At 42.1% G+C, this 72089-nt stretch overlaps 4 protein-coding genes across 4 annotated transcripts; 2 read left to right on the top strand and 2 right to left on the bottom strand.

Moving 5' to 3' along the window:
* Positions 1–32751: 32751 nt before the first annotated feature.
* mrm2 (mitochondrial rRNA methyltransferase 2) lies at positions 32752–33956 on the bottom strand. Its single transcript, XM_079745709.1, has 2 exons — positions 33642–33956; positions 32752–33490 (listed from the first exon to the last, which is right to left on the bottom strand). Exons 1-2 carry the CDS (start codon positions 33940–33942, stop codon positions 33063–33065), a joined length of 729 nt encoding a protein of 242 aa, XP_079601835.1. The 5' UTR covers positions 33943–33956; the 3' UTR covers positions 32752–33062.
* A 323-nt stretch (positions 33957–34279) lies between these two features.
* nudt1 (nudix (nucleoside diphosphate linked moiety X)-type motif 1) lies at positions 34280–35583 on the top strand. Its single transcript, XM_079746913.1, has 4 exons — positions 34280–34413; positions 34499–34655; positions 34730–34875; positions 35395–35583. Exons 2-4 carry the CDS (start codon positions 34504–34506, stop codon positions 35565–35567), a joined length of 471 nt encoding a protein of 156 aa, XP_079603039.1. The 5' UTR covers positions 34280–34413; positions 34499–34503; the 3' UTR covers positions 35568–35583.
* A 31-nt stretch (positions 35584–35614) lies between these two features.
* Positions 35615–44073, bottom strand: snx8a (sorting nexin 8a). The gene is made up of 13 exons (XM_079746912.1): positions 43911–44073; positions 43321–43448; positions 42828–42957; positions 41515–41705; positions 41205–41325; positions 40007–40143; positions 39763–39843; positions 39443–39603; positions 39057–39186; positions 38892–38960; positions 38117–38266; positions 37531–37680; positions 35615–37065 (listed from the first exon to the last, which is right to left on the bottom strand). Exons 1-13 carry the CDS (start codon positions 43930–43932, stop codon positions 36988–36990), a joined length of 1548 nt encoding a protein of 515 aa, XP_079603038.1. The 5' UTR covers positions 43933–44073; the 3' UTR covers positions 35615–36987.
* Positions 44074–44824: 751 nt separating this feature from the next.
* ttyh3a (tweety family member 3a) lies at positions 44825–67285 on the top strand. Its single transcript, XM_079746770.1, has 14 exons — positions 44825–45776; positions 46510–46679; positions 50272–50383; positions 50569–50789; positions 52154–52249; positions 52835–52907; positions 53071–53146; positions 54552–54607; positions 55357–55449; positions 56792–56884; positions 57396–57532; positions 59764–59946; positions 62127–62202; positions 64776–67285. Exons 1-14 carry the CDS (start codon positions 45651–45653, stop codon positions 64845–64847), a joined length of 1584 nt encoding a protein of 527 aa, XP_079602896.1. The 5' UTR covers positions 44825–45650; the 3' UTR covers positions 64848–67285.
* The last annotated feature ends 4804 nt before the right edge of the window (positions 67286–72089 follow it).

Below are 72089 nucleotides of genomic sequence, written 5' to 3'. Positions count from 1 at the left end.
TTGGAGGAATATAATGAAGCTATTCTGTGTAGACATGCCATCTTTCACAGAACAGTGGCACGACGACAAGGGTGGACATGAATGATTAACAGGGACGGGGCCGCTTTTTGAATCATGGGAACGCCGACCGACGTAGAGATAGGTGAAACCATATTTGTTCTGCTTTTGAGATTAAAAACCAGTGTTCCCGTTGATCAGAGAAGACAACGAAATGAGAAGACACCTTCTTTCTTTGGAGAAGCGAAGTCTAGATTTGTTCAATCTATCACTCTTTGTTTTGTTGGTTTATTTGTCAAGAAATCACGTTGGTTCTTTGCTACTGCAAGTCTGTACATGTCTCTTCGTTGATCTATTCCATCTCATCTCTGCCTCTCGTTCAGAATACAAATATCAATGAATAACTTGATTCATTAATTCACGGATTTCTTCACACATACCACACACCACACATAACTCACCATACCTGAATGTGAAGCTCAATCTCTGTTTTACAAAGAATTGTTCAATCAAAAAAATCCAAAACGCTTTGGATTCTGAAAAAAAAAAAGGAAATTAAACAGTCCCTAGCAGCTATGAATTTGATGTTATCTTCACGGAGGTAATGATGTAAGTAAGTACGAGACAAATATTATTCCTCTCGTGTAGCCTTTGGAAAGGTCAAGTACGGGTCCCGTGGATTTTATTGACTCAGGCAGGCAATCTAATTAATTAGACACCTTGTTGAATCGTACCGACAATTAATCCAACAAGGCCGCACACTGACAAGGATACTGTGTAACATAGATATCGTTTCAGATTAAGTGTGATACCAATAGTAATAAAGGAGGTCTGTTAACACATTGGTTGCGTTCAAGGTCAGTTTATTGTTCCCTCACATACTTACACCGCTGGCAAAAATACCCTCAGGCTTCAAAACAAGTAGTTCATAAAAGAGAAAAATGAAATGAAGCCTTAAAAAAAATCATAGAAAATCGGTCAAGGAGAGTTCGACTGACAGTAGTAGCTGACAACAGCATTGCCCTCTCACAAGCCACACATTTGGATTTGGATGTTAGCATCTTTATAGCAATGTTCTTCCATCACTTTCAACAATTAAGTAATTCTCTACAATGCGATAAAATTACCTGATTATGTTTAATTGAATCGGTTCGAGTTTATAGTCTTTTTAATATACATTTATATATTTTTAATTTGTAATACAATAAAATAAATCCTTAAATAAAAGTGACGACAAAAAAAACCATTATCTCGAAAGGCATAAAAAAAACGAAGAATTTTGAGTTTACTCAGAAGCGAACAGCGTGTTAAGCAAACACGGAGCAAGCATCTCCGCAGGGGACAGAAGAGGTAATGAGGGTTGAACTTGATTGTCCAAGAAACAAGACTGCTGCACCATCGATCCACTAAAAACACATCACTCTCGCTGCTTTCACACTCCCCATCCACCACCAACCACCACACCACCCACCTCACTCTCTCTCACCCCCACACACACCTATTGAAGTGAAGGGTAATGAAGGTGTCGTCGGCTAGGGTTTCATGTCCACTCTCTTAGTTTTTTTCACTGGCATGTCCACAGTTCAGACTCTACAGGACATGTTTGCATAACGCTTTCTACGGGAACACACCACAGAGCTGTACGTGTATTTCTGTCAATATCCCATGCGTGTAGGAGATGGAGTAATAGCTGGGGTTGGTGGGACTTGAGATGGGGATGGACCACCACTGTCCTGGATAATTAACCCCAGGGGGACGGTGGTGTCGCTGGGCAGGGGTTAGTCAGTGGGTCGGTTGCCACACACTGACGTCACACCTCCTCTCTCCTGACTCCTCCCTCCCAGGTAGGGCTCACTTTGGCTGTCTTCGTTCTAACCTGGGGGGAACCCACACTGAGCTTTTGAGGCTGGTCAAACCATAAGAGACAAAAGATGTGTAAGTCACAAAAAGCACATCCTGATTCCATAAAGGGGATTTTGCAGTGCGTAAGTTCACTGAGTTTGACAGCTGTCAATCATCTCTGGACACTGATTGACAGTCGAGTTTGAAGTTTAATGCTGGGAGTTGACATGTTGAATCTTGAAGAAAGCTTTAAAGTACTGGCGATGTTTTAAATCTAGACTGTTCATAATGACACCCAAACAGTTCTTAAACTGCAGTTTTGAGTCCTGTCTCGTTTCATCTTCTAGGTCTGAAGTGCCCTTTAGGGGTAACAAAATGACGTTCAGAGCATAAAGCTGACACTGGAACTTGTTGCAAAGAGCATTGCTTCTGTTGTTATTGTTGTCACTGATGATGACATGAAGGCACAAACACACACACACACACACACACACACTCAACACTCGGCTAAACCTTGGTTTAGCCGAGTGTTGAGTGAATGGACGTCAGCTGAAGGTGACGTCCATTCATCATTTAATTTCATTAATTTGTCAACACTATTTGACCAAAACATGCATGGTTCACCGAAAGATCCACTATTCACTGGCATTGAGAGTAGGACATAAACAATGTAAATCAGGAAGGCTGCAATTAGAATGGCCGTTCAGAACGGTGCTCTGGATGCCGCTCTCGACTCAAGCTGAACCCGTGGAACACAAACGGGTGAAAAAACAGCGACCGGAATGGCCAGATGGCACTTTTTACAAATGGGCATGCAAATCTATGCCAGTCAGAAGTCTTGATGGTGATCAAAATGGGATTTCTCTGTGGTCTGAGAGGACACACTTTATAGAGCTCATTAGGGGCATGAGAACTACACCCTCTCCCCCACCCCTCTCTCTCTCTCTCTCCCTCTCTGTCTCCCGCCCACACCTCCACCCCCACAGTGCCTTTCCATCTGTGAGCGACCCAGCAGCAGGTTAACACCACAGCACATAAAGGAGAGAGAACGGGGGAGCCATGGTATTAATAATTAAAACAGTCTCGCCTCCTTCTACTCCCCCACCTCCCTCTCGCGATGGCCATAAGCAAGTCGATTATCTTTTTCGGCATCAAGTCATCATGTGCTGCCTGCTGATATGGTCGCCCGCCACCGTGGCCAAGCTCTCCATTTCAAACACACTGCATCATTGATTTCACCGGAATTACGCACAGAGACAGCCTCTGGTTCTAATACTCAGGCGCAGCAGGCCTTAGTTTGGACTATTGCAATAAAGAACAAGGTTTGAACGAATTTGCCTCTTAATGAAATGTTAATGGTGTTTCAGAGTGCATATGTCTTAGTTTTTAATGTAGCGTTCCTCCATGGTGGCCCTCTTTTGCCTCCAAAGTGTGTCTGTGTGATATTCAAGTTTTTTAACGTGCCAGGCCACTGGGTAGCACTTTATGTGTTTTGTTTTGCTGGGTACTAAACTTTTACATGGACACTTTGCAAAACACGAGTACTGTGAAAGTGGCAAAAACATATAGACAATGCATTATATATATGTAACTAAAGAATTGTCATAAATATACAGACTGCATTGAGAAATAATATTTGATATTGCATGTAGACACGTGTTAAGAACAGGATAAACTAAGAGACCAAACCACACAAAACTGGCAATCCAAATAATCCCAAATGCACCGATATAATTTGTGTTTAATATAGCTTTCCTTGTTCCATGTTTCATTGTTAAAATGTATGATTGGGAGATAGAGTCGGGAGATATACGCAAATATATATATATATATATATAGGAATTGGCAAACATGTCCTTCTCCCTTAGCTAAGGGCCCCTGAGGCAACATTCAAGCCTTGTCTGTAACCACAAGCCCCTGTTCTAATGTTTTTGATGCAGGTAGGCTTTGTTGCTGAACGACTTCAGCTCAAGCAATAGGCTTCATATGCGCAAAAGCATTGCATGCTCAAAGCATAGCTCAAGGGCATTTTCCTCACTGCTGTTGAATTTAAGTACAGTGAGCTTAAATACACAGACCGTAATACAGGCTGGGAAGCACTCAAGAGGGCATGAACCTCAATACATGTGATGTATCCATGGGTTTACATGTGGGTTTGTTGTGTATGTAATGTACTTATAAATCACTTTGGATAAAAGCGTCTGCTAAATGCCCTAAATGTAAATGTGCCCATGCATTTACATGTGATGTGTCAATGGGATTAGATGTGATGTGTCCATCGGTTTACATGTGATGTATCCATCCGTTGACATGCGATGTATCAATTGGTTTACATGCTATGTATTAATCGGTTTAAATGCAATGTATACATCGGTTTACATGTAATGTTTTCAATCGGTTTACATGCATTGTATCCATCAATTTACATGCGATGTATCCATCGGTTTACATGCGATGTATCCATCGGTTTACATGCAATGTATTAATCGGTTTACATGTGATGTTTCAATGGGTTTTTGGATAAGTTCCATACTGAAATACAGGCTTTGCTTGAAATAGGTATTTGTCAGGTAATACAGCTATTTTAAGTTGAGCTGTCGGATGTGTTCAACCAGGATTCATTTAATCTCCTTAAGTCCTCATATGTCATTGACTTCACATACATAAATCATATGAGGTGCCATACACACACAATGGGATCAAACAGTACCAACGGCAACAATATGGCCCCTAATCTATCAACTTTGGTCATGATTTTAACTGAGAATAAATCACATAATCTAGTCGTGTTTACTGATATATAAGGTATTTGTTTGGTTGTTCGGCATCTATAAAGGGAAAGTTAGACGGCAGTCCTGCATAGGTTACAGCCCAGGATTAAAACAAGGTTTCTGTGGACAGCAGCAGATACCAATGAGCTCCATGGGGACTATAGGGAGTATGGATGCATAATTAATATCAACAGAGGGGAATGTAAATATATCGCTATGCGGCACAATTTGGAGAGGAGGCATATTTAACTTTCAAAAAACTTATTTTCGGGGGGTTGAGATTTTGACATGCATCCTTTGACATTGTCGTGATCATTAAAATTGTTTTGGTTAATGTTTTTCTTGCCCGACTTGGTTGATTTGCCCTGTATAGCATCAATATATTTGTCATCATCAGGGCATCACACATGAACCAGAATATCTTCAGCATATTATAACAACAAACCAAATTAAATGAGAGCATCTGCTGTTATCTGGTTGGATTTTCAAAAAATACCTTTCTTTTAATACAGGATAACAAATAATGGAACACAAAATACTAGAGTTTATGTTAATCAGTGATAATCAGTGATAACAATGGAATTCTTTGCAAATATATTTTACCAAATACATTCAGAGAACCATGTATTGGCTTCAACATCACAGCAAGAGACAGAGATAGAGTGAGCGTGTGTGTGTGTGTGTGTGTGTGTGTGTGTGTGTGTGTGTAAGAGAAGAGAGAGAGAGAGAGAGAGAGAGAGAGATAAACACACAATTTGGTCCACCACAGTGCCTGTTTGACCATATTACAAGAAAATAATACTTTCTACATCTTCAGAGGAAACATACTACAATCCAGACCCCCCTTCTCCATACATCTTCCCCCATACAAATCTTCCAAATCATAAAGAACTGTTCAAAGTTCAAATAGCTTTTTAGATCCTTCTTGGTCAGGTCATCTGAAATGGATGACGCCCTCGTACGCATTTTCAGACCAATGTCAAACGCCCACGACCCAGGCTTCAGTCCTCGCATCTACTGTATATGCTTGACTTCCCCATGGTCTATGAAGCATGGAGGCACGCTTACACAAATGACCTTCGTAGACTCCCCCCCCCCCCCCCCTTTCTTCCCAATGACACAGGTTAACCTGGAGTATAGCCAGGGATATTGACATCATCTAAAACGTTGGCTTTTAGGGGTCGCCGGCCACAGATGAAAACTGTTTTTGGCATTCGCTGGGGGGTAGTGTGTTGTCCTATTCGAGCATGGATCAATGTCCTCCTCGCATCAATCTCACATGAGGGAAGAGTCGGAAGCGGTGCGTCAGTCGTGGTTGCTATGGCGGCATGGGCGGCGGCCAATCTTTTACCAAGCGGCGCCCCCCCCCCCCCCCGCGCTTGTCAGTCCGTACGTTACACTGTGTCAACAGCTTTATGGTCCGCTTAAACACAACGGTGTAGGATGTATATTTACACAGCAGCAGAGGTTTTTCGATATAGGTTGGATTTCCGTGCTTCCACTCCACCCGACATTCATTAAATCCTCTCCGGTCCGTTCGCATCCCGACCACGGAAGAGAGAGGTCCTCAGGGGACGAGCGCGGTCCAATGCGAGCCCACTTTTATGCTCGCCACATATAATGTGAAGTTGAAAAGATGTTTTCGAGGACAATTAATTGAGTAAATCAACAAGCAAGATGTGCTTTATATATTTATAAGCATTTAATAACGCCATTACTCTTGTTGACAGTGCATTTATTGGCTGTGTATAAAAAAACCCAAAGCAAGTATTAAAACCCACAAACTGCAGAAACTAGGCCTACATTGTGGTGTAAATTCAGGGGCGTCCTCCTGGAAAACATCCGGCATGCCGTGAGATATAGAGTCCACAGAGGTTTGCTTCAGCGGAAGTAACAAGGAGATTTTGGAAGAGGAAAAGGGGGGGAATTAAATTGTTTATGGGAGTTCTTCACCTTAAAATGACTTTTAATATCATGGATGGGATGTGTGACAGATCGTTGTGCCCTACAGGTTATCTCTGGTTGGGATTCGTAATCCATTTCTCAAACTGTGTGAGACCCCGATTGGTCTTAATCGAATGCAATGCAGTTAATCTGTTATATTTTTAAATAAAATAGTAAAATAGTATCTCCCTGTATGTCCATACATGCTTTAACCCATTAGGGAGGCCCTGTTTTACCAGGAGCATAGAGGGATGAGGTCAGGACTGTGGACAGGATCCCTTCATGAACAAGGTTGGGCATGGTATACTGATTACTCAGTACTATGGTCTATCAGTGCCATCTGCAAAAAATAACCAAGATGTTTCAACAGGAGAGATGTCTGGCTCCCAACGTAAGCAGACAGAGTTCCCGGTGAGATAGCTGCTTACAGAGACAAACGAAAAGCATAGGGAGGAGGCCCAACAGAAAGACCCCAGATGGATGAAAATACTCTGGGTTGTTTCAGTGCTCTCACCCAGAGTTTGTTTCAAAGCAACAGTACAAAGCAACAGTTCAAATGAATCAGATTTACTTTTTGTCTGTTGTGCTGTGGATTTGAAACCCCCCGATCTTGCCTCACACGGCTAAAGTTTGTCCCCCCCATGTGCTTAATGCTTCAAACGTGAGCAGGTTGAGGCCAAGTCATACTCAAGGCTGTTTTAAAACCTTGTAGAGGTAAAATGAAACACAGATGTGCGCCTACAGCACATATTTCCTACAATGATGCCATTTGCTTCTCATATCGCTGCGATTGCTTTGATATTGTTTTCTTCTCAAGCACTAGGTGCTCTCTTCTGGTGATTAACTGTCTAATACGAGAATAAATACCAACAGATTACCCATACAAAATGGAAATTGCATCATGTAGGCATTAAATATAACGCCATCAGCAAAAGAAAATCATTCAGAATTTCACATGAACATGCACATATACACTTGGATTCAGCACTTTATTTTGGTCATCGGTGGAGAGGATCGCGAACAGCTCAATTCATAGATGAAATGGGAGGCCAAGATCCAATTCCGAGAGAAGGGGACACGGAGAGGGCCACAACGCATAGCGGCGCCAGGGTGAGTAAAAATGGCCCCTGGCTTGATCAACAATGATGAAGAGCAATCTCTGGAGCCGGGGCCACAGGTGCACTCTCGGGGCTACTGTTAACTCACTGAATGTGACATTGATGAAAGGCCGACCGGCTCGGGGAAGCGAGGGTTCTGTGACGGCACAAATCTAAAGAACGCAGTTTGCGCAGTCAGATGCCCATTGATGGCTCCACCGAGTGATGGAAATAGGTCTGGAAAAGGGAAGTTTGGAGAAAAAAGGTGAAAGATATGCAACTGCCAGGGCAGATGACCTTGTTGTTGCCCTTCTTAAATCCGACCAATTGTTTTAATTTTTTCTTTTGCTTTATTGTTGAATATATAATCCAAAAATGGTAATTCATTGCAGATTCATGCATTTTCAAGGCATTTTCTAACATAAGCATAATAACCAAAGATGTAAGCTGCTGAATCTCATTTTGATACAGTGAAGTGCTGTCCATTAAAGGAATGAGGACACTGTTCAACTATTAAGCACAATTAAAAGGAAATCATTAGTCTTAATAGAACAGGGGACAGCACAAGTAGTCCTCCCCTCAAAGACCTTATTAGAATAGTTACAACAAGGTCAATCTGATGCCCCATTCAGCTGCTAAAATGCTTTATAATATGGAAAATGCTAAAAGGCTGAAGAAAATGGGTTATAAAGTTCCAATGAAAAATCGTATAACTACCATAATAATCAGGGAGATACGATGATATAATGATCATAAAGACAGCCCCTATTAGTTTATACAGTAGTGCCAAACCAAACAGGAGGGTTCAGCGTTACTCAAATGCTTCATGAAATGACCGTACAGAGAAATGTCTTGTTTATCTACATTCAAATCACTCAATCCACTTTTATTCCTTTTAGACAGCGGAGTAGCTGTCTAAAAAGTAACTCACTCTACCCCCCCCACATACCAAACAAAGGAAAGCCCTGATCTCACTGACCGTAACCTTTTGTTTTTGTTGTTGCTTCTTTTCTCTTATCTGCCCACCTGGTCCACTTAGATTTGTTTAACATAATTGGTGAGGATCTCGCTTAGCAGAGGGGCGCTCTACGGTCTTAGAAAAGATGGCTAATTAGAAATGAAGGAATAATCCGAAGCCAATATGAGGCTGCCCTGGGAACTAGCCAGCCTCGGGTTAAGCTCGGGTGAAGGTTAATTCCCTCAATCAGCTCTCCCTCCAACTCTCTCTCTCTCTCTCTCTCTCTCTCTCTCTCTCTCCCCGGCTATCGTGTCAGGCTGGTCTTCATGCCTCAAGTAGCTGAAATATTCATTGAATCTTTTTCGAACAAAACCTTTTTAACCTTTTATTGCTTTTCATTTAATAGACAAGGAGATGGGCCACATGGAGACAAATCATGTCAACCCCAATTTCATAAACGAGCTCACATTTTCTTTTTGGCTAATAGGATTGTTTGAGCGTCTGAATAGTCATTGGGAGTTTGTTATTGATGTTACCTCGAAGATAATTTGAGTTATTTTCCTAGGAACTTGACACCAAAAACTGCTTTTATTCTGCTTCTGGACTGGCTGTTTGATATTCATATTGTTCATTTGTACAGTTCTGTTGATCCAAAAAATATTACAACAAAAGAGACGTCAATTCTAACAGTTGAAGGTTTCGCTTCCATCAGGCTCCATTAATTGGTTCAAAAGAAGTATGTTTCTCTAGATTTCAGGAGACAGTATGGTTGCACATAGCACTACTTGTGTTATGTGCTCCTTTTTCCAAATGGTAGGATATTCCAATCTACAAAAATATCTTGAAGAAGCAAACATAGTTAGCCTGGGTATAGAGGCTCGATAGCACAATGTTTTCCTTGGACGTCTGCAACCATTACCGATACAGTTGGACGTGTGCACTCTGGTCCCCTGAAACATGTGCACACGGACGCACTGACTCTTCAGCAGTCATTGTATCAGACTCTGGAGTCAGAGTGCATGTTTGCAGTTCATGTTACCTTCTGAAACAGTACCACATTTACATACTTAGTGGGAGATCATTTAACAAAGCCAGTGGAAGAGAATGCCTTTTTTAAATTGGCTCGGGGTGAGAGAGTCTGTTGAACCATTCTTTGATGCGACAAAGTGTCATTTTTTAATATATATATTATAATTTTACGGCTATAATTGTATTACGACTATAACTACCTGGGCATATGGGCCGGGTGGGGAAGATGGAGGAAGGAAAATTAAATTTGAATCATAATGAGAAGACTTAGTGTTTTTTTGTCAGTGGAATCTCACGCATGGCTGCCTTCGGGCCAAGACAATTTTTGCCGTCTTGGTCATGTGCTTCTTTCACTATTAAAGCATAAAAATACTGAAACGTTTCACAGTCATTTGGACTGACCCCAGCTTGGTTTTATATAAGTTGAACAAAGAAATGAGGAGTCCTTTCCGACTGCTGTCTGAGCCATGCCGCGGTGACCTGTACGCAATCCTGATCTGGAGGCTGAATAATACTTGTTTATACCATAGCATTTTCCCCTTGTATTTAATTTGTGTTAAATGTATTAACCTACTGTAGGCCTTTTATTATGCAGTATTATTATATTGTCTTGAAATACAGTTATGTTGTTTTGTCATTATTTTCTAAATAAATACCGGCAATGCAAATATGAAATGTGCCTTGCTATGTAGGAATGGTTTTCTTTTATCTACAAATGCACATTTCAGCTTTCAAGGGATGTGGATGAACCAGCAAAACAAGCTCCATTGTTCGGTAATGACGTTATTATACCACTGCTTTTATTGTTACCAATCCCAATGAGTTCAACCAAACATATACAGGCCAAGGAGAGTACTGAGAAATATTAATGGCTGCTCATGGTGTGATGTTGATTACACATTATGAGCCATTTCAAAATCTCTAGTAACATCAGTTAGTGTCCACCCTGATGTGGAATGGATTGATCCGCCTGCCAAGTGGTACAGTCCACTGTATAGGCTGGTAGGCTGATCTATCCATCATACAACATTAATATTTTGTTCAAGACTAGTTCATCACTTACAACATTAATATTTTGTTCAAGACTAGTTCATCACTAACTAAAGGCTTATAAATGACTGATGACTAATTATGAATGGTAATAGGCCTGGAAGGATACTAATGGTAATGGAAAATGGGAGAAAAAAAAAGAAATAAGTAGCCATTGCAGAAGTTTATTTCTGATTGAACGCCTGTAAGACCCAGCCCTACAAAGAAAGGGAAGGTTAATTAGCCACAGGTGCGACCAATCAGAGTCGCTCCCAGTGGGTGACAGCTGGCTGTGACTGACCTGACCTGTCCTCCCCAGATACTGTCTCCTCTCACCTCCTCACTCCCCCCCCCCCCCCCCCCCCCACACACACACACACACACACACACATACACACACACACACACACACACACACACACACACACACACACACACACACACACACACACACACACACACACACAAACACAGTCACAAACACAATGAAGAAACCTAGTAAACCTAGTACAGTTTAAGGTCAGGTTATACTATTGGGTTGTTTTGAAAATGAGTTACAGGACACATGCTTGCCGAAGAGCACTCAATATAAGAATAATAACACAAAAAGGGCACTACTACCACTACTACTACTACTACACTACTTCTACTAGCAATCATTATGCTCTTAATCATAATAACATTCACAATGATTTCCGTTGGGTAAAACTTGCCCTGCTTAATTTTGGATGAATGGCATCAAGAACTATTATAATAGGCTGCTTCACTGGGCAATGGGAAGGCACATTTCAAGTCAAGTCATGCTCTGAGGCAGCGTAGGTACAGCTGCTTCTCAGAGGGAATAGGGAGCTTGTTATGGACTTTTTTGACAGTGCATGAAACCACTGACCGGTCACTGACACCCGACACTGGCCGCCGGTGATAGGTAAAAGAAGCCGGCACTCTGTAGCCCAGCAACAGCAGCACTGATAGGTTGTCATAACAAATATGGTTGAATAGCTTAGTATAGACAACAACAACAGGAGCGAGAATATAGTTCGCACTCACAGCTCGACCACAACGTGCATTCTACCAGAGAGTTCTTATTAAAGTGGCAGGATAGTCTCGTGGTCATGGTGTTTGACGTCCAGAGGGAAGGTTCATGGTTCAAATCCCAAAGGACCCATGATCATTAACGAAATGTATCGAAAAAGTCACAATGGAATTGCTTTGGATAAAAGCGTCAGCTAAATGAGTCGATATTGTTCAACAAAGACACCATAGGTTGCTACGTAACACAAGCATTTAGTTTCCTAAGGTCCTATATCAAAAACCTGTGGTATTGCTCAACAGGGCAGCTCAGGACTGCAATAGTTTGTATTCTATCGGTATTCTGGTGCGTCACATCTAGTGCCTAATGTCAGAGCGGCAGCATGTAGAACTAATAAGAACAGGATGGCTTTATTAGTGGTTGTCATGGGAGGTTCTCGTCTCACCTTGCTATGATTAGAAGGATTAATTAACTCCAGCCCTCAAGAGGGGCTTACGTTCTTAGCGGGAGTAAGGGTTGAGCTCATGCTTGATTTACTGTGGCATAATTGTTTTTGGCAACATTGTCTTTTTGAGATTCAAATCGTGACACTATATGTTACCTAGATTGTTTAGGTTTGAACTTTCCCTGGTACTCATCAATGATGAGATCCGTGCAGTACGTTCTTGCGGCTCAATCTGTTTAAATCTAGTAATAAGTCAACAAATGCAGGTAATTACATGCCAGGGAATGTAAAGGGGGGCCGCGCTATAGGATAAACAACAACATCCTTTTGGAGTGTTCCAACAGACCTAGAGGACCAAGTTCTTTTAATTAAATTAAATTAAATTGAATTAAATTTAAATTGGTGTGAAATGGACCTGCATGTAGACACACACTCTCTCACACACACACGCACACACACACACACACACACACACACACACACACACACACACACAAACACACGCACACACACACACATGGTAGGAACTAGCTGACATTCCGTAGCCCTCCAGAAGTCACAGATGGCTGGTCCTCCCCTGATAGCCTGATAGTAGTTAGCATGTCCTACTCTCTCGACCTGAGGCGACGTCTCACATTCATAGCAACACAGCGACATGCGCTGCAGTTTGCTGCGCAGCTCTGGGGAACTTCCACCTACTTCAACCTCCACCTCCATTCCTGTCTTTGGCCAGAAGAGGCTATCTGAACCACATCTTAATGGCTCTGACTGAGGGGCCCTCTAACACTTCAGACAATACGTTTTACAATAACTGTTACAATTTCCCGCAGCCACAACCACGGCAACAGCTAAGTCCTTAAGCTACCAACGATTCACTGGAAAGGTTACTAAGTCTTGGGCGAAGATCTGACACCCTATGGTTTTTCTTCTTCAACCACAAACAGACAGTGGAGTTAGTGGGCATCCCTCCTGAGGGATGCCCACTAACTCCACTGTCTCTCTCTCTCTCTCTCTCTCTCTCTCTCTCTCTCTCTCTCTCTCTCTCTCTCTCTCTCTCTCTCTCCTCTCTCTCTCTCTCTCTCTCTCTCACTCTCTCTCTCTCTCTCTCTCTCTCTCTCTCTCTCTCTCTCTCTCTCTCTCTCTCTCTCTCTCTCTCTCTCTCACTCTCTCTCTCTCTCTCTCGCTTTCTCTCTGTCTGCTGTCCGTTTCTGCTGAGAGGATTACAGACAGCGGTGATGCCTCTCTGTCTGGCCCCTCAGGGCCCCTGTTCCTGAGAAAACTCGGTCCTAGAAGCTGTGTGTATGTCTAATGAACTGTTGCATTTATTCCAGCACATCTTTTAATGAACACATCCCGTAGAAGAGTGTTTTTGAATGCAGACACTGTATTAACATTATGATTACTATTTGTGCTTTGTTTGCCTGTTTTGGTTTATATTTTTTATTTCCTTTCCTACTGGGAACTCAATAAGAAATTAATGCAGAAATATGAATACAAATAACAAGAACAAGTGTGAATACCGAATAACAATGGTTTGGGTGACGTCAAATGAGGCTCCACAAGTCATCCTAGCTGTGGGCAAGCAAAAAATACCAACAGGTATTTAAAAAACAAACAGGAAGATCAAAACAGAGCAAACATATGTTGCTGTGTTTCTTCCTAAGCTGTGTTTCTTTATAAGTGACACAGCAGCTTGTAAAGGTTGCAAGAGTTCCCAGACCTATACCCTTCCTCCCTACTCCCTCTCCATGACCACCCAGGGCCCAATTAGGGAGCGTCCTATTGTAAAAAAAAATAACAGGCGGATTTCAATCGCAGAGACCCTGAAACAAACCAAAAACAGGGTCCTTCGATGCACTTATAATAAATGCGGCAGCGACAAAATAAGCCGCGCGTCGAAAATACATGTTCAATTAGGGATTACCCAAAGACAAGCCATGGATTGGAATGGGGACTCCACGGTCTTTGTGGAGCTTGCCAATCTGCACAAACTTGCACGAGGCTTCAAAGAGGTTTCCGAATTGCAATTAACTAAAGAGACAGGCAAGGAGAACAATGTACCCTGGCCACCTCCATTGCAGGGTTTTTTCTTTCTACATAATTTAACAAGCACAACAATGCATCGTATGTTAATCGATTTTCCTCCTCTTGTCCTCTGGAGCTTGTGGTAACTGTTGTCAGTCTTGTTTTTCTCTCCCTTCCTCTCTCTCTCTCTCTCTCTCTCTCTCTCTCTCTGACGAACAGAAACACAATTAGAAGTTGAGGCTATGTCAAACATTAGTATTCATAAGATAGCCTTGCACATAGCTTTAACCTATGTGGCTCTGTGTCTTCCGGTAGTCCCTCTGGACTTATCCAAAGACGGACCTCAAACATTTTATTTTTCTCACATGTGTTAACATGTCATCGGAGAAGCAATGCTTCCAGTAAGTATATGTAAGTCATATGCAGAACAGATTTTGTGTTTTGGAATATAAATATCAAACAATTCAGCTGCTATTCTTAATGTGCGTATGCATAAATACAACTTTAGGTTTTGAATAGATGTTAATTTTATCTCCTCATTTCGCTTTTGCTTCTCATGACATTAAGTTGCTCATCATCAGTGTGATGTTTTTTGACCAGGTTTTCCTTAATAACATTTGATGAGATAAGATACTTTGACGATAAGTCCCTTATATCGGTTGCATGTTTTAGGAAGATGAAACATATAAAACATAACACTTTGCTTTTTTTGGGATGTTTGAACATATTTTATTTTATCATATTTATTATTAACTATGATTCATTATGTAGTCATTCATTTGTATTACTTTATTCAACTTTTTTATGATGCTTGTCTTTAATGAGAAAGTAGAGGCAACTTGCTCAGAGCGGCCCACAGGTTAGACTGCAGACATTCGGGTTCCAACCTAGAACCTTCCAGCTGGGAGTCAAACACCCTAACCGACACTAGACACCAATTCGTCCAACACTACATGGACGAATTTTAAGTAAAAAATAAATACAAAAGATTGGAGGTTTAAATGTCATCATGCTCTAACAGGCAAGCATTGCATTTTTCCATCTATTAATCTCAGCCAGGGTAGAAATGAGTCAGCGAGAATCAGCACTTTAATCCTCACATTATACTCTAAATAAGAGGTTTTGGCCGTCATCCTCACTCCCATCCCTTACTACAAGTTTACCAGTAAACTTTGTTTACTGTGTAATGTAAACCCATGCTTTTTCATCTCACCATTTCATTAAGTGGAATGAGACGCTACATGCTTAAGAACGTACCCCCATGGTTTCCGATCTAATGCAATATCAATTAGCCAAATCTGGTTTCATAAATGCTAAATAAATCTGAAATGCCGCATGTATTGTGGTGCACAGGGGTGGTTCACAGATTTACTCATAACTCCCAACAAAGCACAGGGTGGACACCCCCCCACACACACACACACACACCCCCCCAGAGAGCTACTTTCAGGACTTCCTCAATTGCCCGTATTAACCAAAATTCAATCGATACTTTCCATTCCAGACAATGACTAGAGTTACGTAATTGTACCTCCAGGGCTCCGCGATCCCCCAACAGTGGAATGAATTATCTGAATGGGTACACAGATAACCAATAAGTGGTTTATGCTACCACGGGTTGGGGTGAAAACATCAACATGTGAGATGGAAAACTGCAATTATCTTTTTGAGGGGAAAACTGTTGTTGTTGTTGTTGTTTTTTGCATTTGTTTTTCCCCCACTTGAATCATGTAGATTAATGAAGTTTTGAAATTAGAATTAAACAAGTCGAAAGGGTAAATCAAAAAATATTAATATATATGCAAGGAGGGAAAACATTGACTCATTATGTTTTTAGCCTGCATGCTTGGATTACATCTTGTATAATGCAATTGGGATGTTAGATTAAAAGTAAGTAGAGTCGTCATATATACAATCGATAGCTAAATCGATTGTATATGATGGCCTATTTCATCTGTGAGAGGAAAAATGTACTGAGTCTTATCGACTGTTAACTCCTAAGAGTCAGTTACAATTAGTAATGCGCGATATAAACGATATACGATATAAACGATAAAAACATGGCCTACGATAGATTTTAATTCTATCGCTCTATCGCGATAATGCATGTTGATGACGCAAAATACAATGTTTAATTTTTGGTTTGGTGCAATTCCTTTTCACATTGCAATTTTCGCAACAGTGCCAGAATTTGTCAACAAACCTGCATGTGGGCAAAGAACGTTAACCCATTTGTACCGGCTGCTGTGCGGCGCAACATTGTATCTAGTAGACACAATGTTGCTCCGCGCAGCCGGTACAAATGGGTTAATGGTAAACACGCATTGCTGCGCAATCCGGTCTTAAAGGTAAACACGCCCAGAGGCGTGATCCGGTCTGAATGGGTTAAATCATTGGACAAAAAGGTCTGGGGCGTTGTAAAGCGTTAAAGAAAAAGGGGGGGGGGGGAAGCACCGGTGAAAGTAAACAATCATGGATATCCAGCGTGATATACATTGATCTGCGGACTGGTCCAACTCCTTCTCCCTCATCCTGACTCGGAATGTGTTAAATGCATCGGCATTTTTAAGTTATGTTTTCCAGCATACTTTTTACTTGCTTTTGTCGGACCGTCGGGTGGTGGCTCAACATGGAGCAAAGAGGAGACGGAATGTCTTTTGGATATCGGACCCAAATATCCAAAAGACGTTCCGTCTCCTCTTTGCTCCATGTTGAGCAACGTCTCCGAGACCACCTCTCCGGCTGGGTCAACCTCCTTTTGATGGTTAAAAATATCACGTAATCGACAAAAATCGTAACAATCAATGATCGATCATCAATTAATCATGCCCATCCCTAATTGTCAGTACAGTGTCTGTCCCTTATCTAGAAAGACACCCGTTTTTCCTGTTCTCTGCATCTTGGGTGGCATTTAAGAACCAAGGACTTAAACTAAGTGTAGTGCCTTTTAGAAAGGTTTGCACTAAAGGAAAGAAACCCAATACTAATTTTATTTATCTGCAACATTATGTTGTATGATGACAGTGTTTCACAATAAATGTTCTCGAAATGACATACTATATTTCTCATTTTTTTAAATACATTTAGCAGTTTGGCTTTCCTTAGGGTCTATGTAACCTGTTCTGAAACGGTTATTTTATGATTTTATATTGTGATATGTATCGTTATCGCAAGAGGCTGCAATGTATATCGCAATATGGATTTTAGGCCATATCGCCCATCTCTAGTTACAATCAAGAAAGCTCTACCTTGTTGCTGTATATATATCGCAGGAGACTTCTAACATGGCAGATAGATCCCCTACATCCCAGAAGCCCAAAACAATATGTTGCATAATAATATAACTGCGATACAACTGATTCATATGATTAGTCTAAAGTCCTAACATATTATCGTCATCGTCAAGCACAACTACTTTTAATGTCGCTCTGATTTGGGGACAAAGTAGTCGAAAAGTGCAATAGAGAACGTTATTTTAGTTAGCTCTTTAATTGGGTCGCAATTATGGGAACAGTCCTTCAGAGAAGCTTTTCCTGCTTTCTGCAGCTGCGTCACAAGTCTCATAATGCCCCTACAAACCTTCCTCTCTCACAGAAATAACCCTTTCTTGTATTCCCCACTGCAACAATCAGAAACCACCTAAGCATTGATGTGACAACTTGTTGAGAATATGTGTATTTTTTGAATAGTTAGTGTCACTTAGAGGAACGGCTTGGCAGAAACTGAACATAATATTCACAAGTATGTTATAATTAGTGCATAATATGTTTTCATTACCTTACATTGAGCCTTCATAGGGAGTGGGTCCTCTTCCATGGAGGCCGCCATGTTACACAACCAAGGTTCTACAGTAGCTCAGAATGGACAAACAGCTCTAGAGACGAAGCATTTATAATTTTCAATCATAATGACAAGCTTACTTGTAAGCTATGACCTATAGGATTGAAGACTAACTAACTTAATACAATGTTTAAATCTATCGAGGAACCTCATCACTTGACATTTGGCTACTCGATACTGTCATAGACGATAACACCCTATTGGAATATCTACTGGAACCTAACAGGCCTGTACAGGCCACCAAAGCATCCCCTACGTTGTTCGAAAGGGAGGGTTGGGGAGAAGGGATTCCTTTTGTAAGTCAACTCTCATCACCAGATGCAACTAAATCCTACACACTGCACCTTTAAAGCTTCATGCAAATTGTGCTGCTTTTTCCTGTCTATGCTTGGTGGTTGGGGTGGAATGAGCAATGAATCACGAGGTTGGGGCCATTTGGCCTGTGGATTGTATGAAAGACAACTACATCTGTCTCAACACATACGTGTACATTGTTCGGAGCATGATGACTGTGAACATTCCCAGTATCACGTAACATTGCTCTGTGGCATTTTAGTGAACCAGAGAATCATCAGGAGAACTAATGAGTGGCAGTTATTTATGTGCCCACGCACAGTGGTTTTCGATGCCATTCTAATGATTTGTAGCTTATGAAACTTGAGTTATTCATTAAAATTACATGGATTGGGTTATTGGAGAATACATTACAATGTTTTATGTGTGCATTCAAATCTTTTATGTGTTCCTATATGTGGGCGTCCTTGTAGAAAGATATTTTAATCGAAAGAACAGGATCCTGGTAAAAACTAAATCGGTTCAAGACATAAAGGTCTCACATTGAAAAAGATTACAGGGAGGCCAGAGGTAAGAGAAAATGAATAAAGCTACATTAAAGTTAGAAAGTGGTTGAACAATGTTTAAGAATTTGGCCTATTGGAAATGGGACATTGTTCCTTTGGCATCATCAGGCTTGCATTATATTATGTATCCACAAATTAAAACAAATTTGTTGTACTTAAAGATGTCATGATGGTTATATACTATGTGTGCGATACTTCTATTTTGAGCATACAGCTGTGTAATACTAAGGATTAAAGAATTTGAAAAGTGCATTAATTTACAATAATCCTTTTAGGGATTCATCTGAAAATAAATCCTAAAAAGTCTGTAAAGATATATTCCAGAAAACTAAATTCTATAAATTGCAAATGTTTCGAAACCCTAGGAAATGTAAGACAAGTTACTCCAAAGCTATGCGGTTCAAATGTCAGGGTAAGAGGTGTTTAATAAAATGAAGGAAACGCACACTATGAATAGTGATGATTTCTTCGACTTATAGTAACTGTTTGAAAAGACGTCATCGATTTACATACAATATTATGTATATGCAAGGGTCGCGAAGTGGATTGGACCCCGTAAGTAGAATTTCTGTACATCTTTCATTTTCTTTCTTTTCCTCTATCTGCCCAGTTGGAACATCCCAACCATGAGTTCACTCTTCCATCCACGCTGTGATAACACACCCTGAGCAACGGCAAGAGGAGAATAAACTCATTTCAATTTTGTCATGGATAACGCCACTTCATTTTCTGCTGCTGAATCACAACAAAACATCCATCAGACCCATCCACATAAATCATCACTGACAGAGAATTTTGAAACTGATAGGTTAAATTAAACCCAAAAATCCGAATCGCAAACACTGGGCTGAAGTTCTGCTCCTCAGCTCTCATCTCTGTTGAAAATATAAATCCCCATCTGGCTTCAGATTACTGTTTAATAAACATTACCAATGTCTGTAATTTTGCACGTTCACAGCGATATTCCATTCCTAAAAGTCAAAATGAACCTACTAGCGTCAGGTAAATGTATCTGTGTGTCTATGTATGTGTGTGTGCGTGTGTATGTGATTGTGCATTTAAGCATGCTGATTGGTACGTGTACCTGGGTGGGAAACATGAATATGTCATCCAAAAGTAATTTATGCAGATACATTCATAGAAGAAAATAAATTCCGAACCAGTAGACCGTTGGCTTGGCGATGTCCTGTTTTATGTGGCCATTTTTGAGCAGATCAATAGGTCTGATTCCACCTCCTTCACAAACTTGATTTACCTGCAAGATTCTGATGTTGTGCCGTAAAAGGATGCAATGGACAGTGTGTCTCATCTGCGAATACAATAGTGTTATTGTTCACAGCTATTCATGGTGCACCTATTAAAATGCATTGTATAATTGCAGTACGCTTGCCGTATGGTTTAACTAAACCAAAACATATGTCTGTATTAAACCAAACAATGTCTGTATATTGTTAACTCATTCATTTGTGTGTCTAATGACTAATTTATTGCAATCAGGCATTCATGATTTGTGCCTTCATTGAGCTTTGATTTTCTGTCTCTCACCGGAATTGAACACCATGATTAGCACATCGGGGAGTGAATAAGCAGCCATGTTAATTCCTTAGGCATTGCATGCCAACATTTACGTGTAACCGACAGTAAGATATTCTAATTGCATGTCTGATTGGATGCTTTATTTCACCCAACAATCACTTGCATGTAAGATTCATTCTCACTTTGCAGTTCAGTTATCCCGCCATTTCAAGACTTCGGGATCATATTCAACAAAACACATTTCTCTTTTCCAAAACAACTGAATTCATTACAAATTGAAATCTGCCTTTTAGTCTGCCCTTCACGAGAAGAACCATATGTACCAAAGCATACAACAACAAAACAGTTGGTAGCTCAAAGTTGGTAGCTAACGCTTAGGTCAAAGCTAAGCGTTAACAGTATTTGTGTAAAGTAAACTGTGAGTCATTTGCAGGTGACTACTACGCACACGAACACAAGAAAGGGCCTGCCTAACGTGACTCACTATTATTCCCTAACAAAAGAGTAAAGGATGTGCGTGGGTGTGCGGCAGCTATGTGCATTGTGACCTCTGTCGGCTGCAATGACGGCGAGGACTCACAAATGAAAATTGTACATTATGGGATGAAAAATCCATTGTCGCCCCTTTAAAGAAAATGAGTTAACGCTTTAGCTTAAGGTCCTTGTAATAAGCCTTAGTTAATATGTAATAAGACCTTATTATATGCTTATTAACATTAATTTGTGTTAATAAGACTATCAGTAAGTGTTTATAATAACATAATAAACATGTTTATTGTGAGATTATGAGGCCTTAAGAAACTTGGGCACTTAAGCACTTATAAGAAACTTAACTATTTATTGATTGCTTAATAACATTTATAATGGTCTTAATGAGATTCTTATAGTTGTTAATAAACACATTACAAACCCATTTATTGAGTCTTACTAACTTCCCTATTATGTCATTGTTAAACCTTTACTAAGCATTTTTTATGCTTATTAAGGTTAATTAGTCCTTTATTAAACTGCTAATTATGCATTTTGCAGGAACGGATCTAAAACGGGGACAATGCTTATTAAGGTTAATAAGTCCTTTAATATACACTTAATAACAGTTAATGAGTACTATATATTATCAAGATTGATAAAAGGTTAAATAAAAAATGCATATACCGTAAATACAACGGAGACGAATCCGAGTCCGGCTTCTCCATGGCCTCAGGGGGTGGTTGGGAATTCTTCTGGCTGGTCTTTCTTGTTATTCTATAAAGAAACACAAAGAACATTGACCACAATAGACAGTTAGCAGACAGGTTACAATAAGCATTAAGCCGTTTAGACATGGATCCATGAAACAACTGTTAGAATTACGTTTGGTTACCTAGTTTCATATGATAGCATAAAAGCTAAACGTTAGCTCAAATGTAGCACACCAAAGCCTCTGAAAGAAATGTAAGCCAAAAAAGTTTGCGGAAAAAGTAAACAAGGTCAATATACAATATATAAAAAAATGATGCAGTGTGTAACACATTCTCTCTTTAGATGCAAAGAGCTAGCTACTCATTGACTTTGAATGGGGCCGAGCCGCAATGCATTGTGGATCCATCCGTTCTGTTGGATCCGTCGGCTCCTTCAAGAAAGTTGAAAATTTTTCAACTTTTCAGGCAGCGGCGGATCCATCATCCAATCAAATCGCGTATGCTCGGGCTTGGCTGACGTATGCCTCTGCAAAGACTACTCCCCCATCCGTCAGCCACGGCTTCCGCCATCCGTTGACGGACGGTGCAGTGGGTGCACGGCGTTATCCATGTTTTCTGTGCTTGTTCCTGTCTTTGGTCTGTCAGTTATTGGTCTGGGGTGCTCGTGCCGACGATTCCGACATGTTCTCCAAACACTTCATCAAGCATATGCGTCAAGCCATCCACTTGCATAAACATAACTTCCGGTTAAAACGACCTTCAAAATAAAAGCATTTTAATTATTATATGAGGCACAAAACAGATCACACTCACTCAACATGTGCGGATTTATTAACCTTAATAAGCATAACAAATGCTTAGTAAAGTTTATACAATGACATAATAGGTAAATTAGTAAGACTCAATAAATGGGTTTGTAATGCTTTTATTAACAATGGGTTCATATATTTGTAAATCTGACTCTGAAAAAGTCAGTGCCTCACCAGCCACGGACCTCACCGCACGTTTCTGCTTATTACTTATTAAAGAAGGCTTATTACAAGGACCTTAATATAAAGCGTTACCGAAAATCCCACAGCGCTGAGGAAAGAAAATATCTGAAAAGCGGATACGCAAAACAACATGTAGGCTATGTACACAACACATGGGTTCCTGTCTAATTTTTCCTCATGCCACCGTACAGTGAATATTGCTAAGCCCTCTTTACATTTAGTAAAGCTCGCCAAACTCTCAAAGGATCAAGGTTTAATGTTAGCACATTGTCCAAGTTAAACTGGCTCATGCCTTTCAATAAATAATATCCTGAGCTAGTAGTCTGAAATAATCCCCTGGTTGAGATGCTGAATACAGTACTGAATGTGTCCTGGGGGAACGGGTGCAGTAATCTGCTGTAATTTACCCCTCGGGGCCACAACAAGCCTCTCTCTCTCTCTTTCTTTATCTGCCCTTAATTGGTCATTTTATGAATTGTGCAGAAACAAGCATAACTATCCCTTTCGAAATGGGTTGTTGTTCAGCCCTTAACCACTCAAGCTTCAGCGCTCAGGGACTTTGTTTTTATTATGGTTGTTTGTTTTTATTATGGGATCCTTTAAATTGCAGTTTATTTGTTAGTGATGTAACCTAATGTATTTTGCCAGGTTGTCCCTTCCAACAATTGGATGGCATATCCTGCAATGTCTAGGCAAAGGCATACCATATGATATTATGGTATTTTATATTATATCATAATATGACTATGTTATAAATGCTGTTATAATAAGTTGTTATACTGACATCAAGTCAACCATGCGGAAAGGAATCTGCTTTCTCACACAAGCACACACACGCCCACACACACACACACACACACACACACACACACACGTCTATACATGACCACACACATACATGTGTGTGGTATATATATATATATATATATATATATATATATATATATATATATCATGGACTCTTTGATCCAGAGCACAAATAACAAGCTAAGACTGCATACAGTCTTAGCAATGGTAGCCCAAGAGGGAATCTAACTCTTAACCCCGGCCGGTGTTAATTTAAAGCATCCTTGTAATTAATATGAACTTGAAAATTATAGCCGTATGGCTCGTGTTGTAGCAGCGGCCGTCTCATTTCTTCATATTATTTGCTCCAGAGTGGAGTGCTGGCCGCCTGCATGAAAGCATAGTTTTAAAAACCTATAAGGATGAATTGGCCGTAGCAGCAGCACCAGCAGCAGCAGCAACAGCAGCAGCAGCAGCAGCAATATATCGTGTCCGGCTGTAATAATGGCCTGAGGTCTGGAACTGCTCCTTATCCAGGGAGCCTGTCACACTGTAAAACATATGCTTCTTATTTATGGAACATCAATAATATGGACCTTACGTCTGCGACTCGCTTCTTTGATTAACTCACTTCATTCAGATGAACTCTCCCGGGCCTGTTTTCAATCCCACCGCCGATCGATGGCCCTCCTGTTTTGCTAAACAGTGGTATGATTTGACTTCTTTATTTTTAGCACCAGGAACATATGATTGCAGATTATGCAGTACATTTATTTATGGTTGTAGTGTGTGTGTGTGTGTGTGTGGGGTGTGTGTGTGTGTGTGTGTGTGTGTGTGTGTGTGTGTGTGTGTGTGTGTGTGTGTGTGTGTGTGTGTCTGTGTGTTTGTTCATGATACGCATTTCTCATAATCATTTGTGTATTCAATTACATCATAATTATATATATTTTAATTATTTTCATGTTTTGATGAAAATAGGCTTATCCATCCAATATTTACTTAACTTTACCAGCTTCAGTAGCATATATCATTTTATTTTATATACAAGTGTAGCACTTATAACAAGTTTATATTGCTAGTTTATTATATTCAATTATATTATTATTAGTAGAAGTAGTTCTAGTAGTAGTAGTGTTAGCAGTAGATTCAGTAGTAGTCGTCACTTTAGTATGAGTACTTAGATCAACTCTAATGCCACTCAGTAAGTACAGCAACCCTATTGTGCTGTAGGCCTAGAACCCTGAAAGCCAGGAAATCCTTCTACATGTCGGTTGAAAGGGGTTATTGAATCAGTCCGTGAGGTGGCGGAGTATTGGTTCAGGGGCACGAAGCTCAGCAACAAGCAGAGCCTGATTCCTCTCCAAATAAAGAAGCATGTTTTCGTCGGTTCTTTGGCTTAAACCAGGAAACGGCAAAGCTCTGAGATCAGCCCAGACCGAAGCCCCCGCCACAACCACAGCTGTGTCTAAGATGGCTTCTCAATCATTTAGCCCATTGGAACCAAGTGGTGGCTGAATGGGGCAGAGCCAGGGGTTTCATTCATTGTAAGTGGACTGGGGTTGGTAGATGGGTTGGACATGATGGGGTAAGATATGTGTCAAATAGGAGCTAAAGCTCTCTTTTTTTGGGATGTATGGCTACATTTCACCGGCAGTTTGCTTCTGTCTCTGCCGTCCTCACACGGAGATGTCCATATAACCAGCCTCTAAACACCCACGATGAGCTACCACGTGTTCACAATGCCACTCATAGGCCCCACAAAATCGCCAAAGTGGACTGTTTAAAGAAGGAAAAAGGAGAGGCATATCAAAAGGAATTGGAAAGGGTGTGGTTGTGAACCTGAGTGGAAACTTCCATTTACTGGTTCAGTTGGCTTTTAGCCCGGCCTGGAGAGTGTGATTTTGCGAAAAATGTATTTTGTTTTGGATGCTTTGATTCCATTCGTCTTTCGTCTTCCATACCAAAGAATAAAAAGTCAAGAGTAACGTCCATTTGTGGGTACATGTAAGCTTTTACCCTGGTTTAAGGTACATTGTAACACTTTTATATCGTAGAAGATATTTTTCCTGAAGACAGCTTTTTAACCCTTAACCACTTAATCAGTTTAGAGAAAGCAGCATAAGGATTTTAAGAAGTGAATGCATCATTGACATGATGGTGGTGAGTGAGGTTCCCCCCTTCACTGTAAAGCGTCTTTGAGTGTCTAGAAAAGCGCTATATAAATTCAATCAATTATTATTATTATTATCATTAATTATGAAATGGATAAGAAGGCATTATTTACTTATAATTGTTTTACTTCTCTTGACAAGTTGAGCACACCAAGGCTAACAACACAAGCAAACAATTAATATTTTTGACGTTTAAACCATGGCCCAAGAATCCATTGCAATTCATGGTGAGGGAAATGCATTTTATTGTTTCATCATTCAACCTAATATCACATTCTCCTGCAAACACATCAACAAGTCACAATACTCAAAATGCTTCATTCAATTTTGTTTCATTTGTTTGACTTATATACTTAGATATCCCCACACAAACTTAAAAAGTATGTTTGGAAAAACAAAATGTCTGGCTGCATGCAGTGATCCTGAAACTCTTGCATATGAAGCCAGCCAGACAGTAATATGTGTGTTCTCTTCCCAGGCTTGGTGTAGGAGCCTACAGGTGGGTCTCAGTACAGGCTCAAATGGAGGAAGAGGAGGTGGTGGTAATGGGACTCAGGTGTGGCTCCTTGTCCCATCAGACCGCCCTCACCCTCCCTTGCTTCTCAACTAATGGGTGACCTCATGTCTTAATTTCATACCGCACACATCCATTCTAACTTTCTAATAAATCGGCCATGGGATGATGGTTGTGTGTGACTTTTCTTCTGGTTCGGCCCGTCTTCTTTGTACCGCATTCAAAGGTAGGAAGAAGCCTTATTCAGAAGGTGTTTCCGCTTTTACATATATTTTAAAGCTGTGGAATCAAGCTTTAGAGCATGCACCACTAAAAGGTTTAACCTGCGAATGCTGTTGCGTATTCATTATGCATTACGAGTGGCCGAGAGATTTCAACGCATCTTGAGGGAAATGTCCCTTGTATTCCTGGAGACTGTTTGCTAAACAGAAGCAGATGCGAACACAAATAAACAACGTGAGCCCTCAGATGCATGCGTTGTAGGCTATAGTCAAACTTCAAAGCCTTTCCTTGCAACTTCCTGTGGTAAATAACAAGACATTTCCTCCATGTGTTTAATCATCATATTTTCTTGGATTTCTTGAAATCACGCACCCTGGGGTTGGTCTGTATTTGATTTCAAATTTCTCTTGAAACGGAGGAATATAAGGCGGTTCATAACAAAAAAAACAGAATGTTTTATGATGGGTGTAAACATCACAACTAGACATTGATGTCTTGTTGCAGTGTAAACTGAAAAACATAATAACAAAATCATTAGAAAGGGGAAATTGTGTAATAACATCTTAGGACCGTGTTAGTTATCTGAAATATACAGTATAATAATATTCCGGGTGCTGGGGTTGAATTCAGAGAGACCACCTGAGCTCTAAATGAATGCAAAGGAACTTAAGGCCACGGTAGAGGATTGAACACAAATGTTTCAATTGGAATTTGACGAGAATGAATGATTGATGAAGTCATCCATATCAACCACTAACTACAATGACAAAAAAACGTACAGGAACCCTTCGGCTTCCTCACACAAAAGACAGACCCAGTATGCGCCCTTAAGGGACAGAGATGGAAAATTATAATAAATAATAAATAAATAAATAAATAAATATATATAATAACGTATCGGACTCGCAAGGCTATAGAGCGACTGTGATTGTAGCAGACGGCCGTGCACATGGAGCCTCTGACAGGAAGTCCAGGGGCGTCTGAGGCGTCCAGGTATGCCTTCAGCATCTCGACAAAGATTAATGAGCGTGTGTACTCCACCAGGAGAGCCTAGCTTCTACTCTGGCTTCTTAAGATATCCAGGGAATCTTTCACTCATTACCTTTAGCTGTTAAGTGGGAGGAATTTTAAATCGGAGCGTCGGATTTGATGAATGTGCATTATTCATCAAGGCAATAAAGTCGTGGCGCGGAGCCAAAAGCAATGAACTGTAATCTGCCCTGCATTTCTTTTAAATACACATGAATCCGTTCGTTCCCGTTATTTGTTCATTCCAATTATATGATTCATGGGCGAAAATAAATTCTTATAGAGGAATATTGTGATTGGTTTCGGTAAGTTTTATTTATGCTCTTGTTATAAAATATTTAATTTAAGTTGAACCCTTAATGGAAGTCTCAGACTGCAGGGATTTCTTATCAGAATGTAATATTAACCAAGGAAGATATCATAGAATAAGCACACCATCTGTCTTGTACTCGTGTTCATTCACTGGAGCATGACGTTTCATTCAGGCCTATCTGTTGAATCTACCAGCCAGGTCTTTGCTGGCATTCAAAGGAAAAGGCCTCACACCTGTCCATTAAAAAGTGGAATACATGAAAAACGGCTATTTAGGCTCATTAGGACTAAATAAGGCTATTCATGAAAGCAGCCCCAGCCTTGACCTTTATGCGTTGATATATAAAGTGAATCAAACTTTGAAATGCAGCATTTTTGGAAAGGGTCACCTTTGTTTGCTGTTCAACTTTTCCCAGACACCAATTGTGTCATTTTTACGTTTTTTTTTCATGGTTTTATTATTTATTTTTGTATTATTACCTCCATTGCCAACTAAATGACCAAAAGTGACAATGTTTTCCCCTGCCCTCAATTAGTGTCTCTCTCGCTCATAGCAGATGGCTCTTTGACTGTCTGTGCCATAGACTTCTCTCCGTCGTCCAAAAGCACGTTAAAAGCAAGTCACTAGATCCATGCTGCGTCTCTGGTCAGCAGAATCGATCCGCCCAATGAGTTCCACCATCATACTTGTTGAAATGTCTGAGTAAAGGGAAAGCGAAAGTAAACAAACCCTTTATTATGCATGTATTCTAGGCATTCATTCGTTACATGGGAATTTATGCCTAGGCCAATCACAATACCATGTCTAATAAACCGCTACTTAAAACTATTCAGTTAAAACACTAGTTATATTTAGTGGGTATTGACAGTTTAATTAAATTGCGGACACCTTTTATGAATTCCCTTTTACCTAACCAAAGATAACATTTAAAGAAAAAGAGAGATGAAGAATCATTGATGGTGCACTAACTTATTTAAAGGGCTCTATTCTAATTCAGGAACATATTTATGCAGGTCTTATATTCCCAGTCAGACTAAAACACTTAATAACAACGGCATGGCACAAAATAAACTTCAAGGTATCATTTACCACTAAATCAGTGCATTATCACGATTGAAATTCCCCCAATTTCATCACCACTTCAGTGCTATGCGGTATAAATGTAGTTTAACAAGATCTCTCCAAGTGTAAGAGAACTTGAGAGGTCTGGATTTGTTGCTACAGCGTCTCTTACAAAGTGTGTGTGTGTGTGTGTGTGTGTGTGTGTGTGTGTGTGTGTGTGTGTGTGTGTGTGCATGTGTGCACCTGCCTGTGTGTGTATGTGTGTGTGTGCAGGTGAGTGTGTTAGAGGCCTCCCATAAGTTTGTGTGTGTATGTGTGGGGAGGCATTCAGATGAGGGTTCCTGGTTAGTGGCCTCCCCACTGCTCTGATCTCAGTTACTTTTCCTGAGGAGTCTCTCCTTGACGCTGTCGATGGGGCCGGGAGAAATAAATAGATACACTGGAGGTGTTTACAAACGATTCTGAAAGGGGGTCTATCGTTTCCCTGATTAAGGGATGGATGATGATGAAAATGGTATGAGGAGGAGGGGATAATAACGATGATGGTAGTGATGAAGTAAATAGAAATGGTGTGTCACCTCACACTCTTTGGTGACAGTTACTTTAGATGGTTATTTATGTGACCATACGGGCAGTATCAATCAAGAAAAAAGCAAAGGTACAAGACTTTGTACATTATGTTTTGGGAATGGGTGAAGGAACTACTCATCCCATAAACCATTGCAAAATTGTTTTTAATGGTTGTTAAAACAAGTTGTGCCACATATTCTGTGTGTGTATGTGGGTGTGTATGTATAGTGTTTGAAATAGTGTATAGCGTTGTCGACAATGCTATACACTTTATGAAACAAGTGGATGTGGGTAGTGTAGTGGTTTCAAATGACATCGCAATTATTATTCTAAAACTAGAACTTTACCTTTTTAACTTGTAGCTTCTACAGGAGCAAATACCATCATTTCACAACATAACAGCGCATGGTAAGTATTCTTTGGATGGTTACAACATAATGGCTTTTAATCAAAACCTCTATGGAAAAAAATAATTGGATTTCTACTTCCAGAACCACACTGTTGCGCATTATTGTAATGATATAATAGCTATAGAGGTAACACACTGTGAGTTTCCCTTACTGTTGCTAAACCTCTTCCGGCCATGTGATGCGCCGACACACTTCTTTCCGTAACCTGGCAACACATTGTCTCACCAGGTAGCCTATGAATAACCACATGCTGCTCTGGCCTCCCACATTCTTCGAGAGGTGATATTATATTACCCCTCAACATTCTATTAAATATATACGTATATTTCATGTATAGAAATTTTTATAATGATTTTTGTCAAATGTAATAATGTCAAATTGTTTGCCAAAAATATATTAAAAATACCATGACGGCAAAGGAGGGGGTAGTGTTCATTAACGTTGGAAGGCAGGCAGGTAGGTTTGCATATAAATTATAATTATCCATTCTCGTCTTTTAAAAAGACCAGAATTATCATCATCATCATCATCAAGTAATTTCTCTGTGTTGCTGGATGCAATATCGGATCAGTCAGCCAACATATTTGGACAGGAGCAGTTCAAGGGGGAATGATGAATGTTGTCATTGGAGCATTGCATCCTGGCAGTCACACAGCCAGTTTTGGGAATCAAAGGCCACAACGGGTTTAGCGGAGAGCTCCCTTTCTTTAATTTCCTGTTGAATTTGAGACATCAGATTGGAGAGGGGATTCGATTTTTTTAAAAAACCATTTGTTTGTCCTCGCAGAATATAACGAGTAATGGGTAAATAGGTAAACAATTGGGTAGAAATATCTATTATCGAAGTGAATGCATAGAAAATATCCCTAGAAAAAAAATCCCCTCTTCCCCTAAGAATGTGTTAGCATGCATAGATCATTCTCCAAAGTAGTTAGAGGTGAGCTTTGATATGAGCTGCTTTTAATGCAGCCTCATGTTCCTATTCCGTGTAACCTTTATATTTGAATTCACAAATACCCATGAATCTTTCATTGACAAGAAACTGTCACACATTAGCAAAAGTCACCAGAAATAAAAGCTTTTAACACTAGGGTAACATTTTAAACTTTTCAAGTGCATGCTTACTTTTGGATTACTTACTTTGGATGCTTTTTAGGATAATTCTGTATAAAGGTTTTCAGAGTCCCGATTAACTTCAGGAGTTTCTACTCAAGGCACACCATCTGTCTCTTATCCTCTTATTAATTTACTAATATTTACATACAACCCACCAGCTGGCCAGACAAGAGTGAATTAACCTTTGACCTGCCCGCCATTAGGGGCTAGCACTGCTGTCTTCCACTTCTCAGACTCAAAGGAATGTCACTTTGTTTCAGAGAGTTGTTTGTAGTCCTTATAGTGAACTAGTGTTTAATAAGCAACAAATAATGAATAAGCAGAACTAAGCCATCTTTTATGTTCTGCATCTAAGTAGTTCACTAGTACCTTTATTTCCCTGCACAATAAATGATCCTCCAGAGAGCTCAACCAAGTGGTTCATTGGTTCGAACCATATTTCAGTACAGAGGAAAAGGGACCCGTACTTATGATGTTTGAGATGGAGGAGGTCATTCAATTTCTTTTTTTTGTTTAGGTGTCGCAAATCTCCTGCAAGTTCAGCGATAACTATGTTTATTACCGATCATAACTCAGCTAATAACCCCCACCGGCTACCTTGCTCTATCCCTCACACATATGCACACACACACACACACACACCTATACACAAGGTTAAAAAAATTTACTTATGAGCAGCAGATATGGCAAACACTGGCTCACACATGCATATGTTTCGCATGTCACTATCATGGTGTTTGTTGAACTGTCATCTACGATTAGGACAGCATTTACATACATACTCCAGCGCCACAGAAAAGTGAGAAGGCGCTTGTGTTCTGTAGACAAGCCAAGGTGTTTCTCAAACGCTCAATCAAAACATACGCCTTAATATTACATCCACAGGAGCACTGTTGTGTATTACATCAGCGGATGACTACTGCTGAAGGTGCTGTATGTAAGGATGCTGGTCGGTTATCATTGCAGTTTTCCCTGTTTACTCAGCATAATCTGAGGCTATTGCTGCTAGTAGGCATACTGCTTTTGACAAGTTAATTAAACTGTTAATATTTATTATTATTGCTTATACATTTTACTTACATTTTACTCCATTTTTTTCGCTTGTATTGTATTTCCCTGCCTGCTTTATTGTGTTGGCTGCAAGTGAATTTCCCCTCGGAGATACAGTACCATCTCATCTAATGTTGTCTTTACGTGTTGCAGAGAAAAATAAATATGTCCTGTCCTTGTGTCAGGGAAGTGTCCGACGGTGAAACGAACATCCAACACCTCAAGCTAAAGTGCCCTCAAGTGTCTCAACATGCAGAGCCTGCTTCCTATAATGAAACTAATATATTGTTACCTGCAGTGTACCCTCAGGTCCAAGTGCAACAACTTGTTACTTCAGCCAAATCCAATAATTGTACATAGACACTGCTCCTTTTCTACTCACTTGAGGATTATATATTATATATATATATATTTATATATAAAGTGGTTTGTTTTTAACGGTTATGAGTAGCATCTGTATGAGACACTCATAAACAATACTATGCAAGTGTAACTGAACTGTTATTAAAACTTGGAAAGGGTCCGATAGATTTGAAGCACACCTTTTTTTTCCCCCCAAAAGGCCAGTTAGACCCAACAGTATGATCTTATCCAGGCCACCCTACAAACCATAAGCTCAACTCTTAATTAACTCATCAAATCATTAAGTTCAGATAGCTTCATATTCCACTAACCTCAAATATATCGGGAGATTGAGACAATTATTTTCTTAGAGAGAAGAGTCAAAAATCAAAAAGTGAAAGAATTGTGGATTGGCTTTCAAAGTTGCACGTGGGTCTTTTATGCACCCCATTTACTGTAAATAGGAGAGGGGTTACATCTTTCTACATGATTGACTGTCATTTATTAGCATAATTAGTATTGGAAAATTACTTTTTTTACAAAACAAATACCTTATTGACTTTGGAGAATGGAAACACTCTGGGCAAACAATAACTTTGTTAGTGCACGGGTTTCATTGTGCTCTTGAGAATTCGGCTTCTGATTATTCTTATTGCATGGGTTGATATTGCATTAGTTAGTTTTTATAGCGTTTATATTGCAGTAAAAAATAAAAGCAGAAGCTGGCCGAGGAACTGTTGTCAGGATTGTATTCTAAGCCACAACAGTGCCATCTTCTGGTAGTAATGTGTATTAACTTAACAATAGTGGACAGAGTTGCAATAATAGATGTAGCATAGTGATAATAAAGAGTTCAGTGGAAAACGCATAATCTATAGAGTACTTTGCAATGCAAAACTCATTACTTTATTCTTGTGTACATTTGCCCAAGGAAATACTTCTCAGCTGATTCCTTCCTGCTTGCCTTTGGCTTTAGAGATCGGACACTCCCAAACACAGCAGAGAGTCTATTCTGAAGCGTATGAGCCAGGAAGCCGTCCCAATATTTGCAAACCAGGGAGCCGCCAGGTTTAAGGATCTTCTCACTTAGGTCAATCAGTGTCAAACACATGGTGATGAGTTTCTCTTTATCCATATCTTTACATCCACTGGCATTGGGTGCCATGTCACTGAGAATGACATCAGCCTTGGCGTTGGGCAGCAGGTCTTGCAGCCTGGCGTGTGTGAAGGGGTCAGTTATGTCGTGACTGGAAAGGAAGTGCGCGCCATCTAGAGGCGCTATGTTCAGAAGGTCAATCCCGATCACTGTACCACGGGGCAGCTCTGCATCTGGGATACAAAGAACATAGCTTTATGACTCTTTGTTCGTGCAATCGCGACATGTGGGCTAATGTGGACAACAAACCGCATACAAATGGGTTCGGCTTTTTATCAGACGAGAATGAAAGAATTAATTGATAGGGTGAAAAGTAACACTCACTTGCTCCAGTTGAGTTAACCCTCTGTACTGCGATCTGACTCCAAGCACCCGGCGCTGCCCCACAATCTATTACATTGTCTCCCGGTTTCAAAAGGCTGTATTTGTCAATGATTTCCAAAAGCTTGAAGGCACTTCTACATCGGTAATTGTGGACGCGAGATGCCTTGACATATGGGTCATTTAGTTGCCGCACTAGCCAGTTTTGGTCAGAGGTAGTTTTGCCTTTCAGGTTATGTGGGATCTTTTTCATAAAGGCTAGTGTGGTATGCAGATATCTTTTTGGAAAACTTGAATATTGCATACTTGGCTAGTAAACGTCATTTATCTCTATAGGTCATTTAGCATCAAGCAAGGTAAATTGCGCGTGCGCACTATAACCACAACATATCAATTGGTTACAGACAAAAACAGTCCCCTTCCCTTATCACACTGGATGAATAGTTCCTACCTAGCAGCACACAATCGTTTTTTGTTGAGCAAAGACAAATGGTAGAAGGTAGAATACACAAGATACACTAAACACGTATATATTCGAAATAAAAGTTGTAAATACAAGCCATTACTCTCTGCTGTGCCGTTTCACTCATTATGACCATTATGAATGTTTTAAGTCGAGCATGTTTGAATGTAACACGTCTGATCTGCGTTGGATCAGGTCCATGCATTGGAGGCGGCATGTTTCGAAGTCTTTAGCATCAGTAGTCTAGAAAGTCAACGCGTGGGCCTGTTGTGATCATATACTTATCGATCTTCTGAAAGGTTGCACTGACTGGTAAACACAATGTTCCATAAGTAGACATGCCGCGAAGCATGATGCACAGCGTTTTTTTAATGTTTGTATTTCGATTTTCCTATAGGTGAAATGACAACCTCAAAACTACTAACCCTGGTTCTTGTGATCGAGCCTGAGCGAGTTTTGCTTGGCATGAAGAAGCGAGGTTTTGGGGCAGGGAAATGGAATGGTTTTGGGGGCAAAGTTGAGACAGGAGAGACCATTGAAGATGGTGCGAGGCGGTATGTGTGTGTGCTGTGTGTATTTATATTATAAATGTAATTCTGCACTTGTTTAACTTTTATATATTTTTTAGGGAACTGAAAGAAGAAAGTGGTCTGGAAGTGGACGTCCTTGAGAAGATTGGAAATATCAAATTTGAATTTGTTGGCGAAAAAGAACTTCTTGATGTGCATATTTTCAGGTCGGACTCCTATAATGGAGAACCAAAAGAATCGGATGGTATGACTACAGAAATATATATAATAAAAATATATACATATTATGAAACAATATAGATAAAGGTCGAATTTGACTGAATAGGTCGTAAATCACAAACAGAAGAAAGCAATCAAGTAGGCCTACTTCATATCAAGTATTTTTCTATTCCATAATGCAATCTAAAGCAAATATTTAACTTCATACAAGCAGCACACAGTGCGTGCTTGGACCATCAACAGCGAAGCGAAACCAACCGATTATTGATTTAATAATACAATGGGTCTTAACATGAATACAGTTCAGGTCATGACAACGGGAGCATTTGTTCCTTAATAACTATAGGCATTGTTTCGCGACATGTCTATTTTAATTCTCTTTAATTCTTGAAGCCACATTTGCAAATCAGAAAGTCCAAAATATGGAGGTTTCTGTTAACCTTGGTGTAGCAGAAGCTATCTGACTCAGGCTGAACTTTGTTTCGTCTCATTGTCTTTCTATGACTATGATTATATGATTATTCTTCTCTTTCTCTCCCACCAGAGATGCGGCCTCAGTGGTTTGACATTGACAAAATACCCTTCAGCCTGATGTGGCCAGACGATATCCTCTGGTTTCCACTCATGTTACAGAAGAAGAAATTCCTAGGCTATTTCAAGTTCCAGGGTCAAGACAAGATCCTGAGCCACACATTGGATGAGGTAGAGGACCTCTGAAAGAGCACCCAATGGTTGTCTGGATATCGTTACCCAAGGATGTCGTCTTAAAGAAGCAAGCCTTTATTTCGTTTTTGTAGCATTTGTTAGAGGAGGTTGTTAAAAGGTGAGGGGGTTACAGTTTCTGTATTATACACTTTACATGTAAGTAAACAACATACTGTATTATGTGTGGGATAAATCTGTTCCACATACTTTTGTTTTAAAATTCAAGGAACGAAAATGTTCCAACAATTATTGTAAATACATCTTGAGCATAATCAACGTTTTATAGATCTTTATACTTCACAATTTTCCACTTTGCCTCCATATCCTCAGTCATCCAACCGTCATTAAACAAGAATTGTATTTACCTTCATTAACTCTTAAACCAAACATCTGTGCAAAAAGTATTAACTGTTTTCAAGCAAGTGAATTATAGTGTAAAACATAGCTTCAGAATCAGACAGGACAAGTCCCTTTGACATAGCTTAGAAATGTTGTTCCATAGAAAAATCAGTGTACAGTACAAGTATATATGAAATACATTTTTCAATACCATAAATGGAATAAGGTATTAAAACAAAACGATTTTCATCTTGCCCTGTTATCACAGCCAGCGATAGAAAATACATTGAGTGAGAACACATTTTGGTACAAATTGGATAAATGTCAACAGCCCATTGTTAAAAATATGTACAAAATAGAAAATATAATTTCATCAGATAAATGATACGAATACCACTTGTGTTTGACACATATATGCAAGCTTGATGTCTGTAGTTATATTTGTTTCATATTTTTGCAATCTAAAAAGAATGCAATGACAGAAGCTCACCTAGAAAGGATCCAATAAACTATGCTAACATCTATAAAGTAAGCCCTTAATTTATGAAAAATATATTTCAGTTACATTCATATTTTGAATATAACCAGTTTTTAGTTTCCAGTTAGACGGATGTAAAAGCCCATTGGCAAATACGCTCCCATGCAAATATGATAACATACTTGGCCAGCTCCAGGTAAAAGGCACCTGTTATACTTTTTTGCAACTTATCTTGGGTGTACTCTGTAAAGTATTTACACATTTGGCTCATAAGAGAATGGAATGAACAAAAATATATCTGACTTCTACAGCTCCTTAATTAAAATGTACAGGGTTTTTCTTCTCATCAGCTTTTGCTTGTTATACAGTGATATGTAAAAGAAAAAATATATATATTTCTTATATTACTTTTGTCAGTTTTCAGTTTCAAGGCAATACAGCAACAACAAAAACCTTGCATATGATTACGTTGCAAAAATAATTTGCAATATAGAACACTGGATACTTTTTCTTTTTAGCAAAAGTTTAATGCTGGGTTAAGTCTTCTTTTAGCTTGTAGCGATAAGGACTTTTCAGATAATGATTTGCATTAGCAGCCTGTTGTAGATTGGCGGTTTAATACGGTGGCTGAATCCCATTATTACTGAAGAGAAATCCAAGTTTAGGCTGAAGATCATTCCACACTTCACCCATCTAGACAGAAAGCAAGAAAGATAAGTTACTTATTATGACAGTTATGCCATTGAAAAAGTGCTGAATTGGGAAATCGGAGTTATCCTTGACATAATCATTACTCGACAGTTACTAAACTTTTAATAAATATTGACTTGAACTTAGAGCTTGTTTTATACAAGTAGCCCCTACAATACCATTCAAAATGTTAACTTTTAAAAGAGAACAAAAAAAAAAAATTGGGCTTGCACATCAGAATGCCTCGAGGAATTTATTGTTGTAGATACTCTGTCATTTTGAGAGGACTCGAGAGTTGAGGTATCGTTGTATAATCGTAATGCAAGAAAATATTACTTGACGTCACATTACCATGTGACGTCACAACGTACGAGCCCTATAAATGGTTCATTCTAAAACATATATATCCAACCTCCACCAACAATGCAGTAGTAATTAGAACGGGCTCTTATTTTCAGTAGGCCTTACCTCTGTGTGTCCTTGGACCTGAGACTTGACAAAGGCCCCCAGGATGTGGTAGGTCATAGGCAGGTAGGTGAAGATGAGCTGGGTCTCTTGGTGGAGGCAGAAGAGGGAGAAGTAGTTGCGCAGTTCCATGGTCTGGATAGCGTTTTCTTGCTATGTTCCGAGGGGGGGGGGGGGAAATGTTAATAAACACAAACCCAGATCGTATTGATCATGGACGATCAGGGCAATTCTAGTGTATAAATCAGTGTTATGATAATTGTTTGTACAAATCCAGTAGCAAAGACTGCATGATCAGATTTTAACTTTTTCTAGGTCTTCAGAATCTTAACCGACTTGCGAAGGGCACACTCCATCTGACAAAACAATTAAAACATTGAATGGATAGGTTATAAATAACATTACGATTGTTTCATTACCATTACCTACGTATTCCATGAATCTAGCATTAGCTATACATCGAAACAACCAAGCAAAGTGTAAAAGCGAATGACGACAAGCCTAGGAAAAGAACCAACTCACAACCGATACCCTCGACGGACTAAAAGAAGAGGCTAGCATCACGGTGGGAACAAAAGGCGGAAGCCACCTGAACGATGCGTGACTCCAGCTGTTCCACGGACACCTGCTCCTTCGACTGCGCCGTGGCGCTCATCATCTGCCTCTTCATCACGCTGTACTTCTGCAGGGCTCTCTGGTGCTCGTGGAGCACGCCTTTCTCGTGCCTCTCACACAGGTCCTGCACAGCATCACCACCACCATGGAGACGGATCTCAGTTTATTACACCGTTTTGTTGTTGAATACTCGATTCTGATTGGTCAATTGCGGCAATCTACGGTCTGTTGACTCGGAACAGCAGACCGCTGTCGGTGAATAACAGACTGTTGTTATGGACGCAGATCCAACATCTAAAAGGACTATGTATTCAAGTAGAAGCAATATAATCGTTTGTTGTTTTATTTTGCGATCAAAGACTTGATATCTTTAGTAAGTAGCCGTGTAATAAATCGGATAATCAATCATTATTTCCAAAAATAAACTGACAGGGTGATGCAGGACTCTTATCCCTTACTTAGTCACTCAAAATACATGCTTTTTTTTTTAATCCCAAAAGCACTGATCGGGTGGATGCAGATAGAGATGATTATTATTTATGCGCAGTCGGGCATTTGTTTTTGGGATGCCTACAGTTAGGCTGTGGATTGGAGAATGGATTCCAGGAATATTTTCTGTCTGGTATTTGAACACACCATATATGCATTTCCATTAAATTGACCTTTGATTGATAAACATTAAATAAGATATAAAGAATGCATATTGGATGGGATGTTATATTTTGTAGAGGAGCAATGATTGTACTAACTCTGTATGATTGCAGCAGATCCAGAAAGAAATTCAGTTTTTCCACCACGTCGTCTTCCTCCCTCCGACCCTGAAGACAATTGCATGGAAAAGGTTGGTCCTTGGCTAAAGTTTTGCAAAATGGGGCTTGAAAGACGACCAGTCAAAAAGGATTGCAGATTTTCACCTGTTGAGCGGCTTTGTCCGACAGCAATGCAAACTCTACAGAGAGGCCTTTGAGAGATTTCCTCAAGGTCGCCCAGGTGCTCTGAGAGGAAGCCAGAGGGGGAATTGATGAGGCATCTGAGCCCAGCGTACTTGGAACACAAGAGAGGAATTTAGATTTTTGTCATGTATCATTGACGCTTCTGTCCAGAATGACATGCATTGAATTCAGATTAATGTCGGGAAGGTATATATGGGTTAGTCATTTTGCTCAATGATGCCTTGAGGTATCTTATATAGGTTGGGTATTGAACCCAGTACCCATTCATTTCTCCTACAAATACACATCCAGGAGTAAAAAACATGAATGCACAAAAAGTGTACAGCAAAAACGAACATGTGACATACCTGAGTTCTCTGCCAAACATGAGCAAATCGGTTGCGTTCTCTTTAGAGCGCTCAGCCATTTTTTCAGCTCTGTCTCGCAGCTTTTGGAAGCTGTTGTGGATGTTTCTTATCAACTCTCTGCTGGCTGAAAATTGGTTCTGGATGTCAGTGGGAAGATATTCCTAAAAAAAAACAAGGTAACCAGACTGTTAGTTTGTCATTAGTCTAGTCCTGTTAAAAAAGACATACAACTATATTATTCGTTTTCATTTATTTGTTTGAAATCTATTTGTTCGAAACAAACATTTGAACCAGCTCATTGTATAGAACAGCACACACACCTTTGCCTGGGTTGCAATCCGGTTTGTGATGAACTCGTCGCCCATTCTCTTGTAGGCGTCACGTAGTTTGATTTGAACGTCCTGTTGCACAAAGATAAGGAGCCATCGGAATGTGACACATTTTCTCATTCATTGGCTAATTGTCCTGATAACACACCATTCCCCAACTCTACCACATCCCTCCCCTCTCCAAGACAAACAACCAGAGTCACCTCCCAATGCGGGTCTAAGGGAGCTTGCATACCGATCCGTTGAACGCGAGGAAGATCTTCACCAGTTCATCGTCTGAGGAGAACGGGTGGCGTGCCACCAGGTTGAGGAAACGGCCCAGGGCCCGTCGCCGCCCCTCGATGAACTCTCGCTCCGAGATAGAAGTCAGGACTGTGGGTGGAAAGCACTAGAATAATTATGATGCAAATCAGAAAATACTAATATCAGTATCGCAGTGGAACATGAGAAGAAAATGAAAAAGACGGGCAGACGGGCTCACACACCAGCCAATTTACAAATTCATCAAACACATCTCGCAATGATGTCGACATAGAAACCTCTTTGTGTATTAAAGGAAGTAACGATGTCAGACTGGAATTGCCTTAAATATTTAAATGCAGTGCTTCAATGATTATTTGCGTAGCCTGAAGGCAGAATATGACTTTAGAATCTGCCGTTATTTAAGAAGCATTGATCTCGGCCAAAAATGTCAAACGGAAGTAACACGCGCATGATGACAACAGGAAAAGTCAAACTATGTTTCAAGATAAAGTGAAAAATGTTTTTCCGCTTTCCATACAATCAACTTTACCTCACCGAATCAACATAATGCTTGTCACATAAACAGATCAATCAATACAAGCAGCAAGTGTTTACATCTGCTTGAAATGCTAATTTGAATGAGGAAAAAGAAGAAAGCAGTTTCTTCTGCCTTAATTTTTTCTCAAAAAATGAATAATACCTAACGAATGCACATACCATCTGAAATGTGCCATCCATATCTGTGAATGCCTACATTTACATACTCTAACACAAATGTCAATAAGTTCCTTATGCCATCTGTGCACCAGATAAAGTAATAGCCCACACATTTGCACCTGCACTCAGCAGCATTCATCAACCTGTGAGTTGTATACAGCGTTCTAGAATTTTTTGCATCTATTCGAAAGTACAGTATTATTTCTCATATCGTATTTATTGTCCTCCCTATTCCAGTTCTGCTTTTGTTCCAGAAATGAATTTCCTTTTACAGGATCACAAGGGATTTAATTATTTAAAAGTAAGACAAAGGAAATTCGACCAAAATCCCACAGAATTTGTGATAGATGTGCTTTTTTGGAAATGACAACTGTGAAAAAGTTGACATAAAGGGTGCACTGTGGAAATAACAACTAAATAAAATGCGTGTAATAAAACAAATAAAATAAAAAACAGAAGAGCATGTGACATACCTCCTTTTAACATCCTCTTCGGTGGAAGGGCTGGCACCATTCTGTAGGCAAATCTTTGCACCAGCAGCTCATGAAAGACGTCAAAATCACTGTAGCGCCTGTAAACAGATATCTTGTGATGCTGTGAAGGCAGACACAAAAATGCATATTAAAAACCCTTCTCTCTAATCGTGACGACAAACAAATACATGGCCTTTTTATTGACAATCAATTCCCAATGCGATTTGTGCATAAAAAACGTATTTTTCTCTTGAAACCCAACACATTTAAAAATGTTTTTGTTAGTTTTGCTCTTGTTTGAACCACTTGCCTGGCTGGTGACCTGGTACTCCACGTGTTTGAGGAACAGGCCCTTCTTCTCGGGGATGAGCTCCACCTGAACGCAGTCCCTGACCAGCAGCTTATCCAGGCTGTGAGCCACCGTGAGCGGGTCATCTGGGGTCGGCTGCATCCTCAATGTCCCTAGGTCCTTGGGCTCACCAAGCTGGGGCTTTGGCAGCTCTGTGGCAAAACAGACACAAACAAAGAGACCATGTCATGCCGTGAAGAATTGAATGAGCAACACGCTGAAGTGACACTATTAACGAAAACTTGCCGATGTGTGTAAGAGTGAGTGAGTGAGCTGGTGTTTGTGTGGATATCGTGTAATCATAAACTGTATCAAATCAATTAATATATTGATTCACAACACACCGGTTCTGAGCGCTTAGATCCACTTTTGCTTAGGTTTTTGCAACTTTTGCTTAGGTTTTTGTGGGTTGCGACCCAAAATGTTCAGAATGAAAGCTGTGGCAGACTTCGTATTCTCTTCACCAATAGACTGGCCTGTAAAGTCATAGTAGTGGTTCAGACACCGGCCTGTACAGTCATAGTAGTGGTTCAGACACCGGCCTGGACAGTCATAGTAGTAGTTCAGACACCGGTTAACCATGCAAGCAATGCAATGTCCAATTAAATCATGAGAACCATGTAATGTTGCCAATGAAAACCAGCCAAACATGCGTACACACACACACACACACACACACACACACACACACACACACACACACACACACACACACACACACACACAATCAGGAAAAAGAGAAACAACAATATATCGCTGTCAGTACAGTAAGGAACGTGTGCAAAGTGTGCCAAGCACTTACAATTGCGAGGTTAACCCATTATCCGTATACAAAGATAGGTAGTAAAGTGCAGAAGTCAGCCACCATTTTAACAACACCTGGAATAACACAGTGAGCCTCAAATCATTTCAGTGAGTTCAAATAAACCTTAGCCAGGACACCATATACTAGCTACCTCTATATAGAAACACAAACAAGAGCAACTGGTTCCTCTCTTTTATAACCACAATAGCACTTGGATTTGGAATACCAACTAAAAAATAAGACAGGCTTTTTATTGCACCAAAAAGTTCTTCCCATAAAGTCATGTGTCCAGTTTAACACCGAGGCTGTCTATAAAAATTTTTAAATAATGCAAAGATTATAATATGTGTTGATACAATCATTTTGATACGATAAAGGGACCAGCCGTAAAACATGCGATGTTGATGAGTTAATAATTAAGCCATGTTTTTACTGCTGTCCCGGCTTGAAGACGTGTGCTGTCACCGACCTTGTATGCAGTTCTCCAGAAGCTTCGGACTCGGCTGCTTTCCTTGCTGTGCGAGAGCAATCAAGGCCAGTGCTTTATAGAGGGACAACTTGCTCAGGAAGCCTTTCGTCGAATCAACGTGCTCAGCAATCTGCCGTCGCAAAACATGAAGTGCATATAATAAAGTGCGGGAGGTCAAGGTTTATATACAACACCAACCGCGGTTGAACTATTTTGCACATTCTATACAGTGATTGTATACTTCTCATTCACCTGAAACAATCACGTTGACTTCGTGAAAAATCACGCCAATATTGGAAATATGACGCATTAGGAAAAATTATGATTAATAGGGAATATTTTCTGACATCCAAATATTGAATCGACTGGATTCTTTCTGTAAGAGTCTCAAACCAAAATAAGCCAATGCAATTACATAGATCAACAGCTTCATTGCCAATTGTATATTTATCCGAGTCTCACTGACTAGACCATCGGGGTGCGTTGTCCCCACCTGTCCTAGAGCAGCCTTCTGGAGATCCGTCCTGTCGAGCAACCTCTGAAACACCTCCACCTGCACCCTCTCATCCGTTCTACATCGGATGGCTTCATACACTTCCCTGTAGTACGGAGGGACGGACCCTGAAAACCAAACCAAAATCCCCCCCCAAAGATCTTTCAAATCACGTTATTTCAGTCTCACACAGATCGGGCGTCGGGCTACCATAGTGACACAGAAACGTGAGCACATAATTAATTGAGACATGTTGTTTAACACTGTATCCTAAATCATTACGCGGATGACCGGCAGAAAAACACATCTGTAAACAAAACAAAAAAGAGAGGCGAAACCCTACTCGCATTTAGTTAACCACAGCCTATGCATCTTTATAAAGTATTCTAAACAATGTGCCATGCAATAATCATTTCAACTTACATAAGTGAGTTGCAGTGAAAAGTACACCACGTTCTGCCAAGTGAGCACCGTGCTTTCAGTCGGCGTCTGACGAGGCTTAACACGTTTTGGCAAACCAAATGCAACTTAAAAAGAAGTTGACGTTAAAACAGTGGGGCGCTGACCACGGTTTGAGATTTCGTACATACCTTCATTGATCTCACCAGCCATGGCTCAGCTTGTCATGTGAGAGCCACAGCACCCCCATGTGATTTCCTGAAGAAAATAGAAAAAAAAAGAAAAAAGTATTCTTCCTTCCTTAAAGTAGTAGTGATTCCCTCACAGTCAGAGGGAACACGTCCACACAAGTAATGAGATGTCCTATCGCTGCGTAGTGACTAATACGAGTGTGTCGTGAATGTGTTATATGTAAAAACCAAAACCTTACGTTTGAATCTATACACTTGTAAGATTAACACGTGTGTATGTGTAAGTATAGTGCACCTTATAACTCGGGATATCAGAAAGGGTAAATGTTGGCTCATTTATCATGGTACGTTGGTAGGCCTCTGACTGAGTTGAGATGTATGCTGGTCTGTGTTGTGGTGTTTTCCGCTATTAATGCTGAATGGCAGAATATCGAAACCCTCCGATTTGTTTTTTTTAATCCGTCGCCGTCAGTAGCGCAGTCTTGCCTCTTCGGGGCGCCACTTCCATTGTGGAGCTGTGTGTGTGCGTTCCCAGGCGTTCTCATATCCCGGCGGTCCCCCTGGAACAGGATGCCCCGAATAAGCGTTATTTTGGAGAGTGGGCGGGACTTGGTAACATGGGTTTTTGGGGTTAGAGGGAGGGATTTTCGATAAAGGGCTCGAAAGGTTTCGGATATAGCTTTTTCAAATTATTCGTAAAATCTCCTCATTTATTGTTATTGCCGTTGTTCTTATCGTCTTGTTGTTATTCTTCTAAGCTCGACTGTCGTTACACGCTTAGGAAGTAAGACACCGGAAATTCTACGTCAGTAGACCGGGATAACGTTACAATTCAGCATCCTCTCTCATCCTAACGTGTGATTGATTCTGACGATTCGACTGCCAGCTCCACCATTGGGCGCAGTGCTCGGCAGGCAGAGTCTGGCTCTACTGCTTGTGTTGTTCAATGTTTGGAGGAGCTCTTCCACCGCTTTCTCGTTCACCGTTTCGTGGTTGAAACCAATGGAGAAAGATGGCATGAGTCAACTGCATAAATATCTCCCTCTATGAGCCAAGATCGATCCAAAGACCAAGATGTCGACAAAGTGGAACAACGGGGACTCCGTTATTTGCATCGATGACAAATCATCAGCGGAGTAACCTACCCCCACAGAGCTAGCTACAGGCTAACCCAGCTAGCGAAAAGAAGGAAGAGACATTTCGGATGACTTTGGGGACGTCTGAAGCAAAACTGAAACACGTCGCGGACACTTGATAAGCCACTATACACTGGGATCTCGACTTATTCCACGTCCCACTTCGGCTGAGGTCACACAGGATACTTTAATCCTGGCTCAACCGCTAGCAAGGTACCATGCTATCGCTAAGCCAGTGAGTGGACGCAGTTCTTCATTGATGTATGATTAGGAAGCGAATTCACCCGCTTTGGTTTATCTGCGTGTGTTCATCTGAGATTGCTTAAACGGCATGTCACGTTATACGTGTAGCTTATTTTATTATAGTAAGTAGAAGACACTTGACAGTGGTCCTTAAGTACTGATACAAACAACAACCATCTGTGACTTGTTCTGCATGGCGTTCAGGATGTCAGTCATCTAACCTGGGGGTTTATTGATGACAACAACAACCACATCGTTATCCCAAGCTCCCAAGATTCACGACAAGTATCTTTTGGCAACACCCTCCCTTTTTAAAAGCCCAGCTGCTTCCTTAAACAGCGGCACTGACTTTTGAGTGGCGATGGCAGCAGTTGTGAGCTACTCACCTCCATGGTGGGTGAATTTCCTGCACAGACTTCCCCATTTCAACCTCCGGTTCGAGCAGACCAGCAGTGATTTTCAACCTGCAGATCCAACATATCAGGAGGTAAATTGAATTGTTTTGGCTGGCTCAAGAAGCACAGAACCCTTGATTCCATTGTTATTGTGACCACAAATTGTTTTGAAACGAGAGTCGTGATTATGTATCAAGTTACTGAATTAATCGGTATTACTTTACCCACTTAAATGTGTAACATTTCATTTAACAGTGAATCGCATTGCATGAACAGGGGCAAAGCTTTGTGTTTCTCTTACTTGGCCCCCGTGGTGGCTGCTGTTGGCTACGTCATGACGTCTGACAGAACAGCTCAAGATGCTCAGCTGTTGGGCAAATGATCAGAGGTCATCCAAGGGCACCGTGCTTTCCCTTGTTTTCAAGATGCCGTATTGTTTATCAAACCTTAAGGCAATAATGAGTGATGCACAGCTTTATTTTAGGGGAAGAGATGACCACACATGGTGATAAAGGCAATGTTTCTAGAAGGTGTACTTCATAGAAGTTGTTATTTATGCCGTTCCAATGATTATTTGTAAATGTCAAGTCAGTAATGTCAAAACTGTAATAACCACTTGTTGATGTAGCTGTAGGTAAAATCCTTGTATTTAATATTTTACTGATGTGAGAGTTTAAAAACACATCCAAAAGCTGATCCAATACGTCCCATGTTTGTGTTGTATTGTCTTGCAAAAGTTCCAGCAGGCATTTGACCCTAACCTCCAACGCCATTAAGCCATGAATAATCTCACCTCTGACCTCCTGTGTTCCCCCCTTCCCAAAGTCCATCGTGCTGCTGGCCGGCATCGCTCTGGTCTGCCTGGCCCTGGACCTGGTCTTCCTGCTCTTTTACTCCTTCTGGCTGTGCTGCCGGCGCACCAAGAGCCAGGAGTCCGCCAGGGCCGACTGCTGCTGCACCGCCTGGTGTGTCATCGTCGCCACGCTCGTCTGCAGGTGAGCCATCGCATTGATAAGGCTGGTGCTTGACCACCGGAAAGGCAGGCTGGGTGGCGTCTGCCATCAGTGTCAAGTCGACTCAACGTTGTATGTCATCCCCTTGAGGGTCCTCACAAAACCTTTCGTTGTACATGGAAAACCATTCTTGTTCAAAGATTGACATTGTAGTTTATGAGAAAGTGTTCAGTTGATGCTAGCGTTCTTCTTCGAGAGTTGAAGCTAAGCGATTTTAGTTTTTACCTTAGACAGAGCCATCGGTTGCACCTTGTCCGGTGGCTGTCGAGCTAATTTCCATTGATGATGACAGCAGTGTTTCCCAGCTGAATTAAAAAGTTGAGGGCCTCCTCAACTTCGGCTCAATAGACGTGAAAGGGATGGTTCCTGGGGAGCTGATGGGTGATGTGTGCTGGATTTGGTAGGATTCTACCAACTTGGTTTTAGCGTATTTTCAACCATAGCCATGGCCTTCAGAAATATAGACAACATTAACATTTGCTAATTTGACCAAAATGTTGGCAATATGGCGCCTGCAGTATCTGCATCTGCATCAGCATTTCGTCATTTTGCAGAACAGATAGGGGGAAGACATCCTCAAGCAGGATTTGTAACTGCTAGACTGCCATTGGGACTTTGAATCTGAAGAGATATAGGTTTGAATCCCAAACACCCTAACCACTGGACTATCCTTCTACCAACATATATATTCGACTCACTGGCATGCACAAATTCATATAGCAAGTTAAAAAAGTTACTCAATTATTGCCATAAGTTCTGATTTACATTTCAATATAATTTATTCAAATAACCGTTGGGAAGGCTTTGGTGCTATGTATAAGTCCTATTAGTATTTTTTGTTATTGAGTCCTGCCATATCTCATATGCAAAGGTATGCTGGTTTTGCAAAGGTATTTTTGAAAAGGTTTCTTCAGGTTAAGCAATTCCTAAGTATTTTTGATTCACCAATAGCTTAACCACAGAAGTTGAAAGCAGGGCCTGTGCTCATTAACATAAGTAGATGTACCAAAACACTGATATCCTCAGGATTTAAATTATTCAGAAATGTATTGCAGTTTTAATAATGTACACGTCAATACAAGCCTTATACAGACATTTGAAGTGCCACGATAAGGCTATCTTGATGGATGGTCTATTACTCTGCGTGTGTAATTTAAGGTCTACAAGGAGTGGTGTGGCAGACAATGTCGAGGTCTAATGTAGTGCTTAGAGGTTGGTCCTAAAGGTCCTCACTTGTCTACTTCCACAGCTGTTCTTGTATACCTCTGGTCAGTGGGTGTTCACTTCAGCTGTTTGACTAGCAAAAGAGAATGCCAGGTTCCTTATTTTCTCACATGGGGGTCTGTTATTTATAGTCTCTCAATGTGTAACATTTCAACAATGTCGTTGATTCAAATTATCTTCACGTATCAGCAGTAGATAGTGATTTAAATAATGTTATCAATAAAACCCCCGTACCTCTCTATTTGTTTAGTATCTTCCAAATACACTCTCAAAACCTCTCCATTGTTTATCTTCTTTGTTTTAACATCGTTAGGCTCTCCTTCTAAGACCATCAACACCAAAACTTTTGAAATGTGAGACATGATACCAATACTTGGTGACATGAATCCTCTTGTGGACTTTTGTGTTTTAAATTGAAAAGGGAGCCTTGTTTCATTTTACAAGTGAAGACTGTTCAGTGTTTGTTTCCTTCTCTAGCTAGAGACCATGGCTTCAGTTATTTCCTGTTGGGCCTCATTTGTCGGTTGATGGCTCACCCGGGAGCCATCTTGGTTGAGTCCATTGCGTCATTTCTCTCCTGGCAGTGAAACCAACAACGTGAAGCCCTGATGAAAAGTTTTCCTCTATTTCTTGTAATCACTTCTTCTGTGTGCCCCAGTAATCGCTCACACACACACACACACACACACACACACACACACACACACACACACACACACACACACACACACACACACACACACACACACAAACACACACACCTTTCAAAAGGCTCCTTGAATCCTTTATTCAATAGGATTGCGTTATTGTAAACAGGAAGACTGATTGGTAGGCAGCGCTATACCCCCACCAAGCAAGAACCTCTCCTTTAAAAACTCTCAAGCATTAAGCCGAGTTGTCCTTTAGGTCTCACTGTGGTGATACCATAAAAATGGGGGTTCTCATGTTGATAGTATCTTTACTCGTCTGCGAGCAGTGTGAGAGGAAGAGATTAGTAACACTCAGGAAATCGACATGCCCATTCACATGCCACAAAACAGCGTTGGTTCACTTTTTCCGTCGCTCACTGTACTTCCGTTATCAATGTGGTGCTTTATAAAGTCCTTCTCTGCATGGGGCAAGTCTCTTTGTAATGGACTGGCTGTATAATGTGGTTTTGTGTTGTTTTGTCTTTATTTATTTTTACAATATAGATATAGTATGTATAAACAAATTGATGTAAATCAGAAGCATAATTATATTATTTTATTTATTTTTTCAGCAGGTTTACGCATACCACAAAAGTGACTTAGTGAAGACAACAACTGTTAAGTTAGTTGATCGCTGTACATTTTAGATGGGTTGTTCATGCTCTGGTTTCAATTCCACCGCAGAGGATATGGAGGTTAACAGCCAACATTAAATCTGCAACTTGTACATGTGTGTGATTTCTTGCCTCAACGAGGAGAAAACATCAGCTTGTGTAAACTGGGTCGGTCCTGCCGGGCACATCTTTGGTCTAATTTCTCCTTGGTCAAAAATGTTCTCCATTTATTTTTTTCGTTGCTCAATGTACTTCCGTTATCAACGTGGTGCTTCAGAAAGTCCTTCTCTGCATGGGGCCAGTGTCTTTGTACGAGACTGGCTGTATAATGTTGTGTGGTGTTGTTTTTAATGTTATTTATTTCTACAATAGATACAGTTTGAAGGGATGTGTATAGACAAATCTATATTAATTGTAAACAGAATTATATTTATTTGCACAGTAGGTTTACGCATACCAGGAAAGTGAATTAGTGAAGTCAACGACTGTTAAGTAAATTGATTGCTGTACATTTTAGATGGGTTGTTCATGCTCTGGTTTCGTTTGCACCGCAGAGAATATGGAGGTTAACAGCCAACATTAAATCTGCAACTTGTACGATTGTGTGATTTCTTGCCTCAACGAGGTGAAAACATCTGCTTGATTAACCTGGGTTGGTCCTGCTGGGGACATTTTTGGTCAAATTTCTCCTTGGTCAAAAATGTTCTACATAATTGTGCTCTTTTTTTATTTCCTAAACGGTTCCCATTTCAATGTAAAGGGACAACAAACGGGGCTCTGGTCGGCTCTCTCAGTGCTGCCTTTGTTTGGGTTCTGCAGTGTGGGCCACGCAGCATCGCTAGCCCATTCCTCCGGGTTACCATGGCGCCACAGGAGCTCAATGCTGTCTGTTCACAGACCTCTGGACTGACAGGGTTAATGTGGGGTTCACATGCCTCTCCTCCTGCTTGCCATCTCCCCTACTTTATTTTGGCTCACCCCCCTTCTCTCTCTTCCCCTTTTGCTTTCCCCCTCTTCCCCCCTATCCGTTCTTTTGTCTGCCCCCAGCGCTGGCATAGCCGTCGGTTTCTATGGGAACAGCGAGACGTGCGACGGTGTGAACCGCCTGACGTACTCCCTGCGTCATGCCAACCGCACAGTCACAGGGGTACAGAAACTGGTAAGACCCGAAATGATCAAACTGCCAAATTGCGCAAAACCAAAAATAAAAACAATGTTGCTTTTGTTTTTTTTAATAAACACTGTCCAACTTGTTCGGCCACCCTGCAGTTCTTCCCACAATGCCTAGCGGCGCAGCCCTTTTTGGATTTAATCTCTTGAACCATGCCCCCCCACTGCCCGCAGGTGTCGGAGGGTGCGTTCTCCCTCAACCAGACGGTGGAGGGGGACCTGCAGTACCTGGAGGTGCAGTACGCCAAGCACACGGACTACCTCTCCATCACCCGGAAGCTGCAGGGCCAGCTGGAGGATCTGGTGCAGCAGATGGCGGGCATCACCTTCTGGGACCACGGCCGCGTCTCCCTGGAGGCCCTGGCCACGGAGGTGGAGCTCTACGACTGGTACAGGTACGGCTGTCAGGGGGTTTGAGGGGAGGGAGCGGGACCGGACCATGTGCCGCTGCAGTGATCATAATTAAATCATCAAATAAATCAAATAAATGACGGCTAGTTCTATTATGAATCCCGGATGGGAAATGAAGTATGGGCAATAGGAATGAACGATATACAAGCACCACATCAGCAGTTTTGTGGGTGATGTCATTATGACTTCATGCTCAAGATAGTGTGATCCTAGTCCCGACTTGTAGATTTGGTTATTGTCCCTTGACCTGAACAGATGTTTCTAACCAAAAGGAACACATCCATGTGTTCCTTTTTGTTAGAAACTTATGTTATACTTCATGGAGTTGAAGAACTGAATTATTCCAAATTCATTCCTGTTGTCCCTCTAGTCCCATGCACCACATTATCCCGTGTACATTCCTGTAGATCAGGGACGCAAACTGAATTTTTCAATTTCCCTGTCAGGCCATCGCATGTTTTTGCTTGCAAACGATGCATATGTCTAAATCTCTCTGGATCGTTAATGTCAGATTGCCACGAGAAAGCGGATGCGAAAAAACTTCTGTACATTAGCATTTAGGCTATTTAACATTGCACTGAGCCTCTGGCGTGACACTCAAGCTAACCAACACAGCCAGGGCATGGATGTCAAAGCCATGTGTTGGAATAGACCGCACCAAACAACCGAATCCCCCTCAGCACAATTCGATACAATCCATAAACAATAAGGCTGAAAAGGCTTGGTTTCGAATCATTAAAACCAGTGTTTCTCTACTCTTGGCTATGCTAGCCAAGACCGCTACTGCAATCTCTAAATAAATCAAAAGTGGAACGTCAAAGGCTTTTGTTGAGGAGAAGGAGCAAGGCTTTGGAGTCCATGAGTCAGTGGGAAGCTTATTACGTATCCAATGCAACAGTCAACGTTAGTGTCAGAATAACGTGCGTGTGCGTGCGTGACTGGAATTCAAGTTGTTGGTTGACCTGCTCCTGCAACAATGAGGTCACGTCACACACTCTGCTAATACAGACAGAGCAAAGGGTTGGTTCCACCTTGGCAGGTCGACTTTATAACCTGGCACACAAATACTACACACTGGCCGATAAATGTGCTCCTTAGGAAAATTGTAAGGCCTCAGTTTGTCTAGAATTTTTTTTACATTCGATGGATATGGTCCTCTGCTGTTGGCCATATTCTCTTTCAAAGAGTGATCTATTTCATTGATCTATATAGTGCAGTATAGATGTGATAGCAATCTGTGTGGTGGAGCCAAACCTGGTTTGTTGGTCTATGTTCTAGATTATATTGTGCTTCTGCCTTCATTTAATTGAAGTCATCATGGTTATCTTTTCTTTGTTTTGTTCCACAGATGGCTGGGCTACTTAGGCCTACTGCTGTTTGATGTCCTTATCTGCCTTCTGGTGCTGTTTGGCTTGATCCGCAACTCCAAAGGAACATTGATTGGGTGAGTACCGTTCGAATGGCACACCTGGCACCACTAAAAGGAATATGTTATGCTGGTGTCTAGTAAAAGGAGGCTTGTAAACTGTTTGCCAAATTGAAAGACACCAAAATGTCTTCAAAGACGCAACATTATTTTTGCAATAATGATAATAGGGTTTGTAAAACTATTGCGTAAAATATCCAGGGATATATGACTTGGATATGTTAAACAAAATGACAACTTACCCTAAGCCAAACTTAACAACACTTGGTTGGAAAATGAATTGGCTTGCATCCGACCCCACCTATGTGTTCCATACTTGATGGAAAAATGCTCCACATCTCCCAGGGTCCCTCCTCCCCTCACTGTAGAGGAGATTGGGTTCAGTGCTTTACTGTTCCCAGGGAGGTCATTTAAGGACCCAGGCCTCGACCAACCCAACCCAATATGAGCGAAGAAAACACATGTGGATGGATAAAAGGCATCAGCAGTAATGCAGATGCAAGAACATGTACAGGAGAGACCATATGCTTACAGAACTCAGAAAAGTGGACTTTGTGGATGATTGGTAAATGTCTGTGCACCTCTGCTCTCCCGCCTCCCCAGGGTGTGCTTGTTTGCAGTGCTGGCCATGGTTATCAGCTGGGCCTCCCTCGGCCTGGAGCTCGCCGTCTCCGCGGTAAGTGTCTCCATGGAAACCAGGATTCTGGTCTCCACGGAGAGCATAGAACAAGCCCGCACCATTGGGTGTTGCAGTTATTGTTCGGTTTCATTCTTTTTTCTTATTTTTTGTTAAAATTTGAATGTGGTAAAGAAGATTCTCTGTTCTTTTTGTTTTCCAGGCCTCCAGTGATTTCTGCGTTTCCCCGCAACTTTACGTGACCGAATTGGCTGCAAAGTATGGCGTCATGAAAAAAGGTACAAACGATGTGCTAATCTTCGCTTGTCTTTTTTTAATTTTCATGTCACCCAGCTCTGAACGGTAAAAAACACTGTTTGCGTAGGCAGCCCGGTGCCTCCTCCACGCCCCCGTGGTTTCTGATTATCCTTAAAAAAGGCCCTTGTTTTATGGACCAAGGCATGGGGGACTTTGTCTTTTCAATGGGGCCATAAAAAGGGCTCTAAAAAATGAATGATCAGCTGCGTCTCTGGCTAACGGGCTAATGGGTTGAATATCCCATATATAACTCTCGTATTTCCAGTGTGGCGGTTTCAGTAATTATTCGACCAGTCTGCTCCCTCAGTGGGCGGAGCGAGCGCGAGTGGACCAATTAGAACACAGTATGCGTGTTCGGCCCCTCTGTTGTACTCGAGGCCACTTTGGAAAATAAAAGCCAGCGATTCATTTTTTTTTTTTATTCTCCACACACTCCCTTATCAAGACCCCCTCAGGCTTCCACAGTGAGTGTGTCCATGTCCCCGCTCTTCCTCTCATCTAATTCTATGCGGGGGGAATACAACGGGGCGCGCATTTCGTTGTGCCCGGGCCAGAATAATGGAGACGAGGTCTGCAGCTGTGGTTGGTGCATGGCTGCCTTTCTAAATCGAAGCACGATTTCCATGGTTCTTTTATTGTGCGCTCACATTGTACACTGCTGCTGTAGTACTGTACGTCGGTCCCTGTCCCCCCCCGCCCCAGGGTTCATCCATGCATGTGACCCCCCTGCTGTCTCCCATTTTCCGCTTCACGTACACACGCCCGCTCTGCTGCCGTGTGTGCGTTTAGTAAAGACACGGTTTATGATCTTCTTGTTTTTGTACTCCTGAAGAACGTGACCTGCTCGCTGTTATCTCGGGTGATGAGTCCATGTTTTGTTTGTCTTTGGTTAAGTTGCTAACCGGCTCGACTTTAAAATGTGTCAGAATGGCGAGATGGCAAGACAAAAGGCATTGTGGATGTTTTGATTGGAAATGTCTCCTTCAAGGCCTTACCGCTGGGGCTCCTTTTCCACCACGGGTTTTCCTCAGGCTTCAGCAGTAGCATCAAGTCTGCGAAACCAAACTAAATGTGGGCCTGGGAATCTTTTTTTAAGTCTGCGTTTGTGATGAAAGACAATACAACCCAAATGAATATGCCGCGGCATGCCTCTAATCCAATGGAATATGAGCGGAGCATGTCAACAGAAGTCAATGGGAAGGGTTGGGTGTTCACCACCACAAAGGTACACATTCAAAAGTCACATGTTTAAACACAAAACTGCCCCTTTTCAAATCTGGTTTGTTAAACTGGTGGCGTAAGTGTATGGTTGTGAGAGTTATTGTCATTGCGGCTGACACGCACTCAAACGCCTATTGTGTTTCTCTGTCCAACCCCCTCCCTCAGAAATCCTGCAGTACTACCTGACCTGCAATGTGGAGCAAGCCAACCCGTTCCAGCAGGTTTGTGGAACTGACATTTAACCTTTTTTTTTATAAAAGATGATGAATGCCGTATTTATGTTGGGGGATCTTGTGGTATTCCTTACATCAAGAGTAGCAGTCCGCCCTCATACATACATTTGCATGATGGCGTATACAAGTGTACACACTTGTGCATATGGACTCCAGCTTGTTTATGATCTGCGGCTGGTACGCCGTGAGTGATTTCCCCCCCCACCTCTGCCCCAGTAAACGTTGCCCTGGAGAGAACGGTTCTCGTTCTTAAGACTAAAGTACATTCCCTTCCACCTCGTCAGCAGAAGGAAAAAACAAAAACGCATGCAGGACTGGATACGAGAATAACAGAACTAGTTTCAGATTCAATAATGTTGCTACTGTAAAACATCCTTTCGGAGACAAGACAACAAAAAAACAACAGATTGCCCCCTGAAATCATTCATCATCTATTTCACCCTCCCGGCCTTTATGAATTAATGAAAAGCGTTGAGTGCCACTTAGGCCGCTGGCAGCCAGAGGCCGGGTTATGTATAATGCACAGCGTTTTGCTTCCACAAGTACACCGTCCACACACCCGCCGTCCGCCACCAGCACCTCTCTGAGTGCACAGACAGCGGGGAGGGACGTTTCTGAGTGACGGGACAGCGACGGTCGCTAACCGCTCGATAGCAGACTGCTGCCCTTCCAGACTGATGTGTGGGTGGTGTTGTTTTATATCTAGATATCAATCTCCTTCTAACCCCGTGTTGCAGAAGCTGTCCGGGAGCCATAAGGCGCTGGTAGAGATGCAGGACGACGTGTCTGAGCTGCTGCGCTCCGCGGCCAGGGACTACGCGGACACCAAGGTGTGTGTGTGTGTGTGTGTGGTGTGTGTGCTCCACTGTACTGTACTCCACCAGCAGCATGTAGCTACATCACCAGGGCTCTACACCAGCTCCATCCTGAGTCATAAGCAGCTGGAGACAGAGGTGCCCACCTGCCGACGCACAAAGCCCAAATAAATTTGGAGAGAATTCTTTTTTTTTTATTGAGTTCTTTTTTTTTTTTTTAATTTTTATTATTATTATTATTATTATTATTATTATTATTATTATTATTATTATTATTATATACGCTCGCAGGAATTTATGTGCCCCTTATCTTTTAGACTTATTTCAGGAGCACAGTGCTCCTTAAAAACAAAAACAAGAATGTCGGCTTAGAGCCCTGGCATCACTTCACCATGGCCTGTGTCTTCATGCTTTCCCAACATCGCCAAAAAACGACGCGCTACACACAGTACATTACACCTACACCTTTTGTTGTTCTTTGACAGACTTACACACACACACACACTCACACTCACACACATCCCCGCCCCCCCCCCCCCCCCGCACCTGTTTACATAAAGGGCCTGTTGACTGGGGGGGGGGGGGGAACTAGAGGGACTGTACTATTGTCCGCTGCCACTGTATTATGCTCTCACTGGCCCGTACACACCACACGTGTTATGGGACTGCAGCCGGGGCAGGGGATATGAGCTCGGGGAGAGCGAGCCGTGCTTCATCAGCGGAGCTCGCTCGCCCGCACAGAGAAATGTGCCGAGTCATTAAGAATGTGTGTACGGCGTCACGGGACGTGTGTAGTAGGAGTAGTAGTAGTAGTAGTAGTAGTACTACTACAACGAGTAGTAAACAGGCACAAGGGCAGCTGGAATTTCCCCGGAGGACATGTAGAGGAGATCGATTAGCATTCCTGGTGACTCTTCATACTCAAAGCATCTTTCCTTGATTAATCAATTAATTCAATTGATATTAGGTATCTTTTTAAGAGGCTCAAACCAATTCACCTTATTTGACTGGTATCTTACGATCTATAAAATAGATAAGAAACAGCCCTTGTTCTCAACAATGATGTTATGCATTATGTGTGAAGGCCTTTTCGCATTATCTCTCTCGGCTTTGTTAATATAACCCAGACCTACAGTACCACAGAGCACTTCCCCAATCCTTCTAACACGCACCAAGCCCCTCTGTGTGGTCTCAGGGCTGGACCATTAGGTAGAGGCGTTCTCCAGACACCAGAGAGAGGAACGGCACACAAGAAGCCTCTGAACCTCCTGCTGGAGCTTTTAATCATCCGCCGATTCTTAGGGTTTCTCTCTCTCTCTCGCTCTCGCTCTCTCTCTCTCTCTCTCTCTCTCTCCAGCCGAATCTGGAGCAGATCCAGGGGGTCCTGAACACCACGGAGATCGGCCTGCATCAGCTCACGGCGCTGGTGGACTGCCGCAGCCTGCACATGGTAAACACACACACACACAGGGCGTTGTCTGTACACACAGCGCCACTGTGTGGGCCTGCTCCTGTTGGATGCCCTGCTCAGTCTCCTCAAACCGTCCTCCCTCTTTGTTGTCCACTGCCGCAGTATCGTCGACCGTGCTCATCATAAATGATTCCACACCACATAACTATGCTTCGCAAATGAGGGTTTATTTCAACGGAAACGTGTGGTGCTAAAGCAGTTTCTTGGTTTTGGTTAAGCAAAATGGGTCTTCCATTATCGCATGATGCATTTTGTGGTAGTAGAGAGAAAGTCAATGTTCTCCGAGTATCTCCCTATGAAATCATTTTTCATTAGTCATTATTGTGTGTGTGTGTGTGTGTGACAAAATGTGGGCACATTGTACAGCCGCGGTCTCTCATAAACAAAAAATGAAAAGCTGTTGGAACAAAAAGCTGATCTTAATCGTCTTAACCTTGATCAGCACGTGCCTCAACAAAGCCCCTCCCCTCCCCCCTCTATGTTTCTCCAGGACTACGTGCAGGCCATGACCGGCCTGTGCTACGACGGGCTGGAGGGCCTGATCTACCTGCTGTTCTTCTCCTTCGTCACGGCCCTCATGTTCACCTCCATCATCTGCAGCGTCCCTCACACCTGGCACAGCAAAGGGTAATGCATGCCAACCTTTTGGCTCACATGGATCCGTTTTCCACCTGGTTCAGTTGGCAGGATTGTCCCCAGGTGTCACAATGTGTGTGACTGGCAGCCGAAAGATTCTCGAGTTTGAACCCCAATGTCATCGCAATGTCAATTCTACCTGTGGGCAACCTTGAGCAAGATGCCTCACCCTCTCTTATACAATTCCCTGTAAATCTCTTTGTATTGAAGTATCTGCTGAATAACAGTATTGTAATAGTCTCTTTTGTACAGTTTTATTATTTGCCTATTTGGCAATGTGTTGAATCGCAAATTGACCTCCAACTAATACATCCAACTTCTCTTAAGCAGTTTCTTTATTTTGGAAGTGATGAATGCGTGGGCCAGTTTATATTCCAGCCAATAACATATCCTCATTCACCATTGTGGTCATCTAAAGCCTGACGTATGATCCCACTTCACTTGTATTTTGTTGCTTCATACACGTTTTACTCGGAAGCAGTCCAATTGAGGAAGAAAAGAAAAGTGACTCCGCATAAAGCTCTAAAAGCCATCCCCACCCCTCGTCTTTCTGAGTAAACAATATTAAAACGGGGAAGTGAAAGATTAGGGTTTACGGTAGTTGCCCGGCCCTCTTCATAAACTCCATTTAAAGAGTCGTGGCACGGGGTCAGGCCCCTCTGGTGGTTTTCAGCAGCATCGGAGCGCAGACAGCCCTAACGATCCGCCGGATGAACCCATCGAGCGGGGCTCTGCTGCGTCTGCCTTTCTCCCCGCTGATGATAGACTGGCTGTGTGCTCCCCAGAGCAGCTGGAGACAGGCCAGCCCACGCCAGCTGCTCCCTCTAAAGACACCGCTTCCTGTCAGCCCACCTAATTGCTCCGGGCCGGAGGAAAGAATCTTTCCACATCCTACCTCCGACGTGTGTGTGTGTGTGTGTGTGTGCGCGCGCGCTTTTGGAACGGGTCGCTCGCCGTGGAAACGGGATGAAACGCATCCGATTTCCGTTCTCTCCTTTTGAGCGCAACGTTGGGTTTGGGGAAGTGGGCTTTTTGCCCGGCTAGGCCTGCGGCACGGTGTTATTTAAGGGGGCCGGGCGTGCTGGCTTTGAGCTCGGCATACTCATGACGAGGCCAATCTACTCGTCCTCTTAACGCTTCCTTCATCGCCCCGTGGTGAGATTACTATTCGTTTGGCAACGGATTAAAACATAATGCCGTCTCAGCGAAATGTTGTCATGGTTAAACCATCTAACTCCTCTGCTAAAGCTCAATAAACATAGTTAAACATGGGGGGGTAGGGTGGAGGAAAATGTACAGGAAGATGACTCACTTCTTCCTGCTCCTAAATGACTTGTATCTCTTTAAGTAGTGGATGGCTTAACACTGAAAATATTAAAAGGCTTTGTGCTACATTTGATCATTGAAGGAGACTGTCCACTCCTAACTGGAGGGGACATATGGCTTGCCTGATCGAGTCCAGTGGGTCATTTCCGGGCATACATGCATCACGCCTTCAAGTCATTTGGCCGAGCTCCCCCCTCTGTTTTAGTTCCCCCTCTTGTGTTTGTTCCCCCACTGTCTTCAATCTGCCCTCTGAGCCGTCCATCTCTTTATATAATCCTTCCCTACTGCTGCAAATTTGGAACATACGGAAGCATAATATTATTAGTCATTGATTTAAAGAGCCCCCACAATGCAAAGCTCAGCATCTCTCGCTCTGCCGTTTGTGCTCTTATTACGCGTGCACTGATTGGCTCGCGGTGATGTCATTGTTTGGCTATGCTGCACAACGCCCCGGGGGGGGGGGGGGGGGGGGGGGGGGGGGCGTTGTGTTACTGTACACTACAGGGACATAGGCAGTCATGATGCACCATGTGCTTCTATTGCCGCTATCTAACAGCCTTGGTCATGTGAGCCACTGTTACTGAACCCTCCACCATTCCCACCAGATCTCAGTGAAAACCACCGGGTTCCAAAGTGTCAGAAGAACTCTCGGTCATAAAGAGAGCTTTACATGTTCCAAGAGAGGCTATTTTTAGACGCAGTCTTCCATCGCATTAAGCACAAAGGAAACCACATTTGATTCACTGGAAACGTTTTTTTTTTTTTTTTTTTCTTCTTTCTTTTTGTATCGCCAGGGCCATCATCTATTCCCAGTGGCGAAGGGCTCCTCCTGGTGGCGACGGGTTGTAACTGCACGTCTGACTTCTGTTTTGTTTCGGTTGTTTCTTTTCCTCCAGGAGCGAGGAGGACGACGACATGGAGGAGGACGACTCCCTGAGCCACGGCGGCCGGCAGAACCATGAGAACCTGTACCGCGTGCACATGCCCAGCCTGTACAGCTGTGGCAGCAGCTACGGCAGCGAGACCAGCATCCCCGCGGCCGCGCACACCGTCAGCAACGCCCCCGTCACCGAGTACATGTGAGTGTGAACGCCCGCCTGTTTTTTAAATAACAAGACCCCCCCCCCCCCCCCGTGGAAAAGCGAGGGAGCCTTGGGAAGGGCTGCACGGTTGTTTGTGATTTCATCGAATTTGCAATTTTTGTGAGATCATCGTTAAGGGTCGCAGTTTGTGCATTCAAAGAAATATAATTGGGGAAATGGTGTAATCTGATTTTGTACGTGTGTTACATAAAAAATGTATAACAATAGCAACTCAACAATTAGGCAATGCAAGGCAAGACAACTTTATTTATATAGCACTTTTTATACTTGAGGCAGACTCAAAAGTGCTTCGCATAGAAACATCGTCATACATAAAAGTAAATGAAAGTACAAGAAAGGCAAAGTTTAAACAATGCATTGTTGAAAGTGCAATTTGTTTAAGATTTAGGAGAAAGCTAAAAAGCTAAAAGTCTTCAGTGTAAAGTTGGGAGTTGAGGGAAATCTTAAATCCTAAAAATTTGCGCTCTAACAATTCACATGAATTATCTTTTATGAGCGCTAGAATCTGGTGTGTCTGTCTGAGGAATCACCTGGGGATGGCAAGTTGAATCGATAATCGGTTAATCGCAATGAATAATTGCTATCCCCATTATCGGGAAAAATAATCTCAATTATCAAATTCGGTAGTGATTGTGCCGCCGTGGTTCTGGAGCAAAGGGGAACTGAATCTGGAAGGACCCCAAAGGGTTTCCTAAGAGCAGGGCTCGCCTTTTTGCTGTATAAGCGTGGCCTTTGTCACGCACCATCCATCTGTGTACATTCATTTTTAAAGACTGACTCACTTGAAACAAAAAGATTTGATTGCATAGGTAGTCTATTTCTTTTTTACTCTGAGTACCTTGACGTCTCTTGCCTCACGAACTAACTCTCGCCCTCCTACTTTATAAAAAATCTCGACCCACTTGCAGTCCAAGGCTGGTTATTATGTAATCTATTACGATTGATCTTTTCTGGCGTGTGTGTGTTTGTGTTCGCATTCTCTTATCTTGAATGCATGAGCATTAGTGCTGCTGTGTAATTTCATTGACATTACATTCCATTACACTTTGCACAGTGAACAAACCAACTCTTTTAGCCGTTTGTCCCTACTGGAACTTAAAGGGGTCGTGTTTCCAGTGAGAGCGCTCACACATTGGCCGCATTCAGCACTGCTCAAAACCTTCATTACCACACATCATATTGAACACGGAACAAGACCTAAAATGGAATCTGCCGACGTGCGTTGTCTTACTACTACACTTAGCACGTTGAGTCTGCCTCGTGTATGAAAAGAGCTATATGAATAAAGTCGCCCTGCCTCGTGGTACACTGGCTGCCCGGCACCCCGGTGCTCGCCTGGTGTGTAGCTCTGCGGTAACTGAGTGAACGCCACACAGCACCTACTCGTGATGTAGTATTGTTCTGATTGTTGTTGTTGCGTTGTTCCAATGAAACCGTTTTTAAAATGACAATGGGGAAAAAGAAAACAACACCAAGTTATGTCTGCGTTACAACAGCCCTGTTTTGAATTGTTAGGAAGGAGCATGGCGTAGCGGCAATATTGGCACATTATTATCACAATTATACTGTTTTGGGTGAACTATGACCTATACGTCTTTTTAGTTTTACTGGCACCGATGCCCCCTTGGAAAAAAAAAACGTGCATACAACATACATAACAGATGATCGCAAATTCCACCGTTTTGGTCGCAGTCTTGGAGAAAACGCTTCTCCAGTGCATACTGACTGTGGTGCCCGACGCGTGCAGCTGTTGCTCCCCAGCTGGGCGGTCTTTGAAACCCAAGGCCCTCCGCAAGATTAGTGGGGGTTTGGGTGGAGGCTGATGGGGGCTGACCTCGGGTGGCCCCCCGGCCTTTGCATGCTGAGGGCGGACACCCTGACTCTGTTAACCCACTTGCTGTGTGCGTGTGTGTGTGTGTGTGTGTGCGTGTGCGTGCGCCATTCATGTATACATCCATATTGTCCAACTTTTGTTTTTCTGCTGTTCCGTGCAACACTGGTTTAAAGAGCTTATTTCAGTTAGTTATGGTCCTATCCAAAGTAATATGAGAAGTGGGATGTGTTCACATGTTCTATGTAGCTCGCCTTTGGGTGAATAAGGAGAAGGATTCATGCGCTGTCTTCTTTTTATATTAATATGTGTGTGTGATCCTCAGGGCCCAGAACGCCGCCTTCCAGAACCCGCGCTGTGAAAACACCCCTCTGATTGGACGAGAGTCTCCTCCCCCCTCCGTAAGTACAGCCAGCGCTCGTCGCCGGGTAGAAAAGGAAAAAAGCAACCCTGTTTGATTCCCTACCGTGGGCCAGCCCTCCAGAGGAACGGCGTGGCTGTAATTAGTTCCCTCCCCGAGCACATGGTCTTCTCAGGGCAGCAGCCTGCCAGGCTGACCAGACTCTCAGCGTCTCCCTAGTGCACGTAGGAAGCATGGAAACGTCTATACGCGTGTGTCTGCATTGGTCGATCGCGTCTTCGTTCAATGCTTTGTATAATTTATTCCCTCATCTCTTTTGGAGAGGTGTTGTTAAACGTCAAATAAAATAAAAAAGTAGGCTATTATTATGGATTTATTTTTTGTGTATGTTTCAAATTTAATAGTTCATTAGTCATTTTCTTGTTACTCCTATTTGACCTTAGATGAACACACGCCACCTTTATTAATAGTTTTTTCCTCAAGGGCAGCATGTGGTGTTGACAGCAGCTATTGAACCCGTATTCAAAACATTGACCCATACCCTCACGGCCCTAGCCTTTCTCAATCGTCTTCTCCGTCACTCTGGACGCAAGGCGACAATGGCCCCAAGGGTTATGGAAGTTTCTGATATCGTGCAGTTCCCTTGTGTCGCAAATCCCATCTTAAGTCTCGCCCCTCCTCCCTCTTCCCCGACTACTCCCCTGGTTTCCTCCCCTGGTTTTCCTCCCCTGGTTTTCCTCCCCTGGTTTTCTCCGCCGTCCTTCTGAGAACTCCTCCTGGTATCCAGCTGAGCCTCGGCGTTGTTGTATCTACTCTCTCTCTTTCTCTCTCTCTCCCTCCTCTCCTCTCTTGTGGTTGTTGTTGTCCTCTCCCCCCCGCCACATCCGTCCAGTTGTATTTGACCGCCGCCGACAGTAGCAGCGGTCAGAGCTGGCAATTAAAGCCCTCGGGGAGTTCCAGATCGTTTTGGTAACCTCCATCACCTCCATCTCCTATCGCTAACAGGTACTACTCATGCCTGCCACCACCACCACCACCACCACCTAACCCGAGCCCCCCCCAACCCAAACCCCTCCTCCGTCCCTGATTGCTGGACTGTGGACACCCACCCCCCCAATATCTCCTCCCTTCCCCTGGAATGGCAGCTCCCCCCCAAACCTAGCCTACCCAGTAGCCCCTTTAACGTCCGCATCCCAGCCAGACTCCCAGGCTCGCCCCTCTCCCTTCTCCTCTTTTGGTCTGTTCGCCTGGAGGTGGGATCTCTCACCTGCTCTCTGGACGGCCTCGGGCTGCATGTTCATCTCAACCCACCCCCTCTTCCCCAGACCGCCACACCACCGCGTGTCTAAAGACATCACTATGACAAGATGACGAGATAGCCTTTGCTACCTGACGTTGGGAAACTATTGACCCAAACTGCTGTTTGTTATTCCCATTTTCTTATTTTTTCTCAGTAACTGGATCCCCACGGCCCCAGCATTTGTTGTTGTGATACTATGATTGCAGAGCGGATATTGTATTAACAACGTTAGGATATGGTTTATCTGTACATTTAAGCAAATTCCGGGGGGCTGTATAGATTGATTTCTTGTAAAATATTGTACTTTGGTTTATTGGTTAATATTGATTCATTCTTCATCCCTAAATGGGTTATTAGTCTTCGGAAGGGAGGTATTTCACATTCAACTAGACAAAGTTGATACATTTAAAACGAGGGGGCACTACATGAAAGTGCCCGTAAATCTTTCCAATGGACCAGAGTAGAGTGCACTTATGACTTGATGATGTAATGTAGCATACACACAACTAATCAAAACAATATTGCCACTCTGCCTCCAAGGTAAGTTTGATATCATCTTGATGTGCAATGTTCCCACTACAGTACAGGCGGTGTAAATAAATCAAATTGCATCCCAACATTTTGTTTGTGTGATGACACTTTCGTTGGTGAGTGTTGTCGTACAAATGTACCATGTTATTTCTCCCGTACGTATTTGGAAGTTCAATCACTTGCATTGTGACTCGCATGGTCCTGGCTGAAGTGTGCATGAAGGTGGCACACGATGATTGAACAAGTAGTAAACTGAGGGTGAAAGATGTACTGTATGTTTTACCCTCTGCAGAAAATACACTGACTGCTGCTATATTTTCAAAGGAACTGCATTCCATCTCAGGGCCCAAACAAGCTTATCTTGTTTCCCCCCATCTTTAAAAAAAGATTGTGTTCATTGGTGAACTGGGGTATGGGTGTTTGGAGGTCATCCCTACTTATGAAAAGCAAACTTCATAAGTAAGGAGTGGGGAGTCTGAGGCAACTTGTCAGAAGAGTTGTATCATATCGGATTATGGAGTGGAATAAAGCTCACTTGCAATGTAGTTTTACTTGTGAAAGATGGCGACAAAACAAATACGGATTCATAAGACACTATTTAGCTGTAGTTTACAAACTTCTTGTTGAACATCGACATTGTCAGATTCTAGATCACCTTCATTCAGTTTCAACATTTTTCTGCGATGTTGAAGCTAATGATCTAAAATAGTTCATGCATGCAATAGTTGTAAAGAAATGCAAGTGAAACTAACTTGTGTGTTATGTCCTGTGTTTCTCCGCAGTACACCTCCAGCATGAGGGCTAAGTACCTGGCCAACAGCCCACCCGAGCTGGACGAACCCGCAGCAATCTAGACCACGCCTGGCCTCGCTCTCTCTGGCCACCCATGCATACAAACACTCACGTGCATATATCTTAGCACGCACATGTCAAACTCATGCACGCAAACTCATACACGCGTTCACCCTCACACACGCGCAAACTCGTGTACACAAACGCACATACACACACGCATGCAAACTCATACACATACAAACACTGCATGGAACAGATCATTCACATGTTTGAGAGTGACCCGACATCTGGTCGTCAGATGTTTATTCAACTCCCATTGTTGGTTTATCATTCATACATTCTTTCAGTAATCTGGTCATTCATTCAACTGTACTGATATGCGGTCATCAGAAGGCAGTTGGATTGACATTGCAGAATTTGATTTATTTGCAGTGTGATTCATTGTTTTTAAAAAAGAGGCAAAATGGTTTCCTCTGATTAATCTTGGATGTTTCTTTGATAACGAATGCATCCTAGCGTAGGATGTGACGAGCCGACAAGTCAAACCGAAATCCATACGAGATGCTGGACTTGACGGTGATGACTACTTGGTGTTTCCGCAGTTCCACTTGATGCCAGACTAGTCTATAAATGTTGTAGAGAGGGTGCAAAAAGGACACAAAAACACCCACGACCCAATGAGCGTATCTCACCATTCCATCGTTGCTGTGTTTCAGGGAGTGTAACAACAGACAACCTTTGTTGAATATCCATCGTCTCGCTTCGTGGTGTATTTTGTTTCGGATATGGGTTTGGGGGGGAGAGGTGGTGGTGGTTTGATACCCCCCAACCCACCCTGCTATATTCAGGTTAGCCACTCCCATTTGAGCCACTACCCAGTGTACACTGTGGTATATAAAACAAGCATGTACTTTTTATTACCGTTCACCTGTCTTATGTTATTCTTGTGCCCACATGGGGACTGTATGGGACCAGTTATTTTGCAGTCATGCACACGTATCGTATGTCTGGTCAAATGAGAATTTTTTTATTTCCATAAGTATGTCGTTACATGTGGGGATCTTTAACTGATTTCAACCCCTTTTTACGATGCGTTGAGAAAGCCACTGGTTTGCTCATTTGGAATGCATGTTTGACCGTTTTTTTTGTTTTGTTCATATGTGGAATAGGTTTATCTGGGGAGAGCATTCACAAGTGATTTCCATCCAGCCCCCCAATACTCCCCCAGTACTGTGGTATCCACCAGGGATCACGTTTACTACAGAAGAGAATCTTTTGTACCGCTAGAAAGCACAAATGTTTGTACTGGATGACTTACAGAGGACCGAACGGACAGGAGACATTAGTGCGCGTCATGATGTTGCTGTCATCTGCAGCCTTACAGGTAGAACTACAATGAGCAACTGCAGACTCAAAACTGCCCCTTTTTTGTATCTAAAAATTTTGCTGAAGTGCTGTCGGCACCGAAGCGTGTCTCATTGTCCTTCAATGCAAGAAGTCAAATAATACACGAGACGGAAAATAATACACCTTTTTGAGTTTGGGTTTGCAGTCACTTTGGTTAAACTTTCCTGAAGAAAGTTGATATGGAATGCGGTTTGGGTTTGCTGTTGATGCATTGGCCAAGCTGGAAGTTTTCTCTGGTCCGGCGCTTTGGTGGCTCTCTCTCACAAATGTGTTTTAGCATTTTGAGTTATGAACGAGTTAGCCCGATCCTGCAGGACGGATGCCGTGGGGGCTTGTTTTGTTGTGTCGTTGTATTCCTCTCCAGAGTTCATGTGAATCCTCTGCATAGTCATTTTTTCCTCCGTAAGCATGACAGTCCTTAAGAATCTGAAGTGAGATATGACATATTTGTGCTACTACTGCCTCCATATTTCTGCATGGTGTACAAGTTTCCCGAGGAGGAGTTTGTTCTTCTTTGGTTTATGTAGGACTGGACCAAACGACAAAGCACAAGATCTCGTTTTTTATGTCTTCACTTAGGTCTAGGTCTGTGAAGTTCCCGCTACGGGGTTGCCTGGGCGATGAAATCGGGATTGTGACTTAAAAACTTGCGTACTCTTCTGTGCTCTGTAAAATATACAAATGTTAATATTCCGGCGCAATGTTACTGTTTTTGGGGTAGGACACTTTGTTTATTTGTCATGCAATGATGTTGTACAGAATATAAATGTTTGAAAATGGAGTAAAATCTTGGTTGAGTTGACATTATCTTAAGCAATCTTTTAAATTGATTTTAAACAACATACGTTTTTTTTATTTTGCTTTGTTCATTTTGATAATGTTTCTTAAATTGCATTTTAGAATATCTTGCAAACGTACGTTTCATTTAATTTAATGAATAGTTTACATCTTTCATCTTTTTTTTTCTCTCGCTCTCTCTGAAAAGACCAGTGGAGACTGACTCATTGTTTTATAAATATTTTTTGTGACAACAAAAATGTTTGTTAAACCTGTGGTTACCTTGAGCTTGAACACTGTTTTAAAAAATAAAAAATAAACCAAAATCTTAACTGTAATGTGCTGCTCTGTTTTTAAATGCATTGACAGTAAAAAAGGAAAAAAGGCCATTTTATCCTTTGTTATGGCTTCACAAAGAACTGTTTGTTTCAGCTGCCACATGCTAGCAGTATGGCCTGACAACACTAGGTAGCAGCACAAACACATCCTCACAGACGACCAATACCATCTGAAATTCTTTATTTAGGTTGTTTAGAAATGTATTTCTATCCCAGTATATTTTATGTCGGTAAAATAATTCCAAAGATTTTGTGATTTAGCCGCTTTTTCCAAAATATTGGGATTACTTTCCAAAACGTCATGAAGGAGCAAGTAGGGGACATAAAGATGGCTTCTTACCCAGAAGAACCTTCAAGCTGGGAGTCAAACACCCTCACCCACTACAGTATCCACACTATCCACCAAGCCCGGATGCAGAACACTGAAGAGCTGCTGTTGCACAGATTAGCGTGATAGGCATGGGGCCGCCGTTGTGTGGTTGCACTCTGTACATCTGCCTCAACATGGCTGAGGGCCCCCCAAATGCCTGTTCCTTTGACCATGTGGAAGAGAGAAGCGTTGTGTTCGGTGACCTTTCCTCTCTCGCTCTCTGAGCAGACGGCGAATGAGGGGGCCATGTCATCCGCGGGACACGGAGTCTGGCTCAGTCTGCTTCCTGCGGCCCGACGGCCAGCTGTTGTGCCGGCGATGTGGTATGTGGGGAGGATGGGGGAAGTGATGAGGGGAGTCTTACGGTTGTCATAGGGAGGATTTCTTTTGTTTAATAGTTTTAGTGAAAAACGAAAAATAAACATCTGGCACATGTGCGGTGCTCCCACTATTTATATTATTTTAAGAAGAGAAAAGGTTCTGGGATAAAGGTTTTTAAAAAAAAAGAGTTTATAATTGTACCACTCTCATGGGGATGGGCCTAATGAGGTGTCCATAAAAAGAACAGAACACATGCACATTGTTTTGAGTGGACATTGTTCTGGACCACCTGTTCCTCTTTTAGTTACTTGACTTTATTTTTTGTGTGCTGGATTGCATGCATTTATCTTAATGACACCTCATGCCATTTGCTCTTGAATGTGTTTGAATGTGTGGGAGATTTCTGTACATCTGAGCTCATTCCAGCTCATTCCGCACACGTGTTCCGTCCGCAGACAGATGGCGACACATTTATACAGATGTGACATCATATCCTCTTCTGTTTGTTGTGGGGTCGAGGTTGGGGGTGACTGCGCTACATTGAGGTGGTCATCTGGACTTTCTACTGCCAGACTGATGAGGAGGGAAGACGAAGGAATTCAATTTCACACGGCCCCAGTGTCTAGGAAATTGAATTACGCTGCATGTAGCTGGAGTGGAGGAATGCATTACTAATGCTTTGAGGTGACTGGCTGAATGGACGAGGGGTGTTGGGGGGGGTGTTCCTGCACTGTGGTGACCCCCTCCTTGCAGACACTTCCTGACCCTGCCTGGGCTCCGGGCCAGGTGGTCACACTGTGGTTCTGTTGACCCATCTCCAACCATATCACCCCCCCCCCCCACCCACACACACACACACACACACGCACACACACTCCATGCCCACTCCAATCCAGTGCCAAACAGCTGCATGGCACACAGAGTACACTCATAAATGATCATTTCCATGTGTGTGATATTTAATGTGTGTGTGTGTGTGTGTGTGTGCTTTTTTTGTGTGTTTGGCTGGCTTGTCCTCTTGTCTGTGTGGCAGGAGGGTTTAAAAAGAGAAGAAGCTGTATTCTGGGTGTCACTGCACCTTTTACGAATACATATACGCACAAACACAGACATATGCATGTACAGTGGGGCAAAAAAGTATTTAGTCAGCCACCAATTGTGCAAGTTCTCCCACTTAAAAAGATGAGAGGCCTGTAATTAAAAAAAAAAAAATCTAGAAAATCACATTGTCTGATTTTTAAATAATTTATTTGCAAATTATGGTGGAAAATAAGTATTTGGTCAATAACAAAAGGTCATCTCAAAACTTTGTTACATGCCCTTTGTTGGCAATGACAGAGGTCAAACGTTTTCTGTAAGTCTTTACAAGGTTTTCACACACTGCTGCTGGTATTTTTGGCCCATTCCTCCATGCAGATCTCCTCTAGAGCAGTGATGTTTTTGGGCCACACAGACTTTCAACTCCCTCCAAAGATTTTCTATGGGGTTGAGATCTGGATACTGGCTAGGCCACTCCAGGACCTTGAAATGCTTCTTACGAAGCAACTCCTTCGTTGCCCGGGCGGTGTGTTTGGGGTCATTGTCATGCTGAAAGACCCAGCCACGTATCATCTTCAGTGCCCTTGCTGATGGAAGGAGGTTTTCACTCAAAATCTTACGATACATGGCCCCATTCATTCTTTCCGTCACATGGATCAGACGTCCTGGTCCCTTGGCAGAAAAACAGAAAAAGCACCAAAGCATGATGTTTCCACCCCCATGCTTCACTGTAGGTATGGTGTTCTTTGGATGCAACTCAGCATTCTTTCTCCTCCAAACACGACGAGTTGAGTTTTTACCAAAAGGTTCTATTTCGGTTTCATCTGACCATATGACATTCTCCCAATCCTGTTCTGGATCATCCAAATGCTCTCTAGCAAACTTCAAACGGGCCCGGACATGCACTGGCTTTAGCAGGGGGACACGTCTGGTACTGCAGGATTTGAGTCCCTGGCAGCGTAGTGTGTTAGTGATGGTAGCCTTTGTTACCTTGGTCCCAGCTCTCTGGAGGTCATTCACTAGGTCCCGCCGTGTGGTTCTGGGATTTTTGTTCACCGTTCTTGTGATCATTTTGACCCCACAGGGTGAGATCTTGCGTGGAGCCCCAGATCGAGGGAGATTATCAGTGGTCTTGTATGTATTCCATTTCCTAATAATTGCTCCCACAGTTGATTTCTTCACACCAAGCTGCTTACCTATTGCAGATTCAGACTTCCCAGCCTGGTGCAGGTCTACAATTGTGTTTCTGGTGTCCTTTGACAGCTCTTTGGTCTTGGCCATAGTGGAGTTTGGAGTGTGACTGTTTGAGGTTGTGGACAGGTGTCTTTTATACTGATAAAGAGTTCAAACAGGTGCCATTAATACAGGAAACGAGTGGACAGAGGAGCCTCTTAAAGAAGAAGTTACAGGTCTGTGACAGCCAGAAATCTTGCTGGTTTGTAGGTGACCAAATACTTATTTTCCACCATAATTTGCAAATAAATTCTTAAAAAATCAGACAATGTGATTTTCTGGATTTTTTTTTTTTTTTTGTCTCTCATAGCTGAGGTTTACCTATGATGACAATTACAGGCCTCTCTCGTCTTTTTAAGTGGGAGAACTTGCACAATTGGTGGCTGACTAAATACTTTTTTGCCCCACTGTATACATGCACGCGTCATAAACCAGTGATTCACCTCAAGCTCTACACACTTAACGTAAGACAGAGAAATGCGTTATCTCACCAACTGATAAAAAGTAGAAGGCAGACGTTGGGGTAGTTTTGCCTTCAGGCTGTGCCAAGTGGTCTCTCAGTAAGAATCATTTAAATAAACTCAAATTTCTGGCAGTTTAGATTCTCAACAGTGATGCGCAATGGATGTTGAAGCAATCTTCAACCTGCCAGGTGGACTAAACGTGTTTCCTTCTGTTTTAACGACACCGAAGTCGTTCAGTGTAGGTCTTCATCTGGAATGTTGCCAGAAATGTGCCGGGCGTGGGACTTATTTTCATCTCGCTTTGCGTTTTTGTTCAGAACACAGCACAATACTACATTTCCACGTTTACATTGCAATTGCTGGAACAGATCCAATTGCAGCTGCATGTTCAATTGTTCTTATTTACATATTTCTCTGTCAGGATTGTACCCCCAGGGACATTCAAATCAATCCATGTCGCTAGTGTGTGAAACTTTGAGGCATGTCATAACATTACTATGACGTAGTGTCAGCATCAATTAAAGTTTGTAGCATAGTAAATGTAAAACAACAAATAAAATGAACTTTGAGACAGTGAATTTAAGTGCTATGATTTAAACACACAGACAGTCACACACGCAGAAATGTTTGTCATGACACTGGATATAACGTCTAAAAATACTGACCTGTCAACGGTCAACCGACTATATGCAAACTATGACGGACTGCTAACAGATTTAGTGAGTGGTTAAGAGGTTCGAGAAAACTACCCCCTTAAAAATAAACACTTGTACAATCTTTTTTTCGAAAGTCTAAACAAATCTAACATATGGTGTATTGCCCTACATATAACCGAAATCAACCATGCTTTAAAATCGAAATTCCTGGGCCAACGCTACTCAGACGAGAGCCGCCCCCCAACCTTTAAAACAATGGCCCCCTGACCCGGTATGAGTTACTAGGAACATGAAGGCTGTTTATCGTATGGACATGTGATACCAGGATTATCGTAAATGCTCCCCCCTTCTGATCCTGCTCTTTGTGCCTTGGGGGAGGGGGGGGGGGGGGGTAGGAAGAGGATTAAGGCCTGTGCCAGTTGTTGTAAAATATCCCTGCAGGGCCAGAGGCTCACCCGTCTCGGTGTCACTAATCCTGCTGGCGATGAGGCCCGTTAATTGGACGGCGGGTCGATAAGAAGTGGAGAGGGAAGTCATGTCGCCCATAAACCCCAACGGCACCTTCTGGAATGTCGCTCTCTGGTATGGCTGGACGCTTCTAATTGGTCAACACGTCCCCTGTAGGCCGAATTGCTGTCTGCTAGTCGTGCTGTTGCCGGGTTCGGGATTCACCGAAACTCTCAACGGTTGACTTTCC

The sequence above is a fragment of the Pollachius pollachius genome (assembly GCF_949987615.1).
Source record: "Pollachius pollachius genome assembly, chromosome: 11".
Classification (NCBI taxonomy): Eukaryota; Metazoa; Chordata; class Actinopteri; order Gadiformes; family Gadidae; genus Pollachius; species Pollachius pollachius.
Note: the sequence above shows the minus strand (reverse complement) of the source record. Positions and strands in the feature narration are given on the sequence as shown.

What these genes read in the sequence shown, in the direction of transcription:
- ttyh3a (XM_079746770.1), top strand. Translation starts at nt 45,651, where the DNA reads ATGGCAGCAGTTGTGAGCTACTCACCTCCATGGTGGGTGAATTTCCTG. An exon ending in TGGAGCTCGCCGTCTCCGCG is followed by an intron (nt 52,908 to 53,070) that starts GTAAGTGTCTCC and finishes TTTGTTTTCCAG; the next exon opens with GCCTCCAGTGATTTCTGCGT. An exon ending in CACACCTGGCACAGCAAAGG is followed by an intron (nt 57,533 to 59,763) that starts GTAATGCATGCC and finishes CTTTTCCTCCAG; the next exon opens with GAGCGAGGAGGACGACGACA.
- nudt1 (XM_079746913.1), top strand. Translation starts at nt 34,504, where the DNA reads ATGACAACCTCAAAACTACTAACCCTGGTTCTTGTGATCGAGCCTGAG. An exon ending in ATTGAAGATGGTGCGAGGCG is followed by an intron (nt 34,656 to 34,729) that starts GTATGTGTGTGT and finishes TATATTTTTTAG; the next exon opens with GGAACTGAAAGAAGAAAGTG. An exon ending in AGAACCAAAAGAATCGGATG is followed by an intron (nt 34,876 to 35,394) that starts GTATGACTACAG and finishes CTCTCCCACCAG; the next exon opens with AGATGCGGCCTCAGTGGTTT.
- snx8a (XM_079746912.1), bottom strand. Translation starts at nt 43,932, where the DNA reads ATGGCTGGTGAGATCAATGAAG. An exon ending in GGCTGGTGAGATCAATGAAG is followed by an intron (nt 43,449 to 43,910) that starts GTATGTACGAAA and finishes TTTGGTTTTCAG; the next exon opens with GGTCCGTCCCTCCGTACTAC. An exon ending in TCTGGAGAACTGCATACAAG is followed by an intron (nt 41,706 to 42,827) that starts GTCGGTGACAGC and finishes GTTTTGCCACAG; the next exon opens with AGCTGCCAAAGCCCCAGCTT.
- mrm2 (XM_079745709.1), bottom strand. Translation starts at nt 33,942, where the DNA reads ATGCAATATTCAAGTTTTCCAAAAAGATATCTGCATACCACACTAGCC. An exon ending in GGTTAACTCAACTGGAGCAA is followed by an intron (nt 33,491 to 33,641) that starts GTGAGTGTTACT and finishes TTTGTATCCCAG; the next exon opens with ATGCAGAGCTGCCCCGTGGT.